Raw genomic sequence first — 72,089 nt, 5'->3', positions numbered from 1 at the left:
GGTATTGGCAATGTTAGGGGCAGCAGATTAGGGGTTCATAGGTATAATGTTGGTGGCTGCGATGTCCGGTCGGCAGTTTACGGGTTAAATAATTTTATTATAGTGTTTGCAATGTGGGGGGGGGGCTCGGTTTAGGGGTTCATAGGTAGTTTATGGGTGTTAGTGTACTTTGTAGCACTGTAGGTAAGAGCTTTATGTTCTGGTGTTAGCCCATAAAAATCTTAACTACTGACTTTTTTTTTGCAGTAGGAGTCTTGGAGGTAGAGGCTGTACCGCTCACTTTCTCCAAGACTTGTAATACCAGCGTTAGCAAAATCCCATTAAAAAGATAGGATACGCAATTGACGTAAGGGGATTTGCGGTAGACAAAAGTTGCGGAAGAAAAGTGAACGGTACACCTGTACCTGCCATACTCGTAATACCAGCGGGCGTTAAAAAGCAGCGTTAGGGTACAAGATCCGAAAATCCACATCCCACCTATTTTACAGACACTGCGTGACTTTGGCTCCTTCTCGGGGTACAAGGTAAATATGCAGAAATCTGAAATCTTGTGGTTGAATAGAAAACAAGGAAGTGTTCCTGACTATCCGTTTGCGACAGCCTCCCAGAGACTAACTTATCTTGGAATCCACATTCCTATGAATCCCAATAAGCTATACTCTATGAACCTAACTCCCCTTTGCATCAAACTATGTAGCCTGATGAGAAGCTGGAAGTCTCTTCCGTTGTCACTGGCAGGTAGGGTTAGTTTAGTGAAGATGGTGATTCTGCCTCGCCTCCTATACCCATTACTTATGCTGCCACTGTTGCTGACCAAATCAGATGTGAAGCTACTAAATGCGGCAACAAGATACTTTGTCTGGAAGGGGGGCAAACCCCGAATATCTGCGGACAAATTATCCATGCCTTACCTGAAAGGGGGTCTCTCCTTACCAGACTTTAAGCTTTACAACTGGGCGGCACTGATCCGACTGGTTTTATAAACCCAGCTTAGAGTGTGCTGCCCTGGGTGGAATCTCTTTGGCATACTTGCCGCATATGATGAAGGCGGGAGCGGCTAAGCTAGTGGGCATGAACTTGCTATACCGAGACCCGTTAAGGGCTTGGGGCCAAGCACATACATTTTTTAAAAAGAGCTGTCACAGCCCTGTCTTCCTTCCCCTTCATAACAATCCAGATTTCCCGGCGGGAACCGATACGAAGCCCTTCGTTCATTGGGACAAAATGGGTCTGCAGTCGGTGGGATCTTTGCTGGAACCTCTGACTCGATCAGTAAAATCCTTCTCTATGCTGCAAAGGGAGTTTAATCTTCCGAATGCCCACTTCTATGCCTATTTACAGGCTCGTCACTATTTCAACACATTGATTAGGGATAACCCGGATTTCTGGGAAGGCTCCCCTTTTCGACTTACGCAATCTCTCTTCAAGATGGGCAGATTTTCTTTGTCAGAAATATATCAAACATTCTTACATAACAGACTGTTGAAAATACAGCCGTCCGCCCTGCTGGGATGGGAGAGGGAGGGAGTATTGGGGACTACGGTGGGTGAGGCCCGGGGAGCATTGGAAAAAGTCAGGAGGGCTACTCTTTCTGCGAATCTCAGGGAAACCCAAACTAAGTTTTTGCATAGAGCATACCTAACTCCTAACAGGCTGGCTAAGTCGATCCCTGATTGCCCTAATAGATGTTCTAAATGTTCTGCGGAGGCCCCTGGTATGTTGCACTGTATATGGGAATGCCCAGTGATAAGGCAATTCTGGCACCAATTACAATATTGGATTAACAAGAAAATGAAAGTCTCAATCTCTCTCAAACCCACGGATGTCCTGTTTCTGAGTTGGGGTGCTCAGTATAAACAATGTGACTTGGAATTGACCTTGACTATCTTACTCGCACGAAAATGTATACTAAACCACTGGACTAAGGCGACAAGACCTACTATAGCGTACTTTTGTAATATCCTGAAAACACAATTATTTATAGAGCAGGTAGACAACTGGGTAGATGTCGGTAACAGGCTTAACTTGTTCTTAAGGAAATGGCGCAGACTGATCCTGACCTTTGAATTGCAGATCCAGAGATAAATCTTATTACCATTCCAGCATACTGAGATATTTCGGGAGAACTCTTTGAGAGGTGACTGGGCACACATACTACATCCAAGTGATACCTAGAGATTAAAAAATTCCTTTTTTTTCTTCTTCTTCTTTCTTACCCTCTTCACGCTGTTCACTAAGAGGAGACTTAGAGGGCTATTCTGAGGTGGTTTAGGTTTGGGGACTTTAGGGTGAGTGAGGGAGTTAAAACCTGAGAGGGTAGAAATGGGGAAGTTTCATAAAATGCAAAATGAGAGAGATAAACACTTGTGAGAAGTATTTGTGTCATATGTATTTGAGAAACATCGGAATTACTATTGTGATGAGAGATTAACATCTGACAATAATCCCAACTGTGTTTGGGCTTGATTACTTGATATCTGATGTAATTGTTGCTTTTCACATGTGCTACTCTCAATAAAAAGAATTAAAAAAAAAAAACCATAAACATAATTTATGCTTACCTGATAAATTTATTTCTCTTGTGATGTATCGAGTCCACGGATTCATCCTTACTTGTGGGATATTCTCCTCCCCTACAGGAAGTGGCAGAGAGAGCACCCACAGCAGAGCTGCCTATATAGCTCCCCCCTTAGCTCCACCCCCAGTCATTCGACCGAAGGCTAGGAAGAAAAAGGAGAAACTATAGGGTGCAGTGGTGACTGAAAGTTTAAAAATAAAAATATATATGCCTGTCTTAATAAACAGGGCGGGCCATGGACTCGATACATCACAAGAGAAATAAATTTATCAGGTAAGCATAAATTATGTTTTCTCTTGTAAGATGTATCGTGTCCACGGATTCATCCTTACTTGTGGGATACCAATACCAAAGCTTTAGGACACGGATGAAGGGAGGGACAAGACAGGGACCTTAAACGGAAGGCACCACTGCTTGTAGAACCTTTCTCCCAAAAATAGCCTGCAAAGAAGCAAAAGTATCAAATTTGGAAAATTTGGAAAAAGTATGAAACGAAGACCAAGTCGCCGCATTACAAATCTGTTCAACAGAAGCCTCATTTTTAAAAGCCTTGTGGAAGCCACAGCTCTAGTAGAATGAGCAGTAATTCTTTCAGGAGACTGTTGGCCAGCAGTCTCATAAGCCAAACGGATGATGCTTTTCAGCCAAAAGGAAAGAAAGGTAGCCGTAGCCTTCTGACCTCTCCGCTTACCAGAATAAACAACAAACAATGAAGATGTTGATGGAAATCTTTAGTTGCTTGTAAGTAGAACTTTAAAGCACGAACCACATCAAGATTGTGCAACAGACGTTCCTTCTTTGAAGAAGGATTAGGACACAGTGAAGGAACAACAATCTCTTGATTGATATTCTTATAAGAAACATCCTTAGGAAGAAACCCAGGTTTGGTACGCAAAAACACCTTATCTGTATGGAAAATAAGATAAGGGGAATCACATTGTAAAGCATATAGCTCAGAAACTCTTCAAGCCGAAGAGATAGCTACTAAAAACAAAACTTTCCAAGATAGAAGCTTAATATCCATGGAATGCATAGGTTCAAACGGAACCCCTTGAAGAACTTTAAGAACTAAATTTAGGCTCCATGGCGGAGCAACAGGTTTAAATACAGGCTTGATTCTGACCAAAGCCTGACTAAATGCTCGAACGTCTGGGACATCTGCCAGACGTTTGTATAGAAGAATAGACAAAGCAGATATTTGTCCTTATAAGGAACTAGCTGATAATCCCTTCTCCAAACCTTCTTGGAGAAAAGACAATATTCTAGGAATCCTAATCTTACTCCACGAGTAACCTTTGGATTCACACCAATAAAGATATTTGCGCCAAATCTTATGATAGATCTTTCTGGTGACAGGCTTTCTAGCCTGAATCAGGGTATCAATGACCGACTCAGAGAAACCACGTTTTGATAGAATCAGGCGTTCAATCTCCAAGCAGTCAGACGCAGAGAAATTAGATTTGGATGCGTGAACAGACCTTGGATTAGAAGATCCTGCCTCATTGGCAGAGTCCATGGTAGAACCGAGGACATGTCCACTAGGTCTGCATACCAAGTCCTGCATGGCCACGCAGGTGCTATCAGAATCACAGAAGCTCTCTCCTGCTTAATTCTGGCAACCAGACATAGAAGGAGAGGAAATACATAGGCCAGATTGAAGGACCAAGGCACTGCTAGAGCATCTATCAGTGCCGCCTTGGGATCCCGGGACCTGGACCCGTAACGAGAAAGTTTGGCATTCTGACGGGACGCCATCAGATCCAATTCTGGTGTGCCCCATAGCTGAATCAGCTGGGCAAATACCTCCGGATGGAGTTCCCACTCCCCCGGATGAAAAGTCTGACGACTTAGGAAATCCGCCTCCCAGTTCTCTACTCTTGGGATGTGGATTACTGAGAGATGGCAAGAGTGATCCTCTGCCCATCGGATTATTTTGGTTACCTCCATCATCGCTAGAGAACTCCTTGTTCCTCCTTGATGACTGATATAAGCTACAGTTGTGATGTTGTCCGACTGAAACCTGATGAATTTGGCCGCAGCAAGCTGAGGCCACGCCTGAAGCGCATTGAATATCGCTCTCAGTTCTAGAATATTTATCGGGAGAAGAGATTCCCCCCGAGACCATAAGCCCTATGCTTTCAGGGAGTTCTAGACTGCATCCAACCTAGCAGGCTGGTATCTGTCGTTACAATGAGCCACTCTGGCCTCCGGAAACACATTCCGTGAGACAGGTGGTCCTGAGACAACCACCAGAGAAGAGAATCTCTGGTCTCCTGGTCCAGATGCAGTTGAGGAGACAAATCTGTATAATCCCCATTCCACTGTTTGAGCATGCATAGATGTAGTGGTCTGAGGTGTAGGCGGGCAAAAGGAACTATGTCCATTGCCGCTACCATGAGTCCGATTACCTCCATATACTGAGCCACTGATGGCTGAGGAATGGAATTAAGAGCTCGGCAAGTGGTTAAGAGCTTTGATTTTCTGACCGCCGTCAGAAATATTTTCATTTCTACTGAGTCTATCAGAGTCCCTAGGAAGGAAACTCTTATAAGAGGGAAGAGAGAACTCTTTTTTTATGTTCACCGTCCACCCGTGAGATATCAGAAAAGCCAACACAATGTCCGTGTGAGACTTGGATAGCTGGAAAGTTGACGCCTGAAATAAGATGTCGTCTAGATAAGGCGCCACTGCTATGTCCCGTGGTCGTAGAACCACCAGAAGGGACCCTAGCACCCTTGTGAAAATTCTGTGAGTAGGGATGTGTAGATACGCATCCTTTATGTCCATGGTGGTCATATATTGACCCTCCTGGATCAGAGGTAGAATAGACCGAATAGTCTCCCTCTTGAATGATGGAACTTTGAGGAACTTGTTTAGAATTTTGAGATCCAAGATTGATCTGAAAGTTCCCTCTTTTTTGGAAACCACAAACAGGTTTGAGTAAAAACCTAGCCCCTGTTCCTCTTTTGGGACTGGGCGGATCACCCCCATGGTATGTAGGTCTTCTACACAGCGTAAGAACACCTCTCTCTTTGTCTGTTTACAGACAATCGAGAAATGTGAAAAGTCCCCCTTGGAAGAGAGCCTTTGAATTACAGAAAATATCCCTGGGACACAATTTCTAAAACCCAGGGATCGTGAACATCTCTTGCCCAAGCCTGAGCAAAGAGAGAGAGTCTGCCCCCTACTAGATCCGGTCCTGGATCGGGGGCTACCCCTTCATGCTGTCTTAGAGGCAGCTGCAGGCTTCTTGGCCTGTTTACCTTTGTTCCAAGCCTGGTTAGGTCTCCAGACTGACTTGGATTGGGCAAAATTCACCTCTTGCTTTGCAGCAGAGGAAGCTGAAGCGGGACCACTCTTGAAATTCCAAAAGGAACGAAAATTATTTTGTTTGGTCCTCATCTTGTTTGATCTATCCTGAGGGAGGGCATGACCTTTCCCTCCAGTGATGTCTGAAATAATCTCTTTCAGTTCAGGCCCGAATAGGGTCTTTCCTTTGAAAGGGATGTTCAAAAGTTTAGTTTTAGATGACACATCAGCAGACCAGGATTTAAGCCATAACGCCCTGCGTGCTAAAATGGCAAAACCTGAATTCTTTGCCGCTAATTTAGCCAGTTGAAAAGCGGCATCTGTAATAAAAAAAATTTAAGGGCCTTAATTCTGTCCAAAATTTCTTCTTATGGAGTCTCCATCTGAAGAGCCTCTTCAAGAGCCTCAAACCAGAAAGCAGCTGCAGTAGTTGCAGGAACAATGCACGTAATAGGTTGAAGAAGAAAACCGTGATGAACAAAAAAATTCTTCAGGAGACCCTCTAATTTTTTATCCATAGGATCTTTGAAAGCACATCTGAGGAAGCATCTTTCCTGAATCAGAAATTTCTCCCTCAGATAACAAATCCCTCACCCCTACCTCAGAGCATTGTGAGGGCATATAAGATACGGCTACTAAAGCGTCAGACTGCTCAGCATTATTCCTTAACCCAGAGCTGTCCCGCTTTCCTTGTAAACCAGGCAGTCAGGATAAAACCTCTGTGAGGGTTGTATTCATAACTGTGGCCATGTCTTATAAAATAAATTAATTTGACGCACTAGAGGTACTTGGCGTCACTTGTGCGGGCATTACTGGTTGTGACACTTGGGGAGAGCTAGATGGTGAACCCTCATTTACTTCTGACTGAGAATCATCTATTGCTCTATTTTTAAGTGCTAATATATGTTCTTTATAGTTTATAGACATATCAGTACAATTGGGACACATTCTAAGAGGGGTACCACAATGGTTTCCAAACATATTGAACAAGGATTTTCCTTGGTGTCAGACATGTTAAACAGGCTAGTAATGTAACAAGCAAGCTTGAAAAACACTGTAATCAAAGTAAATAACACTTAGAAATAAAACGGTACTGTGCCTTTAAGAGAATAAAGGCTGCACAAATTCTGCAAAACAGTGTAAAAAAGCAGTAAACATAACAAAATTTTTACAGTAGTATTATATATAGCCTTAGTAACTTTGCACAGCTATGCAAATAAACAATTAACCCCTTAATGGCAAAACCGGATTGAAAAAAACATCAAAACCAGTAAAAAAGACTTTCAGCACTTTGCCACAGCTCTGCTGTGGCTCCTACCTGCCCTTCAGAACAATTTGTGGGGAAAAAAACTTCTTTTATAGCCCTCAAACATGGCAGGAACCTCTGGAGAAGCAGTTAGATGTCTCAGAGGAAAAGAAACTGCACAACTGAGGCGCGAAAATAGGCACCTCCCACCTCACTCAATGATTTGAGGCCTAACAGACAAACACTAGAGTGTCTCTAAATTAACCATGTGGGTTATAAAACTCAAAAACAAGCCACAATGACCCCTTTAGTCCCTTCAAAAAAACGTTAGAATTGCATCATTCACTGAATAAACAAAAATGTTTTTTCCAAACAGTGTCACCAGTAACTAATGAGCCCTTCATGCAAGCTGAAATTCCTATCCAAGTGTCTGAATACAGCTTACCCTTCCCTCATGGGGATATTGCCAGCCTTTTCTAGAAATAACATAGTCTGTCTAGAAAAAAATAGACTGAACATACCTTAATGCAGTTTAGTCTGCAAACTATTCCCCCAACTGAAGTTTTCCTGTACTCTTCAGCCCTTGTGAGAACAGCAGTGGATCTTAGTTACAAAATGCTAAGATCATCATCCTCCTTGCAGAAATCTTCATCCCTTTTCTGCCAGAGAGTAAATAGTACACACCGGTACCATTTAAAAATAACAAACTTTTGCTTGAGAAAATAAAAACCTAACATTTTTGTCACCACATTCCTCTTTGCCCTTCCTAGCAGTTAAACAGGCAGAGAGAATGACTGGGGGGTGGAGCTAAGGGGGGAGCTATATAGGCAGCTCTGCTGTGGGTGCTCTCTCTGCCACTTCCTGTAGGGGAGGAGAATATCCCACAAGTAAGGATGAATCCGTGGACTCGATACATCTTACAAGAGAAAAAGCAGCGTTAGTACCCCTTAACGCTGCTTTTTAAGGCTAACGCAGTACTCGTAATCTAGGCATTAGTTTGTTAGTTTAAACTAAGGTTTTTTTTAATTTGACAGGTAAGTTTTAATTTAAGATAGGGAAATTGTAATTTTAATATAAAGTTAGGGGGGCGTTAGGTTTAGGGGTTACTAGTTTAAATTAGTTTATTGCGATGTGGGGTTTTGGTTTAGGGGTTAATAGTTTAATTTAGTATATTTTGTTGTGGGGAGCTTGCAGTTTAGGGGTTAATAAGTTTATTATAGTGGCGGCAGAATTAGGGGTTAATAACTTTAGTATAGTGGGGGCGATGTGGGCGGACGGCAGATTAGGGGTTAATAATATTTAACTAGTGTTTGCGATGCGGGAGGGCGGTGGTTTAGGGGTAACTTTATTATAGTGGTGACAATGTCGGGGAGCGGCGGACTAGGGGTTAATACATTTTATTAGTGGAGACGAGGTCGGAAGCGGCAGATTAGGGGTTAATAACTTTAATATAGTATTTGCTATGCAAGAGGGCCTCGGTTTAGGGGTTAATAGGTAGCTTATGGCCGTTAGTGTACTTTATAACACTTTAGTAATGAGTTTTATGTAACAGTTTTGTTGCGTAAAACTCATAACTACTGCTCTCAGATGGCAAAACGGAGCTTGTCGGTATAGGCTGCAATGCAAGCTTTTTAGCCTCACTGCAAAACTCATAATGGCTGCGCTATGGAAGTCCCATGAAAAAACCCATAAATTATGCTTACCTGATAATTTTATTTCCATCTGTGGAAGGAGAGTCCACTGCTTCATTCATTACTTGTGGGAATTAAGAACCTGGCCACCAGGAGGAGGCAGACACCGCAGCCAAAGGCTTAAATACCGCCCCCACTCCTCTCAGCCCCCAAGGGAACAAGTAACAGTAGGAGAAATATCAGGGTATAAATGGTGCCAGAAGAATAATATTAAAATTTAGGTCCGCCCACCGGAGCAAACAAGTGGGAGCAGTGTACTCTTCTCCCACAGATGGAAATTAAATTATTAGGTAAGCTTAATTTATGTTTTCCATCTTAATGGGAGGAGAGTCCTCTGCTTCATTCATTACTTGTGGGAATATATACCCAAGATCTAGAGGACACGAAATGAACAAAAACGGGAGGGAAAAAGGAGGCAGACTCTATAATGAGGGCACCACAGCCTGCAGATCCTTTCTCCCAAAAACAGCTTCCACCAAAGCAAAAACTTAAATTATGCTTACCTGATAATTTTATTTTCTTCAGATGGAAAGAGTACACAGCTGCATTCATTACTTTTGAGAATTCAGAACCTAGCCACCAGGAGGAGGCAAAGACACCCCAGCCAAAGGCTTAAATACCTCCCCCCACTTCCCTCATCCCCCAGTCATTCTGCAGAGGGAACAAGGAACAGTAGAAGAAATATCAGGGTGAAAAGGTGCCAGAAGAACAAAAATAACAGACGCCCAACAGAAAAATACATGCGGGGAGCTGTAGACTCTTTCCATCTGAAGAAAAGAAAATTATCAGGTAAGCATAATTTAAGTTTTTCTTCATAAATGGAAAGAGTCCACAGCTGCAGTTATTACGTTTGGGAAAACAATACCCAAGCTATAGAGGACACTGAATGCAACACAGGAGGGTACAAGAGGCGGCCCATTCTGAGGGCACCAGGCCTGAAAACCCCTACCCAACAACATCTCGCTTCGTCCGAAGCCGAGAACAACTTTCAAACAAAGAGAAAAAGGCCCAATGAGCCTGACCTCAGATAGTCCACAAGCCTTGCTAGAGACCGCAGGAACTAGACTCAAAACTGAGTCAACAGCCTCCAGGAGACACCGTCCCCCAGCAGTCGGCCTCCAAACAACACACCCCTTACTAAAGAAAGGGAACAAGCTACCTTATTCTTCCACAAGGAAGAAAAGATACAGAGAAAACATGAATGTTCTTGTAAAGCGCGGCTAATCACCCTTAAAGGGACACTGAACCTAAATTTTTTCTTTTGTGATTCAGATAAAGCATGCATTTCAAATAAAGATAATGAAGAACATTTGATAATAGGAGTAAATTAGAAAGTTGCTTAAAATTTCACGCTCTATCTGAATCACAAAAGAAAAAAATTGGGTACAGTGTCCCTTTAAGGAACTCAAGGCGCTGTTCCTCTTACCAACCTCGAAAGGAGGAAGGCTGAGTAGACCTCGCCAGGATCAAACTTGCAACCCTTGGTTTGCTACAGTGCAGAGTAGCCACAGTGCATTAGTACGCTGAGCAAGCTGTCCAGCTAGCATAAGGAACTCCAGACCAACAGAGACCCACCAGTCTCATATAAACAAGGGGAGGCAACGCCCAGACCCCAGAAATACAGAAACCACGGGATAAGGCCGGGAGTCTGAAACAGAGAGGATCTTCCCCTAACACAGTGCAACCGCACTCTAAAAAGCAACTGAAGACAAAGGTCCCCAAGTCGCAAAAAGGTAGCTCAGAATACAGAAATATTCAGAAACGAAACCTCGTGCAGCAAGCTCAGGTAGGTCTGACGAACAACACCTGAAGCAAAAACACTGCATGCTGCAGTCATGTAAAAATTACTCTGAAACTTAAATACTTGCAGGGCAAGCAGAAAGCAGCCGAAGAAAGGATTCTTCAGATTGCCAAGTCTCCACTAACCAGCGGATAACGTTGCAGGCTATCTAAGAGCCTCCAGTCCTTCCCACAAACCTTGAACATGGAGAAAGAAAAAACCTCAAGAGGCTTACCGTACCTCGAATGCTCCGAGGAGGAATTTAGCAGAGCAACAGATCCTGCTCCAACACCGGACCAGCCCAAGCGACAGACATGTCTGATAGACAGGGGGGACAGAAAGACCCCAACCACAAGCCTCCAGGAAATGGAAAGAAAAAAGGGGGGACTCACCCACCCCAACAGAGCTCGGGTGCCAACCCAATCCGCTCCTCCAAAGTAAGGCACTCCCAAGGAGAACCCCTGGGGCCTGGAACAGAGAAAAGCGCAATAGATCCGTGGGAGACCTGTCACAGCTCTCTTAGACAGTCTCTACGTAGAGAGAGATCAAATTCCAACAGGTGGAACAGAGCCCACAGAGCAGCAGATGCTGTCCCTTACAGAAATAAGCCACCTGATTCAACCTCCTACACGCAGGGCAGGACAAAGACCCTCCAGAGAGAGGAAACCCCAGCTCATAAGGAAGATCAACTAAACACTCAAAAGGGAAGGGCACAGATAAGAACAGCATACATGTCCACAAGACATGAAGCCATAGTATGATCAAAACACGGACCGAATGAAAAAATCATCCAGACACCACTGTTGACCCAATAGAGAAAAAAACTCCCCATGAAGAGGAGCACACTCCGTCCGAAGGACAAGTCAGGCCTTATAGTTTATAACCAGTACCCGAAGGTGGATGTGAACTCTGACCTTCCTGCTTGTAAGCCCAATGAGCTAGCCCCTATGTCACAACATAGGGTCCCTGAAAAAACTGGGTCGTCCCGAACCAGTCCACAGGATCATAAGTCTCCAGACATCCAAGACAAGAACCGTTGACCCGGGGCCCAGAATCATCCTAGAACAAATGACACCCCCAGGGAACACAAGATACCCCGTCTGAAGCAATCAGACTCACAGGGGATGAGAACAGGGAAACCCGGAGAATGGGTACAGGACTCACTCGTAATTCCCAACCCAAAGAGAAGAGAACACCCTTAGCCGGAGGTCACCAACAAGGTGCTAGGCCGCGAGAAAGTCACACAATTTCTCTAGAGCCCAAAGGGCAGCACTAAGGGAAATGAGAACGAGAACAGAGTCACCTGAAAGAGAGTAGAAAGAAAAGCTAGTCTCCATAATCCTTTCAGATTAACATTCCAGAGGACCACACCCAAGGGAAAAGAATGCAAAGCATCCCAAACCCAGGCAGAAAAACATCCCATAAGCAAAAAGCTTGGAAAGAGACAACACCTCCTATCGTCCCTGATATGGAGACGACTAACTCCCGAAGGTAGACAGAGCCTCACTGCCTTCACTTCCTAATTAAGCGGCCAAAGCCACCAGAAAAACTGGACGAAGTCCAGAAAGTCTCGACCCAAAAGAAAGAGAACCTCTAAAAGGAACAAGTCCTAAAAGGACACTTCCAAAGAGACCATGAAAGGCAAAACCGTAAGAACGGTGGTATGAAGGACCTAAATCCTCCAAGCCTCCAACCTCCAATGGGAAGGAACACTCTAGTTCCCGAAAAAATCAGAAACGACTGAGCATGTCGTCGTGGATCTCAACGGAGTCCCAGCCCACTAGATTGAAAGGCAAATGAGGACTGAACCAATCCCCCATGCCCCTAAGCAACCACGGACCCTCAAGTCCTCTCAGGATGCTAGTTGAAGCTTGTAAAATAAAACAAATAAACAACACAAATCATATTGTGATCACTAGGCTCCCTCACAGGACCAACCGAATATATAGGCCTCAAAGACAGAAGGATTTGTACCCAGTCAGGGCCAGCCTGAAACCAAGGGCCCCAGCACTGTCAAGGCCACATAGAGTCTCCCCTGAGATGGAGGAATAAAAAACAGTCAGACAGACTTTTGTAAACAGTGTGACCACAAAATCGCGAGTATCAATTCCAGAGAAGAAAGTTTCCGAAGGAAACATCCACAACATGAGCTTTAGACCAAATAAAAATCATCCTCACCGGATGAAAATAAAAGATAAGGCAACCCGTAGGTTATCGCCCAGGGAGACTTCCAAGGTCAGAACTGGAAAAGGATATACAAATAACAAAGACTATATGAAGATCACTTCATCCCCTTATGTCTATGCATGAAAGCCAGTCGAAGCTTAAGACTGAGAATCCCCAGACCCATTAAGATTGGGATCCTCCAGCAACGCCAAAAACGTGCCTTATTAGAACACGAAGGTTCAACATACCTCCACCGGGACAAAAGAAAACACTGGCTCCCGAAGGTTGACCCCCTGAGGCCACAGGGGCAGTTGCTCCCCCGGAGGGCTGAACTGGACCAGGCGATCCCACGCCTGACTAGCCCCGGTTAACGAAACACAGACAATATCGTAAGCACACTCCCGGGAGGTGCAGATGCCCCAGCGCCAAAGATATGGCCATGCGGAACCGTGTAGTAAACCTCCGGTGGGAACAGGCCACACTCCCTAGAAGGATAAGTAGCGTTTGGGTAACCTGCATGCGTGGTAAGAGTTGGTGGTAGTAATGAATGCAGCTGTGGACTCTTTCCATTTATGAAGAAAAATGTAAAATTTGTAAAATTTCGCAAAAGTATGTAAGAAGGACCAATTAGCTGCCTTACAAATCTGCTCCATAGAGGCCTCGTTCTTAAAGTTCCAAGAAGCCACAGCCCTAGTTGAGTGAGCCATAATCCTCTGAGGAGGCTTATGTCCCGCTGTCTCATAGGCCAAACGGATAACACTCCTCAACCAAAAAGACAGTGAAGTGGAAGAGGCCCTCTGTGATGAAAGTCAAAGAATGACTGGGGGATGAGGGGAGCGGGGAGGTATTTAAGCCTTTGGCTGGGGTGTCTTTGCCTCCTCCTGGTGGCCAGGTTCTTAATTCCCACAAGTAATGATTGAAGCAGTGGACTCTCCTCCCATTAAGATGGAAACATTTTTCTGAGTGCGGAACTAATGTTGTGTTACAGGCTAAAAGGCTTGCGGTACAGCTATACCGGCAAGACTTGTAATGGCTGCAGTGCTGTTTTAACGCTGAAATAACCATTTTTTCAGCGTTAAAACATGAATGCACAACTTGTAATCTAGGTGTATATGTCTATGCCAAGTCGAGTAGTTTACTTATTCATTCAGTTTATATTAAAACCTAAAGGATAATGTTTAATATGTATGTTACATATCAGTTAGGACAGAGGAGGTTTAGTGATAACCTCAATGTCAACTGTATACAGGTTTTTCAAATAAGTTAAATAGATATAAAAACTTAGCATAAAATTCAATAGAATACGCCTAACTGATTGATTATATTTGCCTAGGAAAGGGAGGATAGCATCATAACACCGGAGGAGACATGGGAACTTCCCTGCAAAACTCTACTAAGAGGATTACATGGCCTGTATCAACTCCCCTGCCCTCTCTTGCAAGAAACAATCCATTGAGGGCAATAACAAAATTAAATCTTCAGCAGAGCACCTCTCTCTGCCTACCTCCAAGAAATGAGGCAAAGAACTACTGGAAGGGTAGGGGAAGTGGGAGGGAGGGATCTGTTTAGGGTGTCTTTGCCTCCAACTGGTGGCTAGGTGAAGTATTTCCAATAGGTTATGATTGAATGTGTGGACTCTTACTGCCATTAGAAAGAAACAAATATTTTTTTTTTTTTAAAGGACCATTAAAACAGTTTAATTGCAACAAATGCTTTAATTTCAAATTAGCAGAGTTTCCTTTAATTTCCCTGCTCCTCATAAGACATCCAGGCAGCCATCATATAAATAATTATTGTGAACTCTTGCACACGCTCAGTAGGAATTGGTACCTCTAAAACTGCATATATAAAGACTGTGCACAATTTGGAAATGGAAGTAAACTAGAAAGCTTTTTTTTTTTTTAAACTGCATGTTCTGTCTGAATCATGCAAGTTGCTTAAATACTTTCCTCCCAGAGAAACAGCGCAGTCTGTGAAAGAAAGAAGGACTCCAATAGTGCAATATTGTATGATATAAGCACTCTTTATTTACAACAAGCAAGCCAAATACTCACAATATCTGGCGTGGTTAAAATCACATAAAGGTATCTTTGAAATAACAGCTGATCTAGAGCAGTCTTGTGGTCCGGGTACATCGCTGTTCACTTCCCAAGCTTGTACAGACCACAAGACTGCTCTAGATCAGCTGTTATTTCAAAGATACCTTTATGTGATTTTAACCACGCCAGATATTGTGAGTATTTGGCTTGCTTGTTGTAAATAAAGAGTGCTTATATCATACAATATTGCACTATTGGAGTCCTTCTTTCTTTCACAGACTGTGCTGTTTCTCTGGGAGGAAAGTGTTTGGCGATTAAACTGCAAGACAAGCAGTGTGTTTGTAATAGCTGCAGCTGAGCCTGGAAGTAAGATCTTTTTGGAACAACTACAATCAACAGTAAGACTGTGTCCACATTTGGATTTATACAATATTATTGGTTCCTATTTATAAGACTTTATTTCAACTTATTCATTTACTTTTTATTTTATTTTATTTTTTTATATATATATTTTTTCAATTTCGCAATCAATATACATATCATCATATATATTTTTTAACATTGTTAGGTTTGAAATTGTTTATTATTGGAATAGCATATTCATTCAAATAACTAGTTATATTTTTGCTGGGTTAGTATTGCGCTGTATCATTTGGTGGTAGTTTGTGCAAGTTGCTTAAATGCTGATGAAATTAGTGTAAAGGTTAAGTTTCTATACCATATACTTTAATTTCTAAAAAGTAATGAAACCTAAGGATTCCCTTGTCTATTCTCATCTGCTGTGAACCATTATATTAACATAAAAGTGTGCAAACAAAGGCTGTATGTAGTGTTAAAGTAATTATCTAAATGGGTTTTTAGTCTCTACATTGTTTGCACATAATGGGGTAGATTTAACAAATGTCGGGCAGACCTGATTCGCTATAGCTGTCGACAATTAACATTGCACAAGCATTTCACAAGAAATGCTTGTGCAATGCCTCCCCCTGCACATTCGCGACCAATCGGCCACGAGCAGGGGGTGTCAATCATCCTGATCGGATCAGGATGATTGCAGTCCGCCACCTTTTAGGTGGCGCATAGTTTAAGGAGCAGCAGACTTATGACTGCTGATTCCGACGAGGCAGAAAAATCGGGCGGAGCAAACAGCATTGGCTGCTTCATAAATATCCCCCTATATCTGTCCCTAATTATCCTCAACAGAAGAGATTAGATTAAAAAAAACAGGTTTCAACATGGTCGGCTCCTTTTACTTTATAGAAACTGATGGGATTGGACATTTACATTACAGTAAAAGGAGACAAAAGAAATAATGAAATTTATGGCACATTTATACATTTTTCAGTAACAAAACCCACAGAAATTATATATATATATATATATATATATATATATATATCAGACCCAGCAGATTCAAACTATACCATTATTTTATGCATTTCAGGACATGAACAAATCTACAACACAAAGGTGTGAAAAAAACATTTTAATCACAATTTCAGTTAAAAAGATTATAAATACAGTATGAGTTTTTTTTCTCAACTTATATAGTCAAAACATTTTTCAATATAGTCAAAAAAAATTCGAATCTATAATTGTATTAGGTAACCTTTCTAAAATAAGCAAAATGGAGAATAATTCAGTGTTCTATTGTAATAAGTCATTGGAAATCAAGTAAAAAATAAATAAAATATGCTTACCTGATAAATTTATTTATTTCCGGATATATTGTGAGTCCACGGCATCATCAATTACTGTTGGGAATATCACTCTTGGCCAGCAGGAGGAGGCAAAGAGCACCACAGCCAAACTGTTAAGTATCACTTCCCTTCTAACAAACCCCAGTCACTCGACCAAAGGGAAATGGAGATAAAAAAGGAGTAACACAAGGTGTAGAGGTGCCTGAGGTTTAGTAAAAAAATAACTGACTTAAAAAAAGGACGGGGCCGTGGACTCACCATATCCAGAAAGGAATAAAGGTAAGCAGGTAAGCATAAATTTTGTTTTCTTTCCTAAGATATGGTGAGTCCACGGCATCATCAATTACTGTTGGGAACCAATACCCAAGCTAGAGGACACAGATGACTAGGGAGGGACAAAACAGAAGGCACTACCGCTTGAAGAACCTTTCTCCCAAAAGAGGCCTCAGCCGAGGCAAAAGTATCAAATTTATAAAATTTGGAAAAAGTATGTAGAGAAGACCAAGTTGCAGCCTTGCAAATCAGTTCCACAGAAGCTTAATTTTCGAAATCCCAAGAAGAGGAGACAGCCCTCGTGAAATGAGCTGTAATTCTCTCAGGAGGCTGCTGTCCAGCAGTCTCATAAGCCAAATGAATTATACTTCTCAACCAGAGCGAAAGAGAAGTAGCAGTAGCTTTTTGACCTTTACTTTTCCCAGAGAAACAAACAAGCAGGGCAGAAGACTGGTGAAAATCCTTAGTCGCTTCTAGCTAGAATTTAAGAGCATGCACAACATCCAAGTTGTGCAACAAACGTTCCTTATGAGAAGAAGGATTAGGACACAGTGAAGGAATAACAATTTCCTTATTAAATTAAAGATACACAGTAGGAAAACACACACAGGGTGTTTTAAGCCAAACTGGTATCTATAAGAGGCGCCAATAGTATATACTGAGTAAATTTGTTAAGTAAATTTGTTAGATTAATCTAAAATCTACTCAGCTATATAAATATATGATCAGATATATTGTAATAATAGTAATAAGAGCTCCCAAATATAGGTATATAACAGTATGTGCAAAAAACTGAAAAATCTATAGGAAGCTCTATATAATAAAATAAATATAGTAACAATAATGTCAATACAGACTTATTCAATGTGGCAGATACAAATGTAAAAATGTCATATGAAGACAAAAAAATCCAAATAATATAATATATGTAAATGGTAGTAGGAACAATGTCCTATAACATGAGACTTGTCCAATCACAGGAATTTCCACGATTCTAGGCAGCTCCTCTGATGTCACGCCACGACACAATGAAGATAGATCTATAATACTGTCATGATTTCTCCGTTCATCGCCGTGTCACCGCGGCTCCCGGAGCTTCTCAGTGTGGATGACGTCACGTCGCTTAGCAACGTGACGCATCCTCTGACACACCCCTCTGAATTCGTCACCGCTCCTGCCTTTAAACTCCGGCGGGAGAAGGATGGTGGATTACGACCCTGTATTGATTACAGAGGATTAAATCAGATTACCATCAAGAACAGTTATCCTCTACCCCTTATTCCTGAACTTTTTACTTATCTTCAGGGAGCCACCATATTTACTAAACTTGATCTACGTGGTGCATACAATCTTATCCGTATACGACAAGGAGATGAATGGAAGACTGCTTTTAACACTCGATTTGGGCATTACGAGTATCTGGTCATGCCTTTTGGGCTATGCAATGCTCCGGCGGTTTTTCAACATTTTGTGAACGAGATCTTTCGTGATTTTTTGAATATCTTTGTCATCATATACCTTGACGATATCTTGATTTTTTCTCAAAGTCACCAAGATCATGTGCACCACGTCAGGAAAGTACTTCAACGTTTAAGAGATTACCATCTGTTTGCTAAACTGGAGAAATGTTCTTTCCATCAAAAATCCATACCCTTTCTGGGTTATGTAATATCGGCATCTGGATTTGAAATGGATCCTACTAAACTTTCTGCCATCTTGGAGTGGCCTAGACCTGATTCTCTGAAGGCTTTGCAACGTTTTCTGGGCTTCGCCAACTATTACAGGAAGTTCATCAAGAATTTTGCTACTATTACTTCTCCCCTTACTTCTCTCACTAGAAAGGGGCAAAATTGCAAAAAGTGGCCTCCTGAGGCTATAGAGGCTTTTGAGTCTCTCAAAGAAGCTTTTTCTTCTGCACCTATTCTCCGTCACCCAAATCCAGATTTTCAGTTTATCCTAGAAGTTGATGCTTCTTCTGTTGCTGCTGGAGCTGTTCTCTCTCAACGAATACCAGAGACTGGAATGATTCATCCTGTTGGATTTTTCTCTAAAAAATTCACTCCTTCTGAATTTAACTATGACGTAGGCAATAAAGAGTTGCTTGCCATTAAAATGGCCTTGGACGAATGGAGGCTTGGCTGGAGGGTACTTATTTGCCGTTTACCATACTCACTGATCATAAAAACCTTCTTTATCTCCAAACGGCCAAACGATTAAATTCCAGGCAAGCACGCTGGTCGTTATTTTTCTCCCGGTTTCACTATAATTTGTCTTACATACCTGGTTCAAAAAATATTAAGGCAGACGCCCTTTCCAGACAATTTCAAGATACCCCAATTCCTGAATCTGGTACCATTCTCCAACCTCATGAAGTCATAGCCCAGCTAACAACTTCTTGGTTACAAGAATTACAGTCCGCTCAAAGGAATCTTCCTTTGTCCTGTAAACCTCCTGATGGGTTACTCTTTGTTCCTGAACGTCTTCGTTCCAAGCTCCTATTTTGGGCTCATGATAGTCCCCTTTCTGGACATCCTGGCATCAGTATCACCATTCGAAATCTCAAACAGCATGTCTGGTGGCCTACTCTCTCTCAAGATGTTAAAGATTACGTCTCAGTATGCACACAATGTGCCATGAATAAGACTCCTCACCAACTTCCTTCTGGGTTGCTCCAACCGTTGCCCATACCTCATCAGCCTTGGACGCATATATCCATGGACTTCATTACCGACCTTCCTTTGTCAGCTGGAAACAACACTATTTGGGTAGTGGTCGACAGGTTCACTAAGACTGCTCATTTTGTTCCCTTACCAGGATTACCGTCTGCTAAAAGACTTTCTGAACTTTTTATTTTGCATATTGTAAGAATCCATGGATTTCCTCTGGATATTGTTTCAGATAGAGGGGTACAGTTAGTTTCCCGATTTTGGAGGTCACTTTGTAAACATTTTGAAACTTCAATATCCCTGTCTACTTCTCATCATCCACAATCTAACGGCCAGACTGAAAGGGTAAATCAGTGTCTTGAAACATATCTCAGACATTATGTGGATCATTTTCACTCTAACTGGACTTCTTACCTTCCTTTGGCTGAATTGGCTCATAACCCCCGGTATAATTCCTCCCTTCAGACATCTCCTTTTCAGGCGGCTTACGGATTTCAGCCCAGAACATTTCCTTTGCATACTTCTTCCACAGAAAATCCTGCTTCTGATCTTTCTGCCCGAAGATTAACCCGACATTGGCGGAGAATACATCGTATCCTCTCTGTAGCTTCTAAACGTTACAAGTTCTTTTCAGATCTTCGACGGAAAAAGGCTCCCAAGTATCGTCCTGGCGATAAAGTTTGGATTTCCTCTCGTTTTCTTCGCCTGAAACAACCTTCTACCAAACTGGGACCACAATACGTGGGTCCTTTCCGAATACTGGGTCAAGTGTGTTCCACTGCTTACCGAGTGGCTTTACCCAAGACTCTCAAAGTCCATCCGGTATTCCACGTTTCTCTTCTAAAACCTATGATGTCCAACAGGTATTCTAAACCCCTTTCTAAACCTCCACCTCTTTTTGTCCATGGACATCCTGAGTTTGAGATCAGCCATATTCTGGATTCCAAGCTCCGTGGCAAGAAATTGTATTATCTCATTCATTGGAAGGGTTATCCAGTCACGGAACGTTCCTGGGAGCCAGCTCATCAAGTAAATGCTCCTGCTTTAATAAAGGCCTTCCACAAGTCTCATCCTGCTAGACCTGGTCCTGTCCCCCGGAGGGGTCCTTGAGGAGGGGGGTGCTGTCATGATTTCTCCGTTCATCGCCGTGTCACTGCGGCTCCCGGAGCTTCTCAGTGTGGATGACGTCACGTCGCTTAGCAACGTGACGCATCCTCTGACACACCCCTCTGAATTCGTCACCGCTCCTGCCTTTAAACTCCGGCGGGAGATCTTACTCGGGCCTGTTTGTTTGATTCCCTGGCGTCTGTGAGTACTTGAATCTATTGCTTTTCTTGTGTACCGACTTCTGCCTGCCTGACCTAGCTCTTGCCTAAACCCTGCTACTGTTGTTTGAATACCGACTTCTGCCTGCCTGACCATGCTTTTGCCTTACCCTATTACTGTTGTTTGGATATCGACTACTGCCTGCCTGACCTAGCTTTTGCCTGATCTCTGCTTCTGATGTTTGGATATCGACTACTGCCTGCCTGACCTTGCTTATGCCTTATCCTTAAAATCTTCTCTTGGATATATTTCTTCTTGTTACAAGCCTGCTTAAAGGGACATTTACTTTTACAAGCTGCAAAAGAGAACTTTATCTTTTTGTTTGTTACAAGCCTACTTAAAGGGACATTTACTTTTACAAGCTGCAAAAGAGAACTTTATCTTTTTGTTTGTTACAAGCCTGCTTAAAGGGACATTTACTTTTACAAGCTGCAAAAGAGAACTTTGTCTTTTTGTTTGTTACAAGCCTGCTTAAAGGGACAATTACTTTTACAAGCTGCAAAAGAGAACTTTATCTTTTTGTTTATTACAAGCCTGCTTAAAGAGACATTTACTTTTACAAGCTGCAAATAAGAACATTATCTTTATTTTATTCACCTGTTTTAAAGGGACGTTTTTTCTTTTGTAGCTTCCCAGCTTACTGGAACAATTATTATTTTTTGAAACCTATCTTGTCTGTTTCCTGAGTGGGTCACGTCCTGGTTATTTCTCAGTGTGCTAGCGTGTGTTTTTCTATTCACACTAGCAGTTGGGTTACACCCCGGACTGATTCCTAAACGGCTGACAAATACACAAATTAGAGGGCGCCACATAGTGCAAATCAGGCAGGAAACCAATTAATCTTATATACAGGTGAAAAACCTACAATGAGGAAAGGACTAACTAAATGCCACCTTAAAAACTGCAATATGCGTAAACACATTAAGCCTGGATACAATTCTTTTTCTTCCTACGTTACTAATAAATCATATACTATTCATCAACATTTATCATGCACATCCACATATGTAATCTATATGTTAACTTGCAACTTTTGCGGGATCCAATACGTGAGTCACACTTGCAGATTAATCAGAAATAGATGGAACAAACACTATAGAAATATGAAGAATAGGGGCGGAGTTGAGCGGCAGCATAACTTCAGAGCTCCATCAGAGACAAAATTGATAACATTTTAATAAGAGTTAAAAACTCACGAACACTACTCTAATTTGTTTTCAGACAGATAGAGCATCGCACAGGGATCACATAGATACCAAAAACTTCTATATCCCCAGCCGGTGATATCCCACTAATCTGGATTACTACCTATATACCGGACCGCCAGCCGCTGCAACGAAAAGACTCTACTCCTGCACAGCTCATCAGGTGCACGCGGCTCCGGAGTCCCTGCTAACACAGACACACCTGTTCTTTGAACCTAGAGACCTAAAGAGATCTCCCTCGCCATCCATGCTGCCAAGTTGCGGTTGCTGCTTTTCGGGACCCGGAGGGACAGGATCGGAGCTGCGATCGAATCGGACCCACCTGCAGCAATACAAACAAGAGCCCTTGCCGGGTCAGTAATTTCCCCGGAGTGTCTACCTACACACAGAAAGCTACCACCAAGGGCTCCGGTGAGAGCCTGCCCTCGCTTTGGCGCGGACGGACGCCATACTGGACCCAGCATCTTGCAGACCTCGCGGCTACGCAGCTGCCTGTTCCCGGGACCTGGTATCTCAGCAGAGGGGGCAAACCATAAGGAGGAACCGGGTGAGTCCGATCATCAGCATATAGAGCAACACTAGAGGCAGACTAAAGGGCGACTCAGTAACACTTCTCCCCCGGTGCAGACTTTAGCACTTAAGCTTCACATCGCCTGCATAAGGTTTACTGCCCCGCGCATTTGCCTGATCTATCTAGATGGTACTTGGGGTATAGCACTAATTATATACACCGCTGGGACAAATCTGGCAACTCCCCTGATTTAGCCCCTCAGACAAGACCACGGCCCAAATCTACATATATTGTCACTTTCCTGGACAATTTAGGCACCGGTCTGGGCCTGCAACAATATATACTTGTTTTTTTCTGCTGGCTTAACCCAGAAAGCCCTGTTCTCATGTATATGGCTGATTACTTGGGCCACAATTGGCATTCTCGGAGGCCTCGCCCTACACGACTACTATAACTTGTACTTCACCACTCCACCTTATACCTCATAAGTACAGAACTAACATCACTACCAGAACTCGGCCTACACACCAGAACTAAAAACTCCATTGCATAACGCTGGCAGAGAAATACATTCTGACGCCCTAGAGGTGCCACTACAGCACTGTTTTCTGGCCCTGGCCCCTCTCCCCACCATTTCCCACCTGCTGCTACAGGTGGGTCATATCCCCATCCCCTTTCCCAGCTTCGTCAAAAGGAGACATATCCCTTGGGGAGTGGGGACTGAATCTTGAGCCGCAGCTCCATACGTTCCACCTATTTAAAAAAAAGGGACCTATAACTGCACTGAGAGAATACCTGTCCAGCTAAAAAGATATCTTTTATCAGCTATCCTCATGGATAACTGACACTAATATAAGACATTCTGCTTGGAGGCGGTCAGGTTAAACAATACTCAATATAACCTTTTTTCTCTCACTGGAGTAACTGGACCGCAGCGACATGTAAACAACCCACTAAGTGTCTGTGCCCCCTCCGGCCTATGTCACTCTTCTAGCATACTTGAAAAAAGCAGGTTCTCGCAGAAAGTAAATAATTCCCTGATAGGAGTCTCGCCTACTACCACAATAAAATGTCGCAGGCCCATAAACGTAAACAGAAACCCCAGGTTACACCTAAAAGAACTGTTGCAGACCACTTCCAACACCGTTCTGGAATGACCCAGACAAGATCAGAGGATGAATATTCGGATACTGGTAACACCTCAGATACCCAGGCAGGTTCAATTCTAGTGCAACGAGCCTCACAAATGCCAGTTGCAGACAATTACTCTAACAACATGATGGACTCTATTAAGTCAATGTTAACTTCACACCATGATTCTTTATCGAAAAGATTTGACAGGTCACATGCTGATCTAAAGAGAGACATCGGTATCATAGGAGAACGAACTGATGCATTAGACAGTAAGCAAGAGGATCTTGCAATAGAGCACTCCAATCTCCTCAGCTATTCCCAGAGCCTAGCCTGCCAAATTTCAGATCTTGAACTGAAATTAGTGGACCTAGAGGATAGGTCGCGCCGCAACAATATCCGTATTAAAGGCATACCAGAGTCAGTTCTACCACAAGACTTAGAGAAATACCTACAGGGTTTCTTTAAAGCTATACTGGGTTCTATGACAAGCAATGAAACTCTCATAGACAGAGTCCATAGGGCACTCAGAACAAGACCAATAGAAGGCGGCCAACCAAGAGATGTAATAGCGAGACTCCATTATTACACGTTCAGAAAAAAGATCCTCAGAGTACTAGCCAGGGATAAAACCCTCCCAGAAGAATATACGGGCTTACAAATTTACCCTGACCTCTCACCCCACACTCTCCAGCTTCACAGGCACTTTCAGCCATTTACCAGAATACTGAGAGAGAAAGGCCTTAAATATAGATGGGGTTTTCCAGTGAGACTCTTTATTACTAAGGACAGTCACCAGTTTATAGCCTCTACCCCTCAACAGGCACGCGAATTGCTTCAAAAATGGAACTTGCTTTCATCAGATGGAGAAGATCGCCCCACTAGCTCGGATGTAGGCACCAACTTGAGAGTTTCAGCACCATCATGGAAACCACTGTCACAAAGATCTACCTTGGACACTGAGAAGCCTACTGAGGCTTCAAAGAAATTCCGGGAACCTGCTGGCCCACGCCAGACTGAGGACACATAGAGAACCTGCTCACATCTTGGCTGTGTCTTTTGGCAAGAGACTTGAGACTTTCGAAGTGGGAATATTCCACATTGTTCCAGGATACCTAACCAGATCGAGTGGGAGAAGATGGGTGAGATCAGTTTAGTTACTATAATATAACTAGTTTATCTATCCTCACTAGAGACACCAGTTATAGATTATGGACATGTCTAATTGTTTTTATTGATAGCACTTTTATCGCTACTCCATTGTTTATTATCATGTTTCTGTTTCTTTACTGTTCAAATATTATGCTATATTGTCCTACACGACACCTTAGACTCAAGTAGTTATACTGGAGAGTCAGCTCTTACTAATGATGGTTCGCACATTCACAAGCCTACCCTTACTTAGACCCGACGGTCTATCACCTGCCCCTTACGAGGTACCTAAGATCCATGCCCATAGAAACGTACAGCCCGCGCCCCTTCAGACTAAAACCTTTTGATATACACTAGATGATAGCGACATACCCCTGACTAATATGAGGTCAGACGACTACAACACTGCTCTGAAACACGGGACTCAGCACTGTAGATTGAGAACCTATCCAGGAGTGCAGTATACTAATGAGGTCTAACACTAGCTACCATGTACTCCCTAATTACTAAGGTAGGATCTCATCAACGTCTATAGGCAGACATTAAAACTGATAGGACTCTACTGTGCCTTTAGCCCCCTCCATCAGACTCCTCGGCCTTAACAGACCGTGCATGACAACTCTAGACTTTAGATTACAGTGCAACACATAGAGCTCAGCTCAAAGAACTACGGACCATTAACACTTAGCGAGGAATTGACAGACCTCTCTCACCCATTCGCTCTCCACTACAATAACACATACTGTTTATTATTTATCCTGTTTAGATGATTGACTTTTGCTTACTGTTTACAGCATCAATTATTCTATCAAGTATGCAATGTATATATATGTATTTTCTTTCTCACAGACTTTTGGCCTACACCCTGGGCCGGCGGGGGCCTAGACCCCTCTCTGCATAGCTCCACCCCCAACAATTTAGTTGTGCCCCTCTGGTATAGTCCAGACAGAACACTCATTGCGAAAGTGTATCTTTATCACTTTTCTCTAGTCTAGTAACACCTCCTGCACGAAGAAGCATCTAGCTTCCTGGTCCCCCACACCTGGCAAACGGTACCCTAATATCTAACCTTTAGATTTCTCCTTTGACCTTAATATCTTGGATGGTCCCCTTTTCATTACAATAATGGCTCCCATACGTATAGCCACGCTGAATGCGCAGGGTCTAAACTCCCCCACTAAAAGGAAACTCTTACAGCGTTATGTACTAGCACATAAGATACATATCCTGTTCTTACAGGAAACTCATTGGATGGGGGAGCCCCGAACCTCTGGACTCTCCCAACATTACCTGGTATGTGAGGTTGCCTCTAACACAGAAGGAAAGACTAGGGGTGTTGCCATCTTGGTCAGTAAAGACATCTTTCAAATTGGAATACGTGGAAAGAGATAGTGAGGGTAGGTTCCTAATACTTATCTGCTCCCTTAATGACACTCTGTTTACTTTGGTGTCAGTTTATTCACCGAATGCTAAACAAATACCTTTCCAAAGCAAACTTCTATCTCGTATTGCTCAGATTAAGAGAGGACACCTAATAATTGGGGGAGACTTCAATATGGTTTGGGACCCCTCCAAAGATAAGCAATCCACTCTCACGACACACTCCGATAGGAATCTCTCTTCTACCTCCAATGCCTTCCGCAAACTCATATACCAACATAATTTATTTGACGCAAGGAGATGCCTAGCGCCCCTAGAAAAAGACTTCACTCATCACTCCAAAGCTCATAACTCATATTCCAGACTTTACTATGTATTTTGTGACTCCTGGTCTCTAGATCAATTTATTAATCCGAATTTCAGACCGTGTATGTGGTCTGACCACGACATGGTCTATCTAGATTTCACCAAATTACAATCCCTGACTGGTAGGCCCCCCATGGAGAACAATGGATATCTGACATAAAGCTCCCTGAACTAACAGAGACCGTAAGGGAATTCTTGCTACATAATGACACAGGAATCTCCAGTGTAGACATGGTATGGGCAGCTCTTAAAGCATACCTACGCGGACACTTTATTAAAAAGACGGCGCAGCTCTGTGGAAAAGGTCGCCAATCTCTGGCGAAACTATACGGAGACCTCCTCACTTTGGAACAAACTAACAAACTAAATCCTAACCCCCAGATGGCTCACCAAATAGGAATCATTAGAGAGGAAATCTCTAAAAGAGACCTACTGATAGTTCAAGAAAATTTACATAAGCTCAAACAAATATATTACTATAAAGGGAACAGGACAGATAAGCTTCTAGCCAGTAAACTCCGCAAACGCACACAACAGAAAAGTATACCCCAACTTACAACACACAATGGGGTAGTTCATTCACCTAAGGAAATAGGTATAGCCTTTGCAGCCTATTACTCCTCCTTATACAACATTGAGAACACAGAAAAGACTGCTAAAACTAACCATAATGACATAAATAGATTTCTAGAGGGACTCGACATACCCACCCTATCTGAGGAATCAAAGACAGAGTTAGGGCAACAACTCACTCTGACGGAGGTTAAATTAGCCATAGACAACCTTACACCCCACAGAGCCCCAGGACCGGATGGGCTTACGGTGTCTTTCTATCGGGCCCTCAGCACGATCTTAGCCCCGATCCTGCTCCGACTGTTCAGAGACACGGCAAGTAAGGGTAGCTTCTTGACAGAGTTCTTAGAGGCAAACATCACCACAATTCACAAAGATGGCAAGGATCTGTTGCTCTGTTCCAGTTATAGACCCATCTCACTCATTAATGTGGATGCCAAGATTTATGCCAACGTTTTAGCGAATAGATTAGGTAAACACTTACAGGCACTTATACATCTAGATCAGGTGGGCTTTATCCAGAACAGACAGGGCACTGACAACACCCGGCGTCTCTTAAATATATTCTCTGAGGCTGCAGACTTGGGACTCCCCGTACTCACCCTGTCACTGGACGCTGAGAAGGCGTTCGACAGGGTGAGATGGGACTACTTGTTCCAAACTCTCTCAGCCTTCGGTATACCGGAATCCTTTATTACAGCTGTCAAAGCACTATACTCTACTCTCACGGCGTTTGTGAGGGGCTTGGGGTTCTGTTCTCCCAAAATAGTAATCCGAAATGGAACTAGGCAGGGCTGCCTCCTTTCCCCCCTTCTGTTTGTCCTGGCAATTGAGCCCTTAGCGATAGCCATTAGAGGGTCGACAGCGGTTCAGGGTATACAGATGCATGATATTCTCCAGAATCTGGCATTATTTGCTGATGACCTAACAATTTTCCTCACTGACCCTATGGACTCTCTTCCCCCGTTAATGTCCCTCCTTAAGCAATTTGGTGCACTCTCTTACTACAAGCTCAATGTGTCCAAAACAGAGGCGTACTCCATTAATATACCACAGACTGAAAAGGTAGCTATTCAGCTTCTCTACTCCTTTAAGTGGTCCTCTAGGGGAGTCTGCCACTTGGGAGTCTTTCTTTCCCATATAAGGTCTGTAATTATTAAAGAGAATTTTGAAACCCTGCTTACAGCAATCACCTCTGAACTTAACTCTAAGAGATATAGTGTAATATCCTGGATGGGCAGAATAGCGGCGTTGAAAATGATGATTCTTCCTAAGCTTACCTATCTATTTCGATGTATCCCGATACCAATCCCTACTTCCCTGATAAGGACGTTTCAGACTCTATTTAATTCATATACTTGGCATGAAAAAAGACCTCAAGTGGCAGTGCATATCCTCCAAGCCCTGGTGGAGAAAGGAGGCCTTGGTCTCCCCAACATAAGAAAATACTATGAAGCAGCGATGATAACTCATGCTACTGCTTGGGGAAGGACCTCCCTCCAACAAGATGGAGAGACTTAGAGCAGGTCGCGTTGCCAGCGTATACTTACTTGGAGGATCTGCTCTGGTTACCCCCACATTGGCAGGCTAAAGTCCATGTTGCCAATAGCATAATAAAGGGATGCCAAGAGACTTAGCTTAAGCTGCAACATAATAAATACGTTGCCCCACATTCTTCCCCCGTACACTCTATAAGAGGTCTCCTGCTAGGCCTACCCAACATACATCTTAGTGCGTGGCCTAATGCGGGCATAAATGTTTTAAAAGACTTTTACTGCAACGAACAACTACGACCACACTTAGACATGTTGAAGCTTCCTACCTTGACCCCCAGACTTCAGTTTGATCTAGTGAGACTGCGAACGTTGATGAAATCCTTGGGCTTCCTAGAGGACTCAATAAGAGACCTGACCCCTTGGGAAACAAGATTGGGGGACCAATCTCCAGCAGTTTAAACCCCTCTCAACACACTACAAATGCCTCAATGAGGAAGAGCCCTTCCCGAGAACGACACACATGGACGCCTGGGAGAGAGACTTACACTTAACATTCACATCAGACACATGGAGCAAAGCCATTAGTCTAACAAAAAAGGCTACCCATTGCGTCACTCTCTATGAGCTATACTTCAAAATAATTACCAGATGGCACTTAGTACCCACAAAACTGCAGAAATTCTTCCCTAACCATTAACAGCTATGTTGGAGAGAGTGCGGGGAGCCGGGATCCCCCATCCATGTCTGGTAGACCTGTCCAAAACTGACAGAGTACTGGCACAAAATAGAAGAGATCTGTAAAGACCTAAATCTATTGACAGTCCTAACCCCGGCCCTCACCATTTTACATCTAGAAATAGATAAACTCCTTAAAAATAAACAAAATCTTCTAATATATATCCTTATCTCCGCCAAACTACTTATTGCCAGAAATTGGAAAAAGAGCCAACCCCCTAGGCTACAGGGTGTGTTAGACTGTGTGAACTATATAAAAAATATGGAAAACTATGTCGCCAGGGAGTGTGGGAGACTGAATGATTACTGCGTCACATGGGAACCTTGGGAGTCAATGTGGGCTCGCCCAACTCCTGCCTAGTGTACAGGATGGAGGGATGACTGGAAGCTAACACCCCCCGAGTTCCTTAATCCTTCTACCTTTCACTCCCCTAAATATTGCACTGTTGCCTACATACCACTCCTAACCCTTCCCCTGTGGCACGAGCCGGGTGTGGGGGAAATGGGACTGATGGATGAGTTAATCGATTGCCAGCTGAGAGGTCTGGACCCCCTCATATCGACAGGTGTTTATAACACATAGTATTGTACCACTGAAGTGCCTTCAGAGACTAGACCACTGTATTGAGGACCGCACCTTTGTAGACTACTATTACATGATTATATGACCTTGGAAAATTTCCATATATGCAAAGGGTGACCTCTGTAAAAATGAGGATCTTTGTATAGGGAAAGTTTTCATCCCTATCCATAAAACTTTATTTGTATCCCTGTAACTTGTATGCAATACTCAGTATTGATGTATGTTATTATCTTTACTGATAAAAGCTGTATGTTAAATTTATATCCTCAATAAAAAAATATTAAAAAAAAAAAAAAAAGAAATATGAAGAATAAACTTAAAAACGATTTAGAGTTTTGTCAGTAAAGACCCGTGGTGCTAACGCTGCTTTTTTTTCCAGCGCACCCTTAAGACAACGCTGGTATTTAGAGTTGTCTGAGTGGCTGCGTTAGGCTCAGAAAAGGAAGCGTTGAGCAGAATTTAGCTCCACTTCAACCCTCAGCGTTGCCTACGGTAGCGGTAAGCTGGAAAAACGTGCTTGTGCATGATATCCCCATAGGAAACAATGGGGCTGAGCTGGCTGAAAAAAACCTAACACCTGCAAAAAAGCAGCGTTCAGCTCCTAACGCAGCCCCATTGTTTCCTATGGGGAAACACTCTCTAAGTCTACACCTAACACCCTAACATGAACCCAGAGTCTAAACACCCCTAACCTTACACTTATTAACCCCTAATCTGCTGCCCCCACTATCGCTGACACCTACATTATATTATTAACCCCTAATCTGCCGCTCCGGACACCGCCGCAACCTACATTATAGCTATGAACCCCTAATCTACTGCCCTTTAACATCGTCAACACCTACATTATATTTATTACCCCCTAATCTGCCCCCCCCCAACGTCGCAGCTACCTAACTACAATTATTAACCCCTAATCTGCCGACCAGACCTCGCAGCCACTATAATAAATGTATTAACCCCTAAACCGCCGCACCCCCGCCTCGCAAACACTATAATACATTGTATTAACCCCTAATCTGCCCTCCCTAACATCGCCGCCACCTACCTACAATTATTAACCCCTAATCTACCGCCCGCAACGTCGCCGCTACTATAATAACTGTATTAACCCCTAAACCTAAGCCTAACCTAACACCCCCCTAACATAAATATAATTTAAATAAAATGAAATAATTTTCCTATAATTAAATAAATTAATCCTATTTAAAACTAAATACTTACCTAGAAAATAAACCCTAATATAGCTACAATATAAATAATAATTACATTGTATCTATTTTAGGATTTATATTTATTTTACAGGCAACTTTGTATTTATTTTAACTAGGTACAATAGCTATGAAATAGTTAATAACTATTTAATAGCTACCTAGTTAAAATAATTACAAAATTACCTGTAAAATAAATCCTAACCTAAGTTACAAATACACCTTATGCTACACTATCATTAAATTAATTAAATACATTAACTACAATTACCTACAATTAAATTTAATTAAATAAACTAATCTATAATACAAAAAAAAACAAACACTAAATTACAGAAAATAAAAAAATATTACAAGGAGTTTAAACTAATTACACCTAATCTAAGCCCCTAATAAAATAATAAAGCCCCCCCAAAATAAAAAAAATGCCCTACCCTATTCTAAATTACAAAAGTAATCATCTCTTTAACCAGCCCTTAAAAGGGCTTTTTGCGGGGCATTGCCCCAAAGTAATCAGCTCTTTTACCTGTAAAAAAAAATACAACCCCCCCAACATTAAAACCCACCACCCACATACCCCTACTCTAACCCACCCAAACCCCCCTTAAAAAAACCTAACACTAACCCCCTGAAGATCTCCCTACCTTGAGTCGTCTTCACCCAACCGGGCCGAAATCTTCATCCAAGGTGCACAGAGGAGGTCCTTCATCCGGTAGAAGTCTTCATCTAGGCGGCGCCTTCAATCTTCATCCATCCGGAGCGGAGCCATCTTCCAAGGAGCCGACGCGGAGCCATCCTCTTCATCCGGAGTCTTCTAACACAATGACGGTACCTTTAAGTGACGTCATCCAAGATGGCGTCCCTTCAATTCCAATTGGCTGATAGGATTCTATCAGCCAATCGGAATTAAGGTAGGAAAAATCTGATTGGCTGATTCAATCAGCCAATCAGATTGAAGTTCAATCCGATTGGCTGATCCAATCAGCCAATCGGATTAAGCTCGCATTCTATTGGCTCTTCCAATCAGCCAATAGAATGCAAGCTCAATCCGATTGGCTGATTGGATCAGCCAATCAAATTGAACTTCAATCTGATTGGCTGATTGAATCAGCCAATCAGATTTTTCCTACCTTAATTTCGAATATTATTTAGTTTTATTTAAATTATATTTATGTTAGGGGGGTGTTAGGGTTAGACTTAGGTTTAGGGGTTAATACATTTATTATAGTAGCAGCGACGTTGCGGGCGGGAGATTAGGGGTTAATAATTGTAGGTAGGTGGCGGCGATGTTAGGGAGGGCAGATTAGGGGTTAGTACAATTTATTATAGTGTTTGCGAGGCGGGAGTGGGCGGGTTTAGGGGTTAATACATTTATTATAGTGGCAGCGAGGAGGTAGCGGCGACATTGGGGGGGGCAGATTAGGGGGTAATAAATATAATGTAGGTGTCGGCGATGTTAGGGACAGCAGATTAGGGGTTCATAACTATAATGTAGATGGCGGCGGTGTCCGGTCAGCAGATTAGGGGTTAAAAATTTTTATTAGAGGGTTTGCGATGTGGGGGGCCTCGGTTTAGGGGTACATAGGTAGTTTATGGGTGTTAGTGTACTTTATAGCACAGTAGTTAAGAGCTTTATGTTCCGGCGTTAGCCCATAAAGCTCTTAACTACTGACTTTTTATGGCGGTAGGAGTCTTGTCGGTAGAGGGTCTACCGCTCACTTGTTCCAAGACTCTAAATACCAGCGTTAGGCAAATCCTATTGAAAAGATAGGATACGCAATTAATGTAAGGGGATCTGCGGTAGCCAGGAGTCGCGGAAAGGAAGTGAGCGGTAGACCCTTTTCTGCCTGACTCTAAATACCAGCGGGCGGTAAAAAGCAGCGTTAGGACCCCTTAACGCTGCTTTTGACGGCTAACGCCAAACTCTAAATCTAGGCCATAGTGTTCCTAGATATTGCAATACCAATCACAACGGTTGCCTCAACACTTTTAATATCTGCCCAATAGAAAGTATTCCTCCTTCTCACTTTTATAATAGATTTAATAGATTGAGACAGAGGGAAACATTTTGGATTTATAAGTTCAAGACGTTGTTTCCCTCGGGTCTCAATATGAATATGGATCTGGCCGCTTTTTGAATCCTTATGCTAGTATGTCTCCTTTTTGGGTTATATTTAGCCTATCACTATATCTGAAGATTTTATGTTTTTTTTTGTCACTTTTAGTTTATTGCTTTTGATATAAAGATTAGGTTATCTTTGTTCCTTTTACCTTATTATTATATTTAACTATATCTTTGGTACTTTATCCACATATCACATATGCCGGTATTTTACCTTACATACGGCTAGATTACGAGTTTTGCGTTCGAGGCAATGTGGTGCTAACGAGCAGTTTTTTCTAACCGCTCACTTACTTACATCGCTGGTATTACAAGTTTTTACAGACCCAGCGTTAAAAGGCAAGAAGTGAGCGTTGAGCAAAATTGTGCTCCTTACCGCACTCCAATACCAGCGCTGCTTAAGTCAGCGGTGAGCTGGTCTTACGTACATGTGCACGATTTCCCCATAAGAATCAATGGGTAGAGCCGGCTGAGAAAAAGTCTAACACCTGCAAAAGAGCAGCGTAAAACTCAGTAACGCAGCCCCATTGATTTCTATGGGTAAACAAAATTTATGTTTACACCGAACACCCTAACATGAACCCCGAGTCTAAACACCCTTACACTTATTAATCCCTAATCTGCCGCCCCCGATATCACCGACACCTGCATTATACTTATTAACCCCTAATCTGCCGCTCCAGACACCGCCGCTACCTACATTATATGTAGTAACCCCTAATCTGCTGCCCCCCAACATCGCCGACACCTACATTATATTTATTAACCCCTAATCTGCCGCAACCAATGTCGCCGCAACCTACCTACACTTATTAACCCCTAATCTGCTGCTTCCAACGTCGCCCCCACTATAATAAACGTATTAACCCCTAAACCTCCACACTCCCGCATCGCAAACATTAGTTAAATATTATTAACCCCTAATCTGCCATCCCTAACATCGACGCCACCTACCTACATTTATTAACCCCTAATCTGCCACCCCCAACATCGCTGCCACTATACTAAATGTATTAACCCCTAAACCTAAGTCTAACCCTAACCCCCCCTAACTTAAATATAATTACAATAAATCTAAATAAAAATTAATATTATTACCTAAATAATTCCTATTTAAAACTAAATACTAACCTATAAAATAAACCCTAAGCTAGCTACAATACAACTAATAGTTACATTGTAGCTATCTTAGGGTTTATTTTTATTTTACAGGCAAGTTTGTATTTATTTTAACTAGGTAGAATAGTTATTAAATAGTTATTAACTATTTAATAACTACCTAGCTGAAATAAATACAAAAATACCTGTAAAATAAAACCTAACCTAAGTTACAATAACACCTAACACTACACTGCAATTAAATAAATTAACTAAATTAAAAACAATTAAATAAATTAAATTAGATAAAGTACAAACCCCCCCACTAAATTACACAAAATAATAAACAAATTACAAGATATTTAAACTAATTACACCTAATCTAATTGTCCTTTCAAAAAAAAATAAGCCTCCCCAAATAAAAAACATAATTTATGCTTACCTGATAAATTCCTTTCTTCTGTAGTGTGATCAGTCCACGGGTCATCATTACTTGTGGGGATATTAACTGCTCCCCTACAGGAAGTGCAAGAGGATTCACCCAGCAGAGTTGCTATATAGCTCCTCCCCTCTACGTCACCTCCAGTCATTCGACCAAGGACCAACGAGAAAGGAGAAGCCAAGGGTGTAGTGGTGACTGGAGTATAATTTAAAAAATATTTACCTGCCTTAAAAAACAGGGCGGGCCGTGGACTGATCACACTACAGAAGAAAGGAATTTATCAGGTAAGCATAAATTATGTTTTCTTCTGTTAAGTGTGATCAGTCCACGGGTCATCATTACTTGTGGGATACCAATACCAAAGCAAAAGTACACGGATGACGGGAGGGATAGGTAGGCTCTTTATACAGAAGGAACCACTGCCTGAAGAACCTTTCTCCCAAAAATAGCCTCCGAGGAAGCAAAAGTGTCAAATTTGTAAAATTTGGAAAAAGTATGAAGCGAAGACCAAGTTGCAGCCTTGCAAATCTGTTCAACAGAGGCCTCATTCTTAAAGGCCCAAGTGGAAGCCACAGCTCTAGTGGAATGAGCTGTAATTCTTTCAGGAGGCTGCTGTCCAGCAGTCTCATAAGCTAAACGAATTATGCTACGAAGCCAAAAAGAGAGAGAGGTAGCAGAAGCTTTTTGACCTCTCCTCTGACCAGAGTAAACGACAAACAGGGAAGACGTTTGTCGAAAATCTTTAGTTGCTTGTAAATAAAATTTAAGGGCACGAACTACATCCAGATTGTGCAAAAGACGTTCCTTCCTCAAAGAAGGATTTGGGCACAAGGATGGAACAACAATCTCCTGATTGATATTCCTGTTAGTGACTACCTTAGGTAAGAACCCAGGCTTAGTACGCAGAACTACCTTATCCGAGTGAAAAATCAAATAAGGAGAATCACAATGTAAGGCTGATAACTCAGAGACTCTTCGAGCCGAGGAAATAGCCATTAAAAATAGAACTTTCCAAGATAACAACTTTATATCAATGGAATGAAGGGGTTCAAACGGAACACCCTGTAAAACGTTAAGAACAAGGTTTAAACTCCATGGTGGAGCCACAGCTTTAAACACAGGTTTAATCCTGGCCAAAGCCTGACAAAAAGCCTGAACGTCTGGAACTTCTGACAGACGCTTGTGTAACAGAATGGACAGAGCTGAGATCTGTCCCTTTAAGGAACTAGCGGATAACCCCTTTTCTAAACCTTCTTGTAGAAAAGACAATATCCTAGGAATCCTAACCTTACTCCAAGAGTAACCTTTGGATTCGCACCAATATAGGTATTTACGCCATATTTTATGGTAAATCTTTCTGGTGACAGGCTTCCTAGCCTGTATTAAGGTATCAATAACTGACTCAGAAAAACCACGCTTTGATAAGATCAAGCGTTCAATTTCCAAGCAGTCAGCTTCAGAGAAGTTAGATTTTGATGTTTGAAAGGACCCTGAATCAGAAGGTCCTGTTTCAGAGGTAACGACCAAGGTGGACAGAATGACATGTCCACCAGATCTGTATACCAAGTCCTGCGTGGCCATGCAGGCGCTATTAGAATCACTGATGCTTTCTCCTGTTTGATTCTGGCAATCAATCGAGGAAGCATCGGGAAAGGTGGAAACACATAAGCCATCCTGAAGGTCCATGGTGCTGTCAAGGCATCTATCAGGACCGCTCCCGGATCCCTGGATCTGGACCCGTAGCGCGGAAGCTTGGCGTTCCGTCGAGACGCCATGAGATCTATCTCTGGTTTGCCCCAACGTGGAAGTATTTGGGCAAAGACCTCTGGATGAAGTTCCCACTCCCCCGGATGAAAAGTCTGACGACTTAAGAAATCCGCCTCCCAGTTCTCCACTCCCGGAATGTGGATTGCAGACAGGTGGCAAGAGTGAGACTCTGCCCAGCGAATTATCTTCGATACTTCCATCATTGCTAGGGAGCTTCTTGTCCCTCCCTGATGGTTGATATAAGCTACAGTCGTGATGTTGTCCGACTGGAACCTGATGAACCCCTGAGTTGCTAACTGGGGCCAAGCCAGAAGAGCATTGAGGACTGCTCTCAATTCCAGAATGTTTATTGGAAGAAGACTCTCCTCCTGATTCCATAGTCCCTGAGCCTTCAGAGAATTCCAGACAGCGCCCCAACCTAGTAGGCTGGCGTCTGTTGTTACAATTGACCAGTCTGGCCTGCTGAATGGCATTCCCCTGGACAGATGTGGCCGATAAAGCCACCATAGAAGAGAATTTCTGGTCTCTTGAATGGAATGAAGGACACGGCATGCATTTTGAAGTTTTGTTAACCTGTCCTCTGTCAGGTAAATCTTCATTTCTACAGAATCTATCAGAGTCCCCAGGAAGGGAACTCTTGTGAGTGGAAAGAGAGAACTTTTCTCTTCGTTCACTTTCCATCCATGCGACCTTAGAAATGCCAGTACTATCTCTGTATGAGATTTGGCAGTTTGAAAGCTTGAAGCTTGTATCAGTATGTCGTCTAAGTACGGAGCTACTGAAATTCCTCGCGGTCTTAGTACCGCCAGAAGAGTGCCCAGAACCTTTGTGAAGATTCTTGGAGCCGTAGCCAGTCCGAATGGAAGAGCTACAAACTGGTAATGCCTGTCTAAAAAGGCAAACCTTAGATACCGGTAATGACTTCTGTGAATCGGTATGTGAAGGTAAGCATCCTTTAAATCCACTGTGGTCAAGTACTGACCCTCTTGGATCATGGGCAAAATTGTTCGAATAGTTTCCATCTTGAACGATGGAACTCTTAGGAATTTGTTTAGGATCTTTAAATCCAAGATTGGCCTGAAGGTTCCCTCTTTTTTGGGAACTACAAACAGATTTGAGTAAAACCCTTGTCCTTGTTCCAACCGCGGAACTGGATGGATCACTCCCATTAATAAAAGATCTTGTACGCAGCGTAGAAACGCTTCCTTCTTTGTTAGGTTTGTTGACAACCTTGACAGATGAAATCTCCCTCTTGGGGGAGAGGATTTGAAGTCCAGAAGGTATCCCTGAGATATGATCTCTAACGCCCAGGGATCCTGAACATCTCTTGCCCAAGCCTGGGCGAAGAGGGAAAGTCTGCCCCCCACTAGATCCGGTCCCGGATCGGGGGCCCTCAATTCATGCTGTCTTAGGGGCAGCAGCAGGTTTTCTGGCCTGTTTGCCCCTGTTCCAGGACTGGTTAGGTTTCCAGCCTTGTCTGTAGCGAGCAACAGCTCCTTCCTGTTTTGGTGCAGAGGAAGTTGATGCTGCTCCTGCTTTGAAATTACGAAAGGAACGAAAATTGGACTGTCTAGCCTTGGCTTTGGCCTTGTCCTGAGGCAGGGCATGACCTTTACCTCCTGTAATGTCATCAATAATCTCTTTCAAGCCGGGCCCGAATAAGGTCTGCCCTTTGAAAGGAATATTAAGCAATTTAGATTTAGACGTAACATCAGCTGACCAGGATTTTAGCCACAGAGCTCTGCGTGCCTGAATGGCGAATCCTGAATTTTTAGCCGCAAGTTTAGTTAAATGTACTACGGCATCTGAAATAAATGAATTAGCTAACTTAAGGAATTTAAGTTTGTGTGTGATGTCATCTAGTGTGGATGATTGAAGTGTCTCTTCCAGAGACTCAAACCAAAATGCTGCTGCAGCCGTGACAGGCGCAATACATGCAAGAGGTTGCAATATAAACCCTTGTTGAACAAACATTTTCTTAAGGTAACCCTCTAATTTTTTATCCATTGGATCTGAAAAAGCACAGCTATCCTCCACTGGGATAGTGGTACGCTTAGCTAAAGTAGAAACTGCTCCCTCCACCTTAGGGACCATTTGCCATAAGTCCCGTGTGGCGGCGTCTATTGGAAACATTTTTCTGAATATAGGAGGGGGTGAGAAAGGCACACCGGGTCTATCCCACTCCTTAGTAACAATGTCAGTAAGTCTCTTAGGTATAGGAAAAACGTCAGTACTCGTCGGTACCCGCAAAATATTTATCCAACCTACACATTTTTTCTGGGATTGCAACTGTGTTACAATCATTCAGAGCCGCTAATACCTCCCCTAGTAACACACGGAGGTTCTCAAGCTTAAATTTAAAATTTGAAATGTCTGAGTCCAGTTTATTTGGATCAGAACCGTCACCCACAGAATGAAGCTCTCCGTCTTCACGTTCTGCAAACTGTGACGCAGTATCAGACATGGCCCTTGCATTATCAGCGCACTCTGTTCTCATCCCAGAGTGATCACGTTTACCTCTTAGTTCTGGTAGTTTAGCCAAAACTTCAGTCATAACAGTAGCCATATCTTGTAATGTGATTTGTAATGGCCGCCCAGATGCACTCGGCGCTACAATATCACGCACCTCCTGAGCGGGAGATGCAGGTACTGACACGTGAGGCGAGTTAGTCGGCATAACTCTCCCCTCGTTGTTTGGTGAAATATGTTCAATTTGTACAGATTGACTATTTTTTAAAGTAGCATCAATACATTTAGTACATAAATTTCTATTGGGCTTCACTTTGGCATTAACACATATAGCACAGAGATATTCCTCTGAATCAGACATGTTTAACACACTAGCAAATAAACAGCAACTTGGAAATACTTTTCAAAGTAATTTACAAATAATATGAAAACGAACTGTGCCTTTAAGAAGCACAGAAAATATTATAACAGATAAAATAATTAAGTTATAGCATCAATCTTTGTCAGAATATACAGTTTTAGCAAAGGATTGTTCCCCTCAGCAAATGATAACTAACCCAGGCAGCAGAAAAAAATACACAAATAAACGTTTTTTATATCACAGTCAATACAATCAGCACAGCTCTGCTGTAATGATTACTTCCCTCAAAAAAGACTCTTGAGATCCCTGAACTCTGTAGAGATGAACCGGATCATGCAGGAAGAAAATGAACCTCTGACTGAGTTTTTCTGATGCATAGTAAAAGTGCCAAAAATGGCCCCTCCCCCACACACATAACAGTGAGAGGGATCAGTGAACTGCTCTAATTTAAATCAAAACTATTGCCAAGTGGAAAAAAAGTGCCCAAAACATTTTTTCACCCAGTACCTCAGAGAAAAAAACGTTTTTACATGCCAGCAAAAAAACGTTTTACCTCAATAATTAATTGTCATTTAAAACCTATTGCAAGTCCCTGCAAAATAGGTTAAGTCTATGTATACAGTTTAAAAGCCAGAGAAGTACCATTTCCCAGAAAACTGAAGTGTAAAATATACATACATGACAGCCTGATATCAGCTACATCTACTGCATTCAAGGCTGAGTTTACATTATAACGGTATGGCAGGATTTTCTCATCAATTCCATGTCAGAAAATAATAAACTGCTACATACCTCTTTGCAGATTAATCTGCCTGCTGTCCCCTGATCTGAAGTTTACCTCTCCTCAGATGGCCGAGAAACAGCAATATGATCTTAACTACTCCGGCTAAAATCATAGAAAAACTCAGGTAGATTCTTCTTCAAATTCTACCAGAGAAGGAATAACACACTCCGGTGCTATTATAAAATAACAAACTTTTGATTGAAGATATAAAAACTAAATATATCACCATAGTCCTCTCACACATCCTATCTAGTCGTTGGGTGCAAGAGAATGACTGGAGGTGACGTAGAGGGGAGGAGCTATATAGCAACTCTGCTGGGTGAATCCTCTTGCACTTCCTGTAGGGGAGCAGTTAATATCCCCACAAGTAATGATGACCCGTGGACTGATCACACTTAACAGAAGAAAACCCCAGCCTAAACTAAACTATCAATAGCCCTTAAAAGGGCCTTTTGCGGGGCATTGTCCCAAAGAAATCAGCTCTTTTACCTGTAAAAATACAAACAACCCCCCAACAGTAAAACCGACCACCCACACAACCAACCCCCCAAATAAAATACTATCTAAAAAATCCTAAGCTCCCCATTGCCCTGAAAAGGGCATTTGGGTGGGCACTGCCCTTAAAAGGGCAGTTAGCTCTTTTGCGGCACAAACCCTAATCTAAAAAAGAAAACCCACCCAATACACCCTTAAAAAAACCTAACACTAACCCCCTGAAGATTGACTTACTGTTCTGAAGACAGGACATCCGTCCTCAAGGAAACGGCAGAAGTCTTCATCCAACCGGGCCAAAGTCCTCAACGAAGCCCTGAGAAGTCTTCATCCAAGCCGGGCGAAGTGGTCCTCCAGACGGGCAGAAGTCTTCATCCAGACGGCATCTTCTATCTTTATCCATCCAACGCGGAGCGGGTCCATCTTCAAGACATCCAAAGCGGAGCATCCTCTTCAAACAAAGTCTTCTTACTGAATGACGGTTCCTTTAAGTAACATAATCCAAGATGGCGTCCCTTAGATTCCGATTGGCTGATAGAATTCTATCAGCCAATCGGAATTAAGGTAGAGAAAATCCTATTGGCTGATCCAATCAGCCAATAGGATTGAGCTCGCATTCTATTGGCTGATTGGAACAAACTAGTGTTTGCGAGGCGGGAGTGCAGCGGTTTAGGGGTTAATATGTTTATTATAGTGGCGGCGATGCCCGGAGCAGCAGATTAGGGGTTAAAAATTTTATTTTAGTGTTTGCGATGCGGGAGGGCCTCGGTTTAGGGGTTAATATGTAGTTTATGGTTGTTAGTGTACTTTTTAGCACTTTAGTTAGGTTACGGCGTTGTACCATAAAACTCTTAAGTACTGACTTTAAAATGCGTTACGGATCTTGGAGGTAGAGGGTGTACTGCACACTTTTTGGCCTCCCAGGACAGACTCGTAATACCGGCGCTATGGAAGTCCCATAGAAAAAAGACTTTACGAAGTTTACGTAAGTTGTTTTGCGGTAAGGCCAAAAAAGTGTGCGGGGCCCCTAAACCTGCAAGACTCGTAATACCAGCGGTAGTGAAAAAGCAGCGTTAGGACCTGTTAACGCTGCTTTTTCAGCCTAACGCACAACTCGTAATCTAGCCGATAGTTTTTACTAATTTATATGATTGGTTCTTCTGTTATTGGATATTTTATTGGTATCTTATTTTCTTTTAAAATTATTCACGTATATCACATGTATATCTTGCATATTCGTGATATGACACATACTATGGATGGAATATGCTTCTCATTACATTTATATATTTATTATTCACATTTATCATGGCACTTTTTGGTTTGTGTATTATGATATTAAGGGTGTTTATATATACTCTCTACTTCAATGGCAGTTATTATTTTCAGGATTATGTGGGAGGTGTTAATGTCATATTTTCTGCACCACCGCAACCCATTTTATCTGTGTCTGTTTTTTATTTTATAATCTTGGGTTTTGACACTACAGTTATGTTTTTAATTTTATCCCATTGCTATAGAAATAATTGTTTTAGTACTATCATCACAATTAATCTTCACACTATATTTATATTGCACTGACAATTATGTAAACATCGGGTAAATCATAGTCCTTAGAATCGATGTGTTGTTTAGGACTAGTAGAGTGACGTACTTATTAACTCCCCTATTTTTTCCAGCCACGCCCTCCCTCTCCACGATCCTTGGATGTATCCCTCATTCACTGGACCGATGTCATTGGTTTGACGCCCCCCTATGTGATCTCCTTTCCTTTGTGTTACACGAACACACCCACTTTCGTTTACGAAACATGTTTACATATTATTAATGAGTGCAGATACACCTATTTATATCCATCTGCTTTTCTATTTTTTATAAATATGCAGAAGTGGCAATGGATATTAACACCCAATACAAACCACGATTTTAGTGACTCCCCTTCATTTAGATTAGATCACTATCATAATGACGAAATTGTTCATCATCACCACTCCTCTTATCTTAGACAGTGTTTTTTATTAAATAGAGTTGATTTACATTTTTTATTATTAGGATCGATATCTCTCTGTCATTATGAGGTTTACACATATTTTTGCAATCACTGGGATTTTATCCTTCTTATGCACAAAATAGCATGCAAGTGTTTTATTTAGATCTATGACAATTATGTTTGTGGGTGTGTTTTTCCCCCGTTTTCCTATTGGATGTCATTATGTTTAAATGTAGCAGCTGTGAGAATGTTTTTTACAAGACTGTGCTGTGACATGGAGAAATGCGTTGCTTGAGTTTTACATTTTTATTAAATTTTAATTATCCATTCCTCCTGCTGCTGCATATTAATTTGGCTGTTATTCCTTTGCCATTGTGCCTTCTGGGAGTCATTTTCTCTCTTTGACTGCTGCCTGGTAATCCCCGTGATACTAAGGACTATCTCTGGACTCCCTCTGGGTGGGACAAGGATATCATCAATCCCAAGTCTGTGCCAAAGTGTCTACCGGACGACCCATTGGTTCCGGTTCGCCTTATTGCACATGTGTGCTTTCTACAACGTGAGTAGGATTTCACCTGTATATAAGATCAATTGGTTTCCTGCCTGATTTGCACTATGTGTCGCCCTCTAATTTGTGTTTTATAGAATTTCCTTATTAATATTTCTATCTGAAACAACTTTAGGAAGGAAACCTAACTAAGTACGAAGATAATGCGAATCACACTGCAAAGCTGAGAGTTCCGAGACTCTCCGAGCAGAAGAGATAGCAATAAGAAACAAAATCTTCCAAGATAACAACTTAATATCTAAGGAAAGCAATGGCTCCAAGGAGGATCAACAGGTTTAAACACAGGCCTGATTCTGACTAAGACCTGACAAATAGATTGTATATTTGGCACGTCCGCCAGAAGCTTATGTAGCAAAATAGATAATGCAGAAATCCTTCAGGGTACTGACTGACAAACCCTTCTCCAGACCTTCCTGGAGAAAGGACAAAATCCTAGGAATTCTGACCCTACTCCAAGGGGCCTATTTATCAAAGGTCTTGCGGACCTGATCCGACAGTGCGGATCAGGTCCACAAGACCTTGCTGAATGCGGAGAGCAATACACTCTCCGCATTTAACATTGCATCAGTAGCTCACAAGAGCTGCTGGTGCAACGCCGCCCCCTGCTGACTCGCGGCCAATCAGCCGCCAGCAGAGAGGTGTCAATCAACCCGATCGGGTTGATTTCCGTCGATTCCTGTCCGCCTCATCAGAGCAGGCAAACAGGGTTATGGAGCTGCGGTCTTTAGACCGCTGCTTCATAACTGCTGTTTCTGGTGAGTCTGAAGACTCGCCAGAAACATGGGCCCACAAGCTCCGTTCTGAGCTTGATAAATGGGCCCCCAAGAGTAGCCCTTGAATTCACACCAATAAAGATATTTACGCCATATCTTAAGGTAAATCTTTCCAGTAACAGGCTTGCAAGCCTAAATCATGGTCTCAATGACCGACTCGGAAAAACCATGCTTAGACAGAACTAAGTGTTCAATCTCCAAGCAGTCAGCTTCAGAGAAACACGATTTGGATAAAGGAAGGGACCCTCAATCAGAAGGTCCTTACTCAGAGGCATTCTTCAAGGTTGGAGAGACGACACCTCCACTAGGTCTGTATACCAGATCCTGCGAGGCCACGCAGGGGCTATTAGAATCACTGACATTCTCTCCTGTTTGATACGAGCAATGACGTGTGGAAGGAGAGCAAACAGAGGAAACAGGTATGCCAGCCTGAAATCCCAAGGGATCGCCAGAGCATCTATCAGAGCGGCCTGTGGATCCCTTGACCTTGAACCGTACCTTGGTTCCCACTCCCCGGGATTTAAATCCTGTCTGCTCCGGAAATCTGCTTTCCAGTTGTCCACTCCTGGAGTGTGGGTGGCAGATAGACAGCAATTGTGAGCTTCCACCCACTGAACAATCTGAGCCACCTCCTTCATGGCTAAGGAACTCAGAGTTTCTTCCTGGCGGTTGATGTAAGCCAGTGAGGTTATGTTGTCTGACTGGAACCTGATAAACCTGGCTAAGGACAACTGAGGCCAAGCCATCAGAGCATTGTAAATCTGGAGGCAAATCTGGTCTCCTATAGACGTTACATAGATGACATTTTGATCATATGGAGAGGAAGTAGGGAAGAGTTGTTTTCAAGAATGAATTCAAATGGAAAAAACTTAAATTTTACTTATGAAATAAGTGACATGAAAATTTATTTTTCTAGATTTGCAAATAGATATTATAGATGGTAAGATTATAACGAAAACTTTTATTAAACCAGTTGATGCTAATGGATAGTGTCCAAATGAGTAAGGGGGCGCACAGACCAACTCCGGTATTATAAAAACAGAATTTATGCTTACCTGATAAATTACTTTCTCCAACGGTGTGTCCGGTCCATGGCGTCATCCTTACTTGTGGGAATATCTCTTCCCCAACAGGAAATGGCAAAGAGTCCCAGCAAAGCTGGCCATATAGTCCCTCCTAGGCTCCGCCCACCCCAGTCATTCGACCGACGGACAGGAGGAAAAATATAGGAGAAACCATATGGTACCGTGGTGACTGTAGTTAGAGAAAATAATTCATCAGACCTGATTAAAAAACCAGGGCGGGCCGTGGACCGGACACACCGTTGGAGAAAGTAATTTATCAGGTAAGCATAAATTCTGTTTTCTCCAACATTGGTGTGTCCGGTCCACAGCGTCATCCTTACTTGTGGGAACCAATACCAAAGCTTTAGGACACGGATGAAGGGAGGGAGCAAATCAGGTTACCTAAACGGAAGGCACCACGGCTTGCAAAACCTTTCTCCCAAAAATAGCCTCCGAAGAAGCAAAAGTATCAAATTTGTAAAATTTGGCAAAGGTGTGCAGTGAAGACCAAGTCGCTGCCTTACATATCTGATCGACAGAAGCCTCGTTCTTGAAGGCCCATGTGGAAGCCACAGCCCTAGTGGAGTGAGCTGTGATTCTTTCAGGAGGCTGCCGTCCGGCAGTCTCGTAAGCCAATCGGATGATGCTTTTAAGCCAAAAGGAAAGAGAGGTAGAAGTCGCTTTTTGACCTCTCCTTTTACCAGAATAGACGACAAACAGAGAAGATGTTTGTCTGAAATCTTTTGTAGCTTCTAAGTAGAACTTTAGAGCACGGACTACATCTAAGTTGTGTAGCAAACGTTCCTTCTTTGAAACTGGTTTCGGACACAAAGAAGGTACAACTATCTCCTGGTTAATATTCTTGTTGGAAACAACCTTTGGAAGAAAACCAGGCTTAGTACGCAAAACAACCTTATCTGAATGGAACACCAGATAGGGCGGAGTACACTGCAGAGCAGATAACTCCGAAACTCTTCTAGCAGAAGAAATAGCAACCAAAAACAAAACTTTCCAAGATAATAACTTAATATCTATGGAATGTAGAGGTTCAAACGGAACCCCTTGAAGAACTGAAAGAACTAGATTTAGACTCCAGGGAGGAGTCAAAGGTCTGTAAACAGGCTTGATCCTGACCAGAGCCTGAACAAATGCTTGAACATCTGGCACAGCTGCCAGTCGTTTGTGTAGTAAGACAGATAAAGCAGAAATCTGTCCCTTTAGAGAACTCGCAGATAATCCTTTATCCAAACCTTCCTGCAGAAAGGAAAGAATCTTAGGAATTTTTATCTTATTCCATGGGAATCCCTTGGATTCACACCAACAGATATATCTTTTCCATATCTTATGGTAAATCTTTCTAGTTACCGGTTTTCTGGCCTGAACCAGAGTATCTATCACAGAATCTGAAAACCCACGCTTTGATAGAATCAAGCGTTCAATCTCCAAACCGTCAGCTGGAGGGAGACCAGATTTGGATGTTCGAATGGACCCTGAACAAGAAGGTCCTGTCTCAAAGGTAGCTTCCATGGTGGAACCGATGACATATTCACCAGGTCTGCATACCAAGTCCTGCGTGGCCACGCAGGAGCTATCAAGATCACCGAGGCCCTCTCCTGTTTGATCCTGGATACCAGCCTGGGAATGAGAGGAAACGGTGGGAACACATAAGCTAGATTGAAAGTCCAAGGTGCTACTAGTGCATCCACTAGAGTCGCCTTGGGATCCCTGGATCTGGACCCGTAACAAGGAACCTTGAAGTTCTGACGAGACGCCATCAGATCCATGTCTGGAATGCCCCATAATTGAGTCAACTGGGCAAAGATCTCAGGGTGGAGTTCCCACTCCCCCGGATGGAAAGTCTGACGACTCAGATAATCCGCTTCCCAGTTTTCCACACCTAGGATGTGGATTGCAACGGCAAAGAGAATGACTGGGGTGGGCGGAGCCTAGGAGGGACTATATGGCCAGCTTTGCTGGGACTCTTTGCCATTTCCTGTTGGGGAAGAGATATTCCCACAAGTAAGGATGACGCCGTGGACCGGACACACCAATGTTGGAGAAAAGTACTTCTTTATTATTCCAAAACACGTTAAAAACATGTCATTATTCCTCCAGGCAGAGTAAAAACAAAGATAGGTTCAGGTGTGTGAACAGGAGCTCCACGCAGACGCGTTTCATGCGGCTGCGCACTTGATCACTGCATACAGGAGCTCCTGTTCAAACATCCTTTTATACCATTTAAAGGTGTATAAACCTTAATGAACACACCTGAACATTATTGAATGCCTATCAATTTTAAACGGACACAGTGAAAACATTAACCTTTGCAGAATTATAGTTTTTGATATACAGTAATGCATACATATGCTCACGTTCGTATCATTATCAAATAGATTTTTCCTTTACATACTTGTATGTCATCTAATTATTGACGTGAAATAAAGGAAACAGTGTTGCATATCTGTAAATAAAATCACATAATGCTAAATATTACTATTTTTTAAACATTATTGTATATAGAGATAATAAAACTTCACTGTTATATGGAACTTCCCCTATCAAATAATCTATTTATGGATACTAAGAATTATATATATATCACTCTCCTACGATATCACTTCCATAAGTTAGTAGGTATACTACAGGGAACTAAGTGAAGAGATCCAGATCTCGTCTCATATTTAGACCATTTGGAAAACTTGTCTGTAGGGAAAAAATCCAAAAAAACTTCCCTTTTATTGAGGACTGCTTCTCTGTCACCCCCTCTCTTAGTTAGAGGCACAAAGTCTATACCTTGAACAGATAATGCTTGAATATCTGCATTATGTTTTGTTTTGAAGTGCCGTGCAACAGGGCTGTCAGAGAAGTCATCCTCAATTGATCTAATGTGCTCCAGAAATCGCTCTTTGAGCGGTCTAATTGTTTTCCCTGTACATTGCATCTTACAGATTTTGCATGTTAATAAATATATAACATGTGTCGTGGAACAATTAATGAAAAAATTAATATTGTGTTCCTTACTCGTTACAGAGGATTTGAATTTATCTCCCTCTGATACAGGCCCACAGGTTTTACATATAGGCCGTCTGCACTTAAAGAATCCTTTCCTTTTTTGTAACCAACAACGTTTGATTTTGGGTTTAAGATCTGAGGGAGATCAATAATTCCCTAATGTTTTTCCATTTTTCGGGATGAAATCACATCCTTCCTCTATGACTTTTCTCAGAGCGGGGTCAGTGTATAATATAGGCAATGACTCCCTTATTATATCACATATCTTACTAAATTCTTGACTGTAAGCTGTAATAAATTTAGGCTTTTGTTTCTCTTTAATTGGTTGTTTCTTTTTGTATGTCAACAATGTGCCTCTATCCAACGTATCTACATATTTTTTAGCCTTTCCTAAAATATTATCTGTGTATCCTCTCTCCTTGAGTCTAAGCATCGCATCCTTAGCAAGTATCTCATAATCACTCTCTTTAGTACAGTTTCTTTTGATATGAATCAGTTCTCCTTTTGGTATGTTTTTTGTTACGTGCCTAGGGTGACATGAGTTGTATTTTAGTACAGTGTTGCCTGCTGATGGTTTTCTGTAAACCCTAGTTTTGATTGCAGTTTCTTCAATGAATATATCAAGATCCAAATAATGGATTATTTTGTCATTCTGTTCGTGTGTAAAACAAATTCCAAACCCATTCTGATTTAAATAATCACAAAAATGATTTGCCTCTGTCTCTGTGCCATCAAAAATAATAAACAGGTCATCAATATAGCGAAAATATTGCATGACATGATTTCTGAAAGGATATCCATCTCCAAAAACTGGGACCGCTCCCACCATCCCATAAAGAGATTGGCGTAGGAGGGGGCAAATTTCGCCCCCATCGCAGTCCCACGTTTTTGGAGATAGAAATCACTCTGAAAAAGAAAAAAATTGTGTGTAAGTAAATATTCAATAGAATGTAATAAGAATATTTTAGTAGGTGATTCAAAATCACTCTGCATATTAAGAAAGAATTCTATAGCTTCTATTTCCTTTTCGTGTTGTATCGAAATGTACAGTGAAGTGACGTCTACCGTAAGAAACCTATATGTATCCTTCCATTCTACTTCAGTTAATTTGTTGATAACTGCCGTAGTGTCTTTCACATAACTGGGAAGTTTTTTTACTAGTGGTTGTAGGAACGTGTCAACTATCTCTGAGAGAGGTTCATTTAGTGAAGAGATACCTGCTATAATAGGTCTACCCGGGGGACTTACTAAGCTTTTGTGTGTTTTTGGCAAGTAGTGAAAAATTGGAGTAACTGGGTGTTCTGGAACCAGTCTCCTGTATTTTATCATTAACAATGTTATGTTTTCTGGCATATAAAATTATATCAGTTATTTCCTGTTTAAACTTATGAGTAGGATTGAATCTGTATCTTTTAGCTGTCTCATTGCTTCATTTATATAGTGTTCTCTATTGAGAACAACTATATTCCTTCCCTTGTCTGATTGTCTTATTACCAAGTTGTCGTTATCCATTATTTTTTTTTAGACTAGTTTTTTCTTTGAAACTTAGATTATGATGTCATTTGTTTTTTTCTATATGTTTTCTTAACATGAAGGTGTCTGAGTTTATCTTCTACAGTTTTCTGAAAGATATCAAGCGCTTTTGACCTAGTGTGAATCAGATTAAAGTAGCTCTTCTTTTTCATAGGGAAAAGTGAGAAATCTCCTTCAGCAATTACCCCTGAATCTGTTACACAGTTTTCCTGTTGAAGTTCCTGTAAGTCTATGATAGTGCAATTATCCTGAAAGTTAATGTTACCTCGAGCAGTGTTTTCAATATTAACGTTTGGATCTTCACAATCATTTTGTTCCCGCCTGTCACCTATATCTGAGAAATGTTTCTGAAGTGTAAGTTTGCGAACAAATCTGTTCGTATACAAGATGCTAATGGATATATACATGCAGAAAGTTGTCATTTAGACAAATGGAAAAATAATATCCCAAAAAGGCAGTTCATGCGTATTAGAAAAAACTGCAAAACTGACTATGATTTTCTGGAACAATCAGAAATACTAGTGAATAAATTCTTAAATAAAGGATACAAGTCTAATTTAATCCAAAAAGCTAGAGATGATGCATTCCAATTAGATAGGGGAGATCTCCTTACTCCAAAGAAAAAAAGTTAACCCAATTAATGCTGAAAGAGGAGAAATTAGAGTTCCATTCATAACTCAGTATAACTATGAGAGTAAGAAACTTGAAAAAATATTAAGAAAACACTGGCACATCCTAAAAGCAGATGACCTACTTGGTCCGTTTATTCCACCTCAACCAAATATAGTTTATAGGAAATGTAGAAATTTAAAGACTATTTTGGCTCCCACAGATGTGAAAAAAGGAACTAAACCCAGAAATAGGGATAAAGATTTAAGAGGAAATATGTTTTTTTCCCATGTCTTATTTGCAAGTCCTGCAAACACTAAAAAAAGAGCAAGACATTTACATCAAGGGTAAATAAGGAGTTTAAAATAAATAATGTCTATAGATGTTCAAATTCTAATGTAGTTTACTTATTGGAATGTTTATGTGGGGCTCAATATATAGGGGAGTCTACGAGACCTGTCAAGGATAGGATCAGAGAACATATTAATTCCATTGAAAATATGGACCTTGACAGAAATAAAGAACTCCCCTCCCTAAACACTTCAAAAAATGTAACAATGGTAACACTAGACACCTCACCTATACTGTGATTGATCAAGTAAGGCCAAATTGGAGAGGTTGCAATATTCAAAGAGAACTTTTAAAATTAGAAGCAAAATGGATTTTTGAATTGAGGACCCTAACCCCGAATGGCTTAAATTTAGAATTTGATTTGGGCTGTTTTTTTATGATAGAATTCTATAAAATAGTATGTTGCCCTGTGCAGAATGTATTTATTTATTTAGACTTGTATGTACGAGTAAATCTGTTCTTCTGGAATCTCTCTGTACTTTTAATGCATATGTTTTATTTTATGAGGTGTTATACTAATATATATTTATCTCCTTTTTTGAACGTTATCTTTTTTAACATTATCTATAGTAAATTTTTAAGATATTAACTATTTACTAACTATTTAATTTTGGAGGTGCTGGATAAATTTGTGTGTTGTTATTCTTTATTTGTATTATTTTATTATGTTTTATTCTCCTTGTATGTATATACACCAATTATGATTTAGGTGACTTTTAAAATATTTTTAAAATAAGAATAATGGACCAATGAATTATAGCACAGAGTTTATACTGATCATTATAAATTGAGCTGCAATTTAAGGTTGCTATTCAAGTATTATATGAGCACCGAACTAGTATAGATATGTCCCTTTAAATTCTTAGGGCAGTTTCTCATCCAATAGAAACGACCGGAAGGGTATAAAAGGTTCACAAATAGTGTTCCGTATAAGCTTGAAAAACACGTTGCCCGCTCATATCTTCTAAGCTTCCGTAGTGAAGCGCACCTATCGTAATCACATTTGAGTCTTGGCGCTGAACTCTGCTAATTGGCGTGGTAACTGCAGATGCAGCTCACTCCTTAGGTCTGGATTTGTAATGTACGATTAGGCCTCTTGGAGTGACCACATAAAGCCATCGAGTCTGCCATTCTATTAGTGTGAATTTAGACACCCCGATATTTTCAAATATCAGGTTTCACTTTATTGTCTGGTACAACTGTCCTGACCCGGTGTCCCTTACAGACTCACTGGAATGTTATAATCAGTGTGCTGATTGCTGCAGTTTAAGCTGTAAGTACGTATATTTTTATTATTACCGGCTTTTGATGTTTCACTAAAAGGAGTCTCCTTTCACAATCACTGTGAGAAAATTTGGCACTTAAAGGGCCATGATACCCACATTTTTTCTTTCCTGATTTAGAAAGATAATGTATTTTTAAACATCTTTCTAATTTACTTCTATTATCTAATTTGTTTTATTCTCTTGATATTCTTTGCTGAAAAGCATATCTAGATATGCTCAGTAGCTGCTGATTGGTTGCTGAACATAGAAGACTCATGTGATTGGCTCACCCATGTGCATTGCTTTTTCTTCAAATAAGGATATCTAAACAATGAAGCAAAATAAATAATAGAAGTAAATTGTAATGTTGTTTAAATTTGTATGTTCTATCTGAATCATGAAAGAAAGATTTTGGGTTTAGTGGCCCTTTAACTCTTTACCGTTGAAATTGGGACATTACCTGCTTCCTGTGGGAATTTATGAACTTATATTAGACTTTTAACAATCTTTTTTAAGTGTCTTATTTGTTTTGGTTTATCTATCTGTTTTATTCACTTGTTTTATTCTGTTTATTGTTTATAGTTTTTATATTGTGTTAGATACATTGGACCTTGTGATATATCGAAGCTGTAACATTGTATTTTTTTAAATAAGGTCGACCTTATGTGTGTTATATTACCTATTTGGTTTTATTTTATTCAATTAAATTGACACATTTAAATTCATTGTAACCAGCAACTTCTTAGTTCATACATTGGTTAATATAGATAAGGATCAATTAGGTGTCAGACTACTTCCACTAGTGTTTTTAAGTTAACCATTAGGGTTAATACTTAGCATTCATATAGCCCCTGTGGTTAATCTTCTGCATTGTCTTGTGAGTGCTTATTTTTATTTAACTCTTTTGCCGTTTATACTTAACCTTATGCTCCTATGTTTATATATTGTTCTATTGCTATAACATTTCCTATTTCCATATTTGATACACTTAAGCTTTTTTAGCTCTTTCTAGATAAATAGTGTCAATATTTGTTTAAGATATAGGGTAAGTGAGAGATCCCTATTGTCTCTTGTTAAGCTTGCGTATCATTTCTTTGGCGCTGGTCATATTTGTATTTTTACCTTTAATGGAATCAGCAACAGGAAACATCTTTTTAAAGACAGGAGACAGGGAGAAAGGTATCCCCAGTCTCTCCCATTCCTGTGTTATAATCACTGTGGCAAGGTCTGGGATGGGAAAAACTCCAACAGAGGTAGGAACATCAAATAATTTATTACGTTTCCTAGACGTCTTAGGGGTGACAACGACAGTTATTAGAGTCGTCCAAGGTAGCTAAAACAGCCTTTAAAAGTACACGGAAGTGTTCAAGCTTAAATCTGACGGATACAACTTCAGCATCAGATGAAGGAATTACACTGTCCGAATCTGAGATTTCACCTTTAGAGGCTACAGACGTATCTTCCTCATCAGACTTATGAGAAAGGGCAACTTGGGTAGCCGAAACCTTACAGTCTGAATCCCTAATTATCCTCTTGCGTTTACCCTGTAGCATGGGAATGGCAGCTAATGCCGCAGATACCACCTGGACAGCAATTTCTGCTTGCAAATAAACTCCTCCAGGAGATTGAGAGGAACCGCAGGGCACTGCATGTGACGCCATTAAGGCTTGGGACGTTTGAGGAGAAGGCTGTGGTAATGCCTGAATAACATCATCCTGAGAGACATTTGGCTCATAAACAAAAAGTTTATCTTTATTTTTTAACATCCTCTCTATGCATGAGGAACAAAACTGCAAGGGTGGCACCACATGGCTTTCCAAACAAAGGATGCACCTGTCCAAAGGAGCAGGATCCTGAGCCATAGTGTAGGAAAGAACCTTTTCTCAAAAATAAATTATTGATTTGTTAGTTTATTAATTTTAGGGTACTGTCTCTTTAAATAGGATGCGGTAAAACTATCTGTGACAACCGCTTCCACAAAAAAAAAAATTAAGTTAAGGCTTCCTGATCTAGTAGAGATTCAAACTACTAATTTTTGTTCCTTAACTCAAATGTTAAAATCAGTCCCCTCACGCAACACTTACCAGCCCCCTTTTGCTCAGTACTGCTTGTGCGAACAAACGGCAAGGATTCTGAAAAGAAGGCAATTGCGATCGCTCCAACTTCTAAAAGCGCAACACTGGGATCAGGTGACTGGACTTTGAAGCTGCCCCACTACTCTCAGTGCGCGCTTCAAAGCCGGAAAAGAAACAAAGTAAAATGAAGTCGCTTCCTGTAGCAGTTAGCCACGACGGCTTAGGATCTCAAAATGCGATGCAAATGCACCCAAACACCTCATTCTCCAAACTCTATCTGAACAATTAACAAGTCGATCTCAGACATATGGAAATTGTCTTGACCATTAACAGGTCCATGTAAAAAAAACATAAATTATGCTTACCTAATAATTTTATTTTCTTCTGACGGGAAGAGTCCACAGCTGCATTCATTAGTTTTGGGAAATACAGAACCTGGCCAACAGGAGGAGGCAAAGACACCCCAGCCAAAGGCTTAAATACTTCCCACTTCCCTCATCCCCCAGTCATTCTGCCAAGGGAACAAGGAACAGTAGGAAAAATATCAGGGTGAAAAAAGGTGCCAGGAGAACAAAAAATTACCGGTGCCTCATATATAAAAACATGGACAGGAGCTGTGGACTCTTCCAGTCAGAAGAAAAGAAAATTATCAGGTAAGCATAATTTATGTTTTTCTTCTTAAACGGGAAGAGTCCACAGCTGCATTCATTACTTTTGGGAAAACAATACCCAATACACTGACTGCAAACAACGGGTGGGTACAAAAGGTAGCCCCTTCGAAAGGCACCACAGCCTGAATTACACGACACCCTATAAAAATATAAAATAAATGAGACCCGAAGGCCAGGTAACTGCACATTAGTTACACCGCCAGCAAGCCGAACTATAGAGACCACTCAGTCCCAGAGTTCGTCAAGCTCAAACAGCCTTCGAGGAATCAGATCCGCGGGTCACGACTCCCATGAAGGAACCCGGCCGAAAGACAAGGACCGCTATCTGCCCCCAAAAAGGATAACAGATTCCCAGGAAAAGCCAAAGGAAAATCCAAAGTATCAGTCCACATGGCTCAACAAACATAGAACAACCCAAGATTGTCTTACAATAGTAGCGCTCTGGGAAGCGAAATCTCCCTAGAAACACAAGGACCGAATAATATGAGATCCATACACAGACAACCCGTCCCAAAAAGGATATCCCTGATTCAGTCACATACCCCAAGGTACTCCAGAAAAACAAAAGTTCCCTGTCTCCTCGTATCAAGTCGAAACCTGCAGGCTAGGCCAGCAGAGACAGCAGCAGTAGCATAGCTATCCAAACTGGTAGGAAGGAGCTCTCCCAGAGAACACCAAACCGTCTGAACAGGAACTTTCAATGACCAGCTTCCAGATAGGAAAGCTAACTCAGCCATTGCAAACCCAAACCAACGAAAGGCATTGTAAGTCTGCTAGCACACCTTCAAAGTGCAAACAGCTGCAGCTGGCTTCAAACTGCTAACCTTCCAAAAACTCACAGCCCTCCAAATACCGTGCTCCATAAGCCACAGGCAGATAGGCCTCTCCCATGAAAAACAAAGCCCTGTCCCCCTCAAAGAGGTACACATGACTACAAACACCTAAGGTGATAGCGAACCGTCCACACCCATCTAGGGAGAGACATGGACCTAGGCCAGTGTCCTCGAGAGACGGAATCGATCTAAAGATCTAACTTCCAGAGGAACCCTAAGTTGCCTTCTACGGTTAGGAGCGCACCACCTAAAGTCTGTAGACCTGGCGATCAAGCAACAGCCTCAAACCCAGGAGTCTGAAAGAGCTCCTGAACAGTTTAAGAATTCAGCACGCAGTGCACTCGGATCCTAAGGAAAATCTTGTAGACAAGCAATAACATGTGTTACACACACTTGCAAGGTAGCAACCAACACCCGAAGGTGAATGAGAACCCTTGACCTTGCTTTCCATCCCAGAGAGTTAGACGTAAGGCATCCTCCACGAAGTCCCTTATGGAACATTGAGGATAAATGGACAACTATCTGACCCCAGAAGGGCGACCGTCTGTGACCGACCTCGACTCTTCACTGTTAAGCCCCAAGGCTAGAGTTGCAACGAGGACGCAAAAACAACCGAACGTCAAAGACCGTTGGTCAGACCAAGGGTATAAGATGGAAGAGACAACAGCCAGAGATCCTTGTAGGATTGATCTTCCAAAAAAGAAACCTTTTTAACAGGGTAAAAGCTGGAGCCTCGCAGCTCCCCACAGAAGGCAGGGAACCCCTGCCACCACCTCTTAGAGTAACGCAACTCTTAACAGAGGAAATAGGACATGCCTGCGCTTCCAGACCAGATGATCCACCCAAGGCAGGAAGGAAGGAGACTCCGCAACCGCAAATCGTTCACCACTCGGAACACCAGACCACATAGGTCACTCACATCTCCCAACTCCCAAGAAAAGGAAATGACGGTTCTGAGTCTCCAGGGACCTGAAGAACCATGATAATGCCTGCAAAAATAGATCCGTATCCCAGGCGAGTAGCCCTTAACAGCCAACCTTAGATCGGCACTCACAACCCTCCATTCAGAGGGACTGAATTGAAACTGTAGGACTCATACTTCGATAGGATCCGAGCCCAGAGTCCATAGCAATAGGACAAGTGACATTCAGAATCCGACAGGATTAATCAGCACCACGAGGGTGACATGAACCCAGGTAACAGCCGAAAAGCATCCGGCCAGTACCAGCCAGGTTTAATGACACTCCAGAACTGCTCAAGGTCCAAGAAAATTCGACCCGAAGGATCGATAAATGAACAAGAAAACATAATTCTATTCAAAAAGCGTGCAACTTCCAAGGAAGTGCCTATGCGACCACAAAATTGCAAGTATCAGTTCCAGAGAAGAACGTTCTCAAAACAAAAATCTAACAGACATGAGCTTAAGAAAAAACAAATTAAACACATCCATCCGGATCAAAAATAAAATTGAAGACAGCACCCATCGGGTGAACACCCAAGGTGAATGAGAACAACAGCAGAACCAGCTGATCAGAGGCCCCATTCACCAAAGCTCAGAACCGGAACTGAAACATAAAAAAAAAACCGGAGACGTTAAGGAGATTATCCCCAAGCGTCATATCCAATTTGCCATCCAGCATCTAAGGCCTCGGATCTCTCGGCCCACTAGGACTGGGATCCTCCAACATCGCCAAAACATGCCTTAAAAGAAGACAAAGATGTGCAAGCCTATAAAGGAAGGCAAAATCATCCCTCGCCGGATCAAAGAAAGACCCTGGCCCTGAGGTTGGGGCCCCTGAAGCCTCAGAGGCCAACGCTTCCCCAGAAGGCCGAACTGAATCAAGCGATCCCCCGCCCGACGGCCCCTGGATAACATAACATGGACAATATCTTAGAAATGGGAGATATAAGCCAGCTATATAGAAATGGCCATGCGGAACCGTGCCATAACCTCTGGAGGAAACAAGCCACCCTCGGGAGAAGGGGTAAAGGCCATAGGGACACCTGCTTGCATAGCCGAAAGGTTCTGGGGCACGCGCCTCATGGGACATAGAAACCTCGTTGGCGGATGGCTCAACGCACTCTAAGCTCCCTGATTCCGGAGAAGAGAGTACTCTAGAACGGCAATCGGAACATAACTGATGGGCATTGATAACCCGGGCCATTTCATATTTTTCACAAGACACATTCTCCGTATCGGAGCCATCCGTGTCCAACATATCAGAATCCTAACTGGCACCCTTTTTTACACCCCCAAAGGCTGGGGCACTCTATACCTCCTATGAATCAGACAACCCACAAGCTAGACTCTCTCTGCCACACACAATCAGCATACAGAAGTAAGAAACAACGTTACCGTGGCAGTCACAGAATAGGGCGCGCAATCTTGAGAGATTGTGTCAGTAAAATAAGGCCGTTATGTTCCGTAAGCCTAGGTATTGCTACACATTTGCAGATAAAACCATATAACAAAAATTATTAAAGTCCCCCCTGTTCAATAACCCTCCTCAGGAGATATTAACCCACGATTACTTATTAAGATAAAAGGAGTTCCACTGGGACCCTACCTTGTTTCGTTAACATGACATTCACATATTGAAATAAAATGAAACAATCTTACCGGAATCTACGCCATGGAACAGGAACATGGCCCTTCAAGTGTGACAGATAGTAGCCTTCGCTTCTGACATGGACTTGAGTGAATAAAGGTAGGCAGTGAAACTCGTCAACGATGATTACCAAGGAACTGTTAATATGAGTTGGGGATGGGTTCACAGAAGAACTCCCCCTGCATGTCCGGACTCTAACTTTCATCCATGCTCTCACTGAGAGGCTGATAGGATTACTTAAAACTCCAGTCTCATTGCGAAGAGTACTATCCTCCATAAGAGACTATCTCAAACTTCGGACACTTCTCTGCCAACCTCCTGTGACAAAAGGCAAAGAATGACTGGGATGAGGGAAGTGGGGGAGGTATTTAAGCCTTTGGCTGGGGTGTCTTTGCATCCTCCTGGTGGCCAGGTTCTGTATTTCCCGAAAGTAATGAATGCAGCTGTGGACTCTTCCCGTTGAAGAAGAAAATTGGGTGTTTATTGTGTAGGAAAAAGCAATTAATAAACTCAGAGCCTGAAAATATGGGGTAACTCCTTATTTCCATAAAGGAGAATAACCCCTGTCTCACTTCACATAACATAGTGCCTGCTCCCTGCCATCAATGATCCTTATAGAACGATTCTAGTCCCCAGTAGTTGCAGAGTTAAGGTTAATCCCTTCAGTGCCAGCCTCCTAGCCCCAGACTACAAAAACATAAATTATGCTTACCTGATAATTTTAATTCCATTGTGGGGAGGAGAGTCCACGGCTTCATTCATTACTTGTGGGAATTAAGAACCTGGCCACCAGGAGGAGGCAAAGACACCCCAGCCAAAGGCTCACCCCCACTCCCCTCATCCCCCAGTCATTCTGCCGAGGGAACAAGGAACAGTAGGAGAAATATCAGGGTATAAATGGTGCCAGAAGAATATATTAAATTTAGGTCCGCCCCTTGGAGATACGGGCGGGGGCCGTGGACTCTCATCCCCACGATGGAAATAAAATTATCAGGTAAGCATAATTTATGTTTTCCATCTAAAGGAGAGGAGAGTCCACGGCTTCATTTATTACTTGTGGGAACATATACCCAAGCTTTTAGAGGACACTGAATGAAACCGAGAGGGTAAAAGGCAGACCCTTAATCTGAGGGCACCACAGCCTGTAGAACCTTTCTCCCAAAAACAGCTTCTGCAGAAGCAAAAACATCAAATTTGTAAAACTTAGTGAAGGTATGCAAGGAGGACCAGGTAGCCGCCTTGCAAATCTGCTCCATAGAAACCTCATTTTTGAAGGCCCAAGATGAAGCTACCGCTCTAGTGGAATGAGCCGTAATCCTCTGAGAAGGTGTCCCGCTGTCTCATAGGCCAAGCGGATCAAGCTCCTCAGCCAAAAAGACAAAGAAGTAGCAGAAGCCCTCTGACCCCTGAACTTCCCTGAATATACAACAAAAAGTTATTTAGATTGTTTGAAATCCTTTGTGGCCTGAAGATAGAATTTCAAAGCACGAACCACATCCAGATTATGAAGTAACCTCTCCTTAGGAGAAGGGTTAGGACATAAAGAAGGAGCAACTATCTCCTGATTGAGGTTACAGTTAGACACCACCTTGGGGAGAAACCCCAAGCCTGTGCGAAGAACAGCCTTATCCCCATGAAACACCAGATAAGGGGGCTCATATTGCAAGGCCGCCAGCTCAGAGACTCTGCGTGCCGATGCAATGGCCAACAGAAAGAGAACCTTCCATGAGAGATCATTTATGTCAAGAGAATGCATAGGCTCAAACGGAACCCTCTGCAAGACCTTTAGTACCAAGTTTAAGCTCCAAGGGGGAGCAGCCTGCCTAGAAACAGGCCTGATTCAAGACAGAGCCTGAACAAAAGATTGGATATCAGGGAGATCAGCGAGTCTCCTATGCAACAGAACAGATAAAGCCGAAATTTGTCCTTTTAAGGAAATAGCGACGAGACCCTTCTCCAAACCCTCTTGGAGAAAGGACAAAATCCTGGATACCCTCACCTTGTGCCAAGGGTAGCCATGACTCTCACACCAGGACAAGTCCTCCACACTTTATGATAGATGCGTCGAGTGACCGGCTTTCTTGCCTGAACTAGAGTGTCAATCACATTCTCAGAAACAAACCTTTTTGCCAAGACTAAGCGTTCAATCTCCACGCAGTCAGCCTTAGAGAATCGAGATTTTGATGTTGAAAAGGACCCTGCTCCAGCAGATCCCTGCGACAGGGTAACCTCCACAGCGGAGAGGATGACATCCCCACCAGATCCGCAAACCACGTCGTCCTCGGCCACGAAGAAGCAATCAGAATGGAGGACGCTCTATCCCGCTTTATACGAGCCACTACACGAGGAAGAAGCGGCAACGGAGGAAATATGTATACTAGACCGAACCCCCAAGGCATCGCCAATGTGTCTATTAGCTCCGCCTGGGGGTCCCTCGACCTCGATCCATATCGGGGAAACTTGCAATTCAATCTTGACGCCATGAGATCGATCTCCGCCGTCCCCCATCTGAGACAGATCTCCGTAAACACTTCGGGGTGAAGAGACCATTCCTCCGGATGAAAAGTCTGCCTCACACCTGGGATGTGGATCGCAGAGAGCGAACAGTTGTGGGTCTCCGCCCACTCTAGGATCCAAGACACCTCCCTCATTGCCAGGGAGCTTCTCATGCCCCCCTGGTGGTTGATGTATGCCACAGAGGTAATATTGTCCGTCTGGAACCTAATAAAGCTGAAGTCCACCAGATGAGGCCACGCCTTCAGAGCATTGTAGAACGCTCAAAGCTCCAGAATATTTATTGGAAGAAGAGCCTCTAAGCAAGACCACTTCCCCTGTGCCATCCTGGCACCCCAAACAGCTCCCCATCCCGCCAGACTCACGTCCGTGGTAACAATCTCCCAGGACGGTCTCAGGAAGGATGTCCCCATGGACAGGTGATCCGGGTGGATCCACCAGGAGAGGGAAAGCCATCCATGTATATCGGCTGCGACAGATCGGAATGATCACCGTTCCACTGTCTCAACATGCCCAATTGAAGAGGTCTGAGATGAAACCTGGTGAATGGGTTGATGTCCATGCTAGAGACCATGAGCCCAATCATCTCCATGCACTGAGCTACTGATGGTCTCATTGTAGACTGGAGGGCAAGCCAGGTAGACACCATCTTTGTGTGTCGCTTGTCCGTGAGAAAGATCTTCATATACACTGACTCTATGATCGTGCCCAAGAACTCCACCCTGGTACTGGGAACCAGAGAACTCTTCTCGAGATTGATCTTCCAACTGTGAGATTGAAGTAACTGCAGCAGGACCCTGGTGTGAGCCTCTGCCAGATGGGATGTCGGCGCCTGAACCAGGATGTCGTCCATATATGGCGCCACCGCGATGCCCTGGGATCTGGCTACTGCTAGAAGGGCCTCCAGGACCTTTGTGAAGACTCTCGGGCCGTTGCCAGACCAAAGGGGAGAGCCACAAACTGGAAATGCTGATCCAGAAAAGCAAATCTGAGGAACCTGAAATGGTCCCTGTGAATCGGGACATAAAGGTAGGCATCCTTCAAGTCTATAGAGGTCATTAGTTGCCCCTCTTGAATTAGGGGCAGAATGGATCTGATCGTTTCCATCTTAAACGATGGAACAGACAGTAACTTGTTTAAACATTTCAGGTCCAGAAACGGGCGGAACGTGTCCTCCTTCTTTGGGACCACGAAAAAAAGGAAATTTATGCTTACCTGATAAATTTATTTCTTTTACGATATGACGAGTCCACGGATTTCATCCTTACTTATGGGATTACGCCTCCTGTTTAGCAGGAAGTGGCAAAGAGCACTACAGCAGAGCTGTATATATAGCTCCTCCCTTCCCTCCCACTCCAGTCATTCGACCGAAGTTAGGAAGAGAAAGGAAAATCCAAAGGTGCAGAGGTGACTGAAGTTTAACAAAAATAAGTACATACCTGTCTTAGAAATGACAGGGTGGGCTGTGGACTCGTCATATCGTAAAAGAAATAAATTTATTAGGTAAGCATAAATTTCCTTTTCTTTTACAAGATATGATGAGTCCACAGATTTCATCCTTACTTATGGGATACAATACCAAAGCTATAGGACACGGATGAAAGGGAGGGACAAGACAGGAACCTAAACGGAAGGCACCACTTCTTGAAGAACCTTTCTCCCAAAAACAGCCTCAGATGAAGCAAAAGTATCAAATTTGGAAAATTTGGAAAAAGTGTGAAGAGACGACCAAGTTGCAGCCTTGCAAATCTGTTCAACAGAAGCATCGTTTTTAAATGCCCATGAAGAAGCCAAAGCCCTAGTGGAATGAGCCGTAATTCTTTCAGGAGGCTGCTGGCCAGCAGTCTCATATGCCAGACGGATGATACTCTTCAGCCAAAAAGAAAGAGAGGTAGCCGTAGCTTTCTGGCCCCTACGCTTTCCAGCAAAAACAATAAATAAAGAAGATGATTGACGAAATTCTTTAGTCGCCTGTAAGTAAAACGTCCAAGTTATGCAAGAAACGCTCCTTCTTAGAAGAAGGATTAGGACACAATGAAGGAACAACAATTGCCTGATTAATATTCCTATTAGAAACAACCTTAGGGAGAAACCCAGGTTTGGTACGTAAAACCACCTTATCAGAATGGAAAATAAGATAAGGAGAGTCACATTGTAACGCTGAAAGCTCAGAAACTCTACGAGCAGCAAAAATAGCAACCAAAAATAAGATAACAACTTAATATCTATGGAATGCATGGGTTCAAATGGAACCCCTTGAAGAACATTAAGAACTAAATTCAAACTCCAGGGTGGAGCAATTGGTCTAAACACAGCCTGACAAAAAGACTGAACGTCTGGAACCTCTGCCAAACGCTTGTGTAGTAAAATCGACAAAGCAGAAATTTGTCCCTTTAAGGAACTTGCTGATAACCCTTTCTCCAATCCTTCTTGGAGAAAAGATAAAATCCTGGGAATCCTAACTCTACTCCATGAGTAGCCCTTGGATTCGCACCAATAAAGATATTTACGCCATATCTTATGGTAGATCTTTATAGTGACAGGCTTACGTGCCTGAATCAAAGTATCAACGACTGAAGCAGAGAACCCCCGCTTAGATAAAATCAAGCGTTCAATCTCCAAGCAGTCAGCTGCAGAGAAACTAGATTCGGATGATGGAAGGGTCCCTGAATGAGAAGATCCTGCCTCAATGGAAGCTTCCACGGCGGCAGAGAGGACATGTCCACCAGATTGGCATACCAAGTCCTGCGAGGCCACGCAGGCGCGATTAGAATTACCGAAGCCCTCTCCTGTTTGATCCGTGCAATCACCCGGGGAAGGAGAGCAAACGGTGGAAACACATAAACTAGGTTGAACGACCAAGGCATCTATCAGTTCGGCCTGAGGATCCCTTGACCTGGATCCGTATCTTGGGAGCTTGGCATTCTGACGAGACGCCATCAGATCCAATTCCAGTCTGCCCCATCTGAGAATCAGGGTGGCAAAGACCTCCGGATGGAGTTCCCACTCCCCCGGATGAAACGTCTGTCTGCTTAAAAAGTCCGCTTCCCAACTGTCCACTCCTGGGATGTAGATTGCTGACAAATAACAAGAGTGAGCCTCCGCCCATCAAATTATCTTGGATACTTCTGTCATCGCTAAGGAACTCCTCGTTCCTCCCTGATGATTGATGTAAGCCACAGTCGTGATGTTGTCCGACTGAAATCGGATGAATTTGGCTGAAGCCAACTGAGGCCAAGCCTGAAGCGCATTGAATATTGCTCTCAATTCCAGAATATTGATCGTAAGTAGAGACTCCAATCGAGTCCACACCCCCTGAGTCTTCAGGGAATTCCAGACCGCACCCAGCCTAGTAGACTGGCGTCCGTTGTCACTATCACCCAAGAGGGTCTGCGGAAGCACGTCCCTTGGGACAGATGATCCGGCGACAACCACCAAAGAAGAGAGTCTCTGGTCTCCTGATCCAGATTTATCTGAGGAGATAAATTTGCATAATCTCCATTCCACTGCCCAAGCATGCACAGTTGTAGTGGTCTGAGATGAAAGCGAGCAAACGGAATAATGTCCATTGCTGCCACCATCAATCCAATCACCTCCATGCACTGAGCCACTGATGGCCGAGGATTGGACTGAAGGGCTCGGCATGCATTCAGAATCTTTGACTTTCTGACCTCTGTCAGGAAAATTTTCATGGATATAGAATCTATTAGAGTTCCCAAGAAGGGAACCCTTGTCTGTGGAATTAGTGAACTCTTTTCTAGATTCACCTTCCACCCGTGAGTCCTCAGAAAGGACAGACCCATGTCTGTATGAGATTTTGTCAGATGGTAAGACGACGCCTGGATCAGAATATCGTCCAGATAAGGCGCAACTGCAATGCCCCGCGGCCTGAGAATCGCTAGAAGGGACCCTAGAACCTTCGTGAAGATCCTGGGTGCTGTAGCCAACCCGAAGGGAAGAGCCACAAACTGAAAATGTTTGTCCAGGAAGGCAAACCTTAGGAAAGGTGATGATCCTTGTGGATAGGAATATGAAGATATGCATCCTTCAAGTCCACGGTAGTCATATATTGACCCTCCTGGATCAATGGCAGAATTGTTCGAATAGTCTCTATCTTGAAGGATGGGACTCTGAGAAACTTGTTTAGACTTTTTAGATCTAAAATAGGTCGAAACGTGCCCTCTTTTTTGGGGACCACGAAAAGATTTGAGTAAAACCATAGTAGAGAGGTCTTTTACACAACGTAAGAACGCCTCTCTTTTTATCTGGTCTACAGACAATCGTGAAAGAAGAAACCTCCCCCTTGGGAGAGAATTTTTGAATTCCAGTTGATACCCTTGGCACACGATTTCCAGTGTCCAGGGGTCCTGAACATCTCTTACCCAAGCCTGGGCAAAGAGAGAAAGTCTGCCCCCTACTAGATCCGGTCCCGGATCGGGGGCCACCCCTTCATGCTGTCTTGGTAGCAGCAGCGGGCTTCTTGGGTTGTTTACCCTTGTTCCAAGCCTGGTTGGGTCTCCAGACGGACTTGGTCTGAGCAAAATTCCCTTCCTGTTTAGTGGAAGCAGACAAAGAAGAGGGGACTCCTTTGAAGTTCCGAAAGGAACGAAAATTATTTTGTTTACCCCTCAGTTTAGCTGTTCTATCCTGAGGTAGGAGATGACCCTTACCTCCCGTAATGTCAGAAATGATTTCTTTCAAGTCAGGCCCGAATAGGGTTTTTCCTTTGAAAGGAATAGCCAAAAGCTTTGACTTAGATGACACATCAGCAGACCAAGATTTTAACCATAACGCTCTACGCGCTAAAATGGCAAATTTGGCCAATTTGGCAATCTGAAAGGCGGCATCCGTAATAAAAGAATTAGCCAGCCTAAGAGCCTTAATTCTATCTAAACTTTCCTCTAAAGGAGTCTCAGTCTTAAGAGACTCTTCTAAGGCATCAGACCAGAAGGCCACCGCAGTGGTAACTGGTACAATGCAGGCCGTCGGTTGTAAAAGAAAACCCTGATGAATAAATAACTTTTTTAGAAGACCCTCCAACTTCTTATCCATAGGGTCTTTGAAAGCACAACTGTCCTCAATAGGAATAGTTGTACGCTTAGCCAGGGTAGATATAGCTCCCTCCACCTTAGTGACTTTTTGCCAAGAGTCCCGAACAGTATCAGATATGGGATACATTTTCTTAAAATTAGGAGAAGGTGAGAATGGGATACCCGGTCTTTCCCATTCCCGCGTAATAATTTCCGAGATTCTCTTAGGAACCGGAAAAACATCAGAGTAAGTAGGCACCTCTAAGTATTTGTCCATCTTACACAATTTCTCTGGTGGTACCACAATAGAGTCACAGTCATCCAGAGTCGCTAAAACCTCCCGAAGTAACAGGCGGAGGTGTTCAAGCTTAAATCTAAGGGACATGACGTCTGAGTCCGTCTGAGGTAACACACTTCCCGAATCGGAAAGTTCCCCCTGAGACAGAAGTTCCCTGACCCCCAATTCAGATCCCTGTGAGGGTACATCGTAAATAGCCAACAAAGCATCAGAGGTTGCAGGATTCGGATTGGCTTCTGTCCTTCTGCGTTTGCCCTGTAACACTGGCAACTTAGATAAAACCTCTGTAAGGGTAGATGACATAAATGCAGCCATATCCTGATGAGTAAATGAAGTAGAAGCGGTTGAAGAACCCGGCGTCGCTTGGGTGTGCGTTAAAGGTTGTGACGCTTGGGGAGAAATTAGGGGCATACCCTGATTCTCATCAGACTGAGAATCATCCTTAGACAAACTTTCCTTAAAGAAAATCTGCTCTTTACATTGTAAGGCCCTTTCAGTACATAAGGGACAAAAAGTAAGAGGGGGTTCCACAATGGCATCTAAACACATAGAACAAGTAGATTCCTCAAGTTCAGACATGTTAAACAGACTAGCAATAGCAATAATAGTCGTTCTTTACTTGATATATTGAGCTCTGAAGTCAAAACATATACTCAAAAAACTTTGACTAAAAGCGTACTGCACCTTTAAATAATAAAAGCGCAACAATTTTTCTGTTATTAGTCAAAACATTATTTACTGCAATTAAAAATGCCCTTATGTGCCCAAAATAGCTTAACAAGATTGCACCACTTGTTAGGTTATGTTATATATCAAGTTATATCAATTTTATCAATTTAGGCCCCTGCACCTAGCCACAGCTCTGCTGCGGCGCCTACCTGCCCCCAGAACACACTGAAGAAACGTTCAAGTCTCTCTGTACCCTACGAGTACAAAACTGAGCTAGGCCCCACCGGATCCTCAGAACCTCGCTGCCGATCCGGAAAAGACACTGCGCGGCTGAGCGCGCGAAAATAGGCCCCGCCCACCGTGGGCGTAACTCTTAGCCTTACCGAGACCCGCATGGGTAGATAAAAAAAAAAAAAAAGAAAAACAACTCGGTCCAACTATACTAAAGCCATGTGCCCCTCTTATACACACTCAACGCAATAAAACGCATCTCAGTGAATATTGTCTCCTGCCAAGCCAGTTATAACCGCCAGCAACCGCATCTCCCAGCGTCAGCCCATACAATAAATTTAAAGTGAAACACACTATTAAATAAGTAAAATAAAAGGGAATTCCAGGTGCACCGTTTCTCCTACAGTGCATACTGATTACCCCTCCCCAGTTAGGGAATAATGTCAGCCTGTTCTGATGTATCAAGTCTCCCCAGAAACAAAAGACTGAACATACCTCGATGCTGCTTGTAGCATGACACCGTTCTCCACACTGAAGATTTTTCTTTACACTACCTTCAGCTGCTCTGTGGGAACCAGCATGGATCTTGGATAACGTTTGCTAAGATCATCAACATCAGGGAAGAAAAATAAAATGTCTCCACTCCTCTTGGGAAGTTATAGACTGATGATTTATCCCTGAAAAAAATAGTACTCACTGGCCCCATTTTAAAAATAAAAAACTTCTTGAATGAAGAATCTAAACTAACACCTCACTTTACCTCTTCCTAACACAGGCAAAGAGAATGACTGGGGTGGGAGGGAAGGGAGGAGCTATATATACAGCTCTGCTGTGGTGCTCTTTGCCACTTCCTGCTAAACAGGAGCCGTAATCCCATAAGGATGAAATCCGTGGACTCGCCATATCTTGTAAAAGATATTGGAGTAATACCCTAGACCACTTTCTGCATGGGGTACTGGTACGATAACAACTAGAACGTAGAGTTTCTGCACACAACCCAGAAAGGCCTCTCTTTTTTACGGCCTTGAAGACAGCTTTGACAGAAGGAATCTGCCCCTGGGCTGAGAGGACTTGAGCCCTATCCTGTAACCCTGGGCAACTACCTCCAGAACCCAGGGGTCCTGAAAATCATGCAACCAGTTGTCTAAGAATAGAGAAAATCTGTCCCTTACTCGGTCCACAGACCAGTTGGGGGCCGCCCCTTCATGCGGACTTAGTCTCGGCAGGCTTCTTGTTCTGCTTAGACTTGTTCCAAGCTTGAGCAGGCTTCAAGGCACGCTTGGTTTGGTCCACTTTCGCTGTGGGCAGTTAACATTGCGCCTTATCCCCCCAAAAGGGGCGAAAATTAGAACCCTTAGGTTTCCCCTTCTTATCCTGGGGAAGGAAGGCACCCTTGCCTCCTGTAATCGTGGATATGATAGAATCAAGACCTGGACCGAACAGGATCTTGCCCTTAAAAGGCAAAGACAGCAGCCTCGTCTTAGAGGTCATGTCCGCCGACCAAGATTTTAGCCACAGAGCCCTGCGTGCTAGAACCGAAAAACCTGATACTTTAGCATTCAGGCGGATAATTTCCATATTAGCGTGGCCACCTTTAGGGCCTTAATCTTTTCCTGCACTTCCTCGAAAGAGGGTTCACCCTCAATCATATCAAATAAGGCATCGCACTAATATGACGCAGCTCCAGCAACCGCTGCTGCCGGTTGAAAAACAAACCCTGTGTGTTGAAACATCTTTCATAACATGTTTTCCAACTTTTTTATCCATAGGCTCCTTGAACGAAGAACTATCCTCTAATGGAATCGTTGTGCGCTTAGTGAGCGTGGAGATGGCCCCATCCACCTTGGGAATGGTCCCCCACAACTCCAACTGGGCCTCCGGGACGGGGAAAAGCTTTATAAATTGAGAAGAGAGGGGAAAGGAAGAACCTAACCGCTCCCACTCATTCTTTATAATGTTCGCCATCTTGACAGGAACCGGGAAAGTCTGGGAAACCACCCTGTCCTCGTAGACCTTATCTAATTTAGGAATGGAGGGCTTTGGTTCCGGAACCTCTAAAGTAGCCAGTACTTGCTTTAGTAAGAAACGCAAGTTCTCCATCTTAAACCTAAAACCGGGCTCCTCCTCTACCGGAGGTTTAGATGACACAGACTCCGACACCGAAAGGGCCCCTTCTAATGCGTCGGAATGGGCCTTGTTGTCGTACCACCCTTCCGGGGCGTCCGACAGAGATAAATCCTGGGACGGGCCGCTATGAAGAGCTCTACTCTTGCGCTTAGCAGAACGCGGCAAAGCATGGATCACCTTAGCTATTGCCGTTTCAAGCTGATCCGCAAAATCAGGCGCCCAAGCAATCTCCTCCGAAGGTGTAACAGTCGGACCCTGGGGCGTTGCATGTGGGATAGGGGACGCCATTAGGGAACGCACCTCACGGGACGGTGACCCCTCAGAGGTGGACGGCTCAGTAGTGCTAGACATTCTCTTATGTTTGGAAGCCGTAGCATTCTCAAGGCATGTGGAACACAGTTGCGCAGGCTGGTCTATCAAAACCTCACAATAAACACAGGTACAAGACTTAGTTAAAGAGGGAGTACCCTCTAACGTGTTAGAATCCTCCATAGCTTTTTAGAAAAAGATAAGACAGGCACCCGTATAACCACCAATGGCCGGGGCACTCACCACCTCCTATGACACAGACTGCAGAAACCATTCATCTCCTCCATCGCAGATCAGACCGAAGTGAAGAGGCCCCACCCGGTCACAAGGATGTCTACGCAGGACCACCCCTGCCGAGGAGAAAACGCGCCAAAAAAGACTGCACAAGAACTCCTGATAGAGAACCTGTCAGTTTCACAAAAATGCCAGAGCCGCGTCCTTGTACATAACACAGCAATCACACAATAAACTTATGTACATACCCCCCCTGTTCAATAATCCCCTATATAGGAATATTAACCCTTGATTCTATAAAGATAAAGGTGTCACACTGTGGCCCTGTCTTCTGTGTTATCATAATATAAAAAATTAAACAATCTTACCAGAATCTATGCCGTGGAACAGGAACACGGCCCTTCAAGTGTGACATGTGGTAGCTGCGCTCCTGACATGGAATTGAGAGAAGAACGCAATCTGCGAAACTCGTCAACGCTGATTGCTGGAGGAGCTGTTAATATGAGTCGGAATGATGTTGGAAAGGGAAGCTCTCTCTGCATCTCCGGACTCTAACGTTCACCCAGGCCCTCAACCAAGAAGCTTGAAGGGCTACTTAAACTCCTGTCCCATAGTGAAAGGTAGAACCCCTCATAAGAGACCTCCGATTTTCCGGCACCTCTCTGCCACCTCCTGTGACGAAAGGCAAAGAATGACTGGGGGATGAGGGGAGTGGGGGAGGTATTTAAGCCTTTGGCTGGGGTGTCTTTGCCTCCTCCTGGTGGCCAGGTTCTTAATTCCCACAAGTAATGAATGAAGCCGTGGACTCTCCTCCCCTTTATATGGAAAAGGCACTTACCTGCACATCTAGCTGTCCGACAGGAGGACAGCTCACCTGTATGAAAGGAAGCAACTCCTTATAGAGACCTGTGGAAAAAACAAAATTTATGCTTACCTGATAAATTCCTTTCTCCTGTAGTGTGGTCAGTCCACGGGTCATCATTACTTCTGGGATATTAACTCCTCCCCAACAGGAAGTGCAAGAGGATTCACCCAGCAGAGCTGCTATATAGCTCCTCCCCTCTACGTCACCCCCAGTCATTCGACCAAGGACCAACGAGAAAGGAGAAGCCAAAGGGTGTAGTGGTGACTGGAGTATAATTAAAAAATTTTTTACCTGCCATAAAAAACAGGGCGGGCCGTGGACTGACCACACTACAGGAGAAAGGAATTTATCAGGTAAGCATAAATTTTGTTTTCTCCTGTTAAGTGTGGTCAGTCCACGGGTCATCATTACTTCTGGGATACCAATACCAAAGCTAAAGTACACAGATGACGGGAGGGACAGGCAGGCTCTTTATACGGAAGGAACCACTGCCTGAAGAACCTTTCTCCCAAAAACAGCCTCCGAAGAAGCAAAAGTGTCAAATTTGTAAAATTTGGAAAAAGTATGAAGAGAAGACCAAGTTGCAGCCTTGCAAATCTGTTCAACAGAAGCCTCATTCTTAAAGGCCCAAGTGGAAGCCACAGCTCTAGTAGAATGTGCTGTAATTCTTTCAGGAGGCTGCTGTCCAGCAGTCTCATAGGCTAACCGTATTATGCTACGAAGCCAAAAAGAGAGAGAGGTAGCCGAAGCTTTTTGACCTCTCCTCTGACCAGAATAAACGACAAACAGGGAAGACGTTTGTCGAAAATCCTTAGTTGCCTGTAGATAAAATTTCAGGGCACGGACTACATCTAGATTGTGTAGCAGACGTTCCTTCTTCGAAGAAGGATTAGGACACAAAGATGGAACCACAATCTCTTGATTGATATTCCTGTTAGTGACCACCTTAGGTAGGAACCCAGGTTTAGTACGCAGAACTACCTTGTCTGAATGAAAAATCAGATAAGGAGAATCACAATGTAAGGCAGATAACTCAGAGACTCTTCGAGCCGAGGAAATCGCCATTAAAAACAGAACTTTCCAAGATAACAGCTTGATATCAATGGAATGAAGGGGTTCAAACGGAACACCCTGTAAAACATTAAGAACTAAGTTCAAACTCCATGGTGGAGCAACAGTTTTAAACACAGGCTTGATCCTAGCTAAAGCCTGACAAAAAGCTTGAACGTCCGGAACTTCTGACAGACGTTTGTGTAAAAGAATGGACAGAGCTGAAATCTGTCCCTTTAAGGAACTAGCGGATAAACCCTTTTCTAAACCTTCTTGTAGAAAAGACAATATCCTCGGAATCCTAACCTTACTCCATGAGTAACTCTTGGATTCGCACCAATATAAGTATTTGCGCCATATCTTATGGTAAATCTTTCTGGTAACAGGCTTCCTAGCCTGTATTAAGGTATCAATAACTGACTCAGAAAAACCACGTTTTGATAAAATCAAGCGTTCAATTTCCAAGCAGTCCAGCTTCAGAGAAATTAGATTTTGATGTTTGAAGGGACCCTGGATCAGAAGGTCCTGTTTCAGAGGTAGAGACCAAGGTGGACAGGATGACATGTCCACTAGATCTGCATACCAAGTCCTGCGTGGCCATGCAGGCGCTATTAGAATCACTGATGCTCTCTCCTGTTTGATTCTGGCAATCAATCGAGGAAGCATCGGGAAGGGTGGAAACACATAAGCCATCCCGAAGGTCCAAGGTGCTGTCAAAGCATCTATCAGAACCGCTCCCGGATCCCTGGATCTGGAC

Source organism: Bombina bombina, chromosome 4 (assembly GCF_027579735.1).
Source record: "Bombina bombina isolate aBomBom1 chromosome 4, aBomBom1.pri, whole genome shotgun sequence".
NCBI classification, from domain to species: Eukaryota; Metazoa; Chordata; class Amphibia; order Anura; family Bombinatoridae; genus Bombina; species Bombina bombina.
The sequence above is the reverse complement of the archived record's forward strand: the minus strand, read 5'-3'. Positions refer to the sequence as shown.